The 62566-nt window shown below is 47.0% G+C and overlaps 1 protein-coding gene across 1 annotated transcript; it reads left to right on the top strand.

The window, feature by feature from the left end:
- The first annotated feature begins 6971 nt into the window (after positions 1 to 6971).
- Hh (hedgehog signaling protein) lies at positions 6972 to 60124 on the top strand. Its single transcript, XM_076902833.1, has 3 exons — positions 6972 to 7736; positions 55939 to 56200; positions 59336 to 60124. Exons 1-3 carry the CDS (start codon positions 7353 to 7355, stop codon positions 60019 to 60021), a joined length of 1332 nt encoding a protein of 443 aa, XP_076758948.1. The 5' UTR covers positions 6972 to 7352; the 3' UTR covers positions 60022 to 60124.
- Positions 60125 to 62566: the final 2442 nt, after the last annotated feature.

Genomic DNA, 62566 nt, shown 5'->3' with positions numbered 1-62566 from the left:
CGACCCGTTGCCTTTAAAGCCGTTTAACGCGCGGAAGGAGTAAATCGAGCTTAAACACGAAACGAGGAAGAAAATGAATTGTGGAAGAATGGCCCCTCTGTTCGGCTATTGCAACAAGCCGTCCCTGGGTCCGTGGACCCGCAGCCCCGGGACCGTTCCACCGAGTTCGTGCAGGTATATAAATTCTGGTGCTATTATTGGGGTTTGTGCCTTCTCACAGAGCCCTCTGGGGCCCGCGGCGGCCTCTTTGAGCTACTCTTTCTACCTCTGTCGCTTCTTGCCCCGTCTCGCTCGCGCTCCCATAGTTTCTCCTCCTTCTCTCTCTTTCTATCTCCCCTTTCCTCCGTTCTCTCCCTCCACCTCACGCGGCTTTATCCTACCCACTACCTTCCTTCCCTCTGTCTTCGTCCTCCGTCTGAACCGCCCCCACCTCCTTCGCTCACCCTTTAACTCGCCCGCCTTACCCTTTCGCGTCCCATTCTCCACCTCGCCGCGGATCCTTACACCGCCCCTGACTTGTTTGTTTTCCCTCCGCGTCGTCTTCCGTTTGCTAAACGCACCTTAAATTACGCAGCCGATGATAAATATTTGAGCCGTCCATTACGCGAAAGGGCCACTCCGGACCTCTGTCCGGACCGGTGTTAACCTCCTTCGGCCCGGCGCAGCTTCCTCCGTGGATCGTGTTACTTCGTAAAAGGGACAAACGGCACCGGCCAGCCGTCCACCAATGGGTAGCAACGAATTCCTTTTTCATTCGCGGAGTAACCAAATAACGATCGATCACGACTCGTAACGTCACCCTATTTCAATTGCCTAATGGCGATGACAATTCTAGCTAACTCTGTATTAACCCCTTGTGAATTTATTTGAATTTAAAGGAATTAAATTTGTTTTCGATTCGAATTAACGATGTTCAGCTCGCGCTGCATCAGAAAAATAGTTTCCCGACATCGAACGATGTCTGCAAAGTATTTTTCGATCAGAACGTTCGTTCGAAATTTGAAATCTTGCCGCGTCCAACGGCTACCATCGTCGATAGTAACGGGGCGGTGTTCCCGCGAATTTCAAATCAGCCGTGCCCACCGAGGCGCGGCAACAGCGCGGCGCAGTTACTCGCGCCTCTCGAGGCGCACTTTTATTTCCGCCACGCCGCAGCCGCCACAAAAGTCAAAGTGGCTCGTAACAGGATTATGAAATGTTCCGGAGTAGCGTTCCGCGGATGTTTACAGCTCGCGAATACTCGTTACCTTTTATTGCCGGCGGGTTTCAGCGATTCTGGCATCGGCTTCGTTAACGAGCGACGTTTATGCTTTCATTCGGCCGTAATTCTGCCTCCCCCGTACCGTCCCCCGGCTCGTGTACGTACGCGCCATAATGGAACTATTGTTTTTCTGTAAACTCGCGCCGTTTACGCTAAATTTTACGCCTCCGTTGCGAATCCCACCGACTCCTCTGCGTTCCTCGACGCGAAGCCGTGGTTAGGTGGATTCTACGAGCTCTGACGTTGAATTCGTAAAAAGTGGGTTACGATATATCCGAGCTTTGCCTCGCGTCGTACTCGTGATTTGTTTTCGAACTCTGTTCTGAACTATTCACGACGTTTTATTTTTCCTGCGCGATGCACAGTTAAGGGAGAAAAGGTTTCCGTTTTTACGCGGTTCGTCGATGGGGTTTGTTTGGCGAACGCCACCCTCATCTACTACGGGTCAGTTAAACGAGTCTCTGGCTGTCGCGTTGGCCTTTGATGTGTTTGACTGCTCGAACTATTTGCAGCGCTGTTTTTATTGGATTCTTTTATATTGTATCTGGTTTCTGTAGAATGTTCTATTTTTTGGAAATGTTGGTTTGTACGCGAAGGCTCTGTGGTATACATTTTATTCTCGGAAGTTTAAAACTTGGAAATTCTATCGCTCGAATGCCTCGTCTTTCGTATTCCCTCTGGACGATGAATATTTTTAGGGTTTCAGTATATAAAGTGTAGTACTTTATGCACAGCGATTGGGAAATGAAGCTATGAATTCCTTTTTGGTGCTTCACGTAATACAGTGGAAACGCGAAGAATCCCTAGAATCCGATAGAAAGTCCCGCGGAAATGTTAGACATTTTAACTGGCATGCATGGAAATCGCAGAATCTGCGAGTAACTGAGTAAATCGTTCGTTGACTTCTAAAGAACACGTATCTCCTGCATTCGAAAATGCTGTTGCGCCAGCCAGCTACTTTACTTCCTCCTCTCTGAATTTCTACTGCGTTTGCGCAAGCTTCAAACGTTTCGCTTCGCCAATCATCGCGCGAAGCAGTAGAAAATTTCACGCGTATCCTTGAATCTTTACCAATTTTTCGAAAACCTGTCTCTCTCGCAAAATCAAGCACAAGTCCTCAAAATCTCCAACCACCCCATTCACCACTGTCTCCATCCACAGACCTCTCGATGCATCCCCTTCCACGCGCAACGAATTAATTATCACCAACCTAAGCGATCTCTAATTATTCTATACATTTTCTCAAGTGTTTTCATTAAAGAAGACACTGTGACACATCAATTATATAAAAAAAAAAAAATTTCAAATGCAAACAGTACGCAGACGTATTCGAACGCTCAGCTTCGTTCGACTTCACGAACGAGAAAGAGCTTTACTTCGTGGCCCGCGAAAAACCCCGAATATTATCGGAGTTCCAAGGATACGTTTTGTTTATACGGTGCGAATGATAGACTGCCGTTGGCGGTAGCCTGGTGGGGAAGCCAGTTATTCACAAAAGATGTTTATTATCAGTAAACCGAACACTTTGGTAGGCCGTGCCTCGTCCCTCCCCTCCTTGTCCTTCGTTAGACTTCGACTTTCATATCAGTTGGCTCATAGCTGTGGCTGGTGACGTTCCATCGTGTGACCGCGGTTCGTGCTCGTCTCAAAATTCTTTATTGAGCGTCGTTAACGTGCGTCATTGCCGCGATCGTATCAGGTACGAGAGCTCAGTTCCGCCGTTGAATCGCACGCGGTTTGATAACCGGTAGTACGGCGTGCTCCTCGATTCTCTTCCTCGCGTGTTGAGAAACAAAAGTGTAACGAAAAAAAAGGTGCTAATTGGTAGTCCGATGTCGGGTACGAGACGTTCCACGTTGAATCGAGCCTCGTTTCATAGACGAAACGCTGTAGTCATCGGGTTTTTTACTTTCGCCGTTTCTTCTCTTCGAAACTGGAGTTTCGTATAATTGATAGTATGAAGGAAGTGATCATTGGTAAGGTTTTGGAAGATCGAAGAAAATTAATGCTTGCACGTCGCCTCAAAGTGTGTTGTAGTGTTTAATATTAGGGCTGGAGGAATGATGAACCTCGTATGAATTTTATAAATTTATTACATCATTTTATATGAAGAATTTGGAGAACTTTTTTTATGAAAGTGTTGGTAAGGCTTTGTTCCCTTTATTTTTCAAAAATATTGTACGTCGCCCCAAGGTGTGTTGTAGTGTTTAATATTAGGGCTGGAAGGAATGATCAATTTCGTATGAATTTTATAAATTTATTACATCATATTATATGGAAAATTTGGGGAATTTTTTTTATGAAAGCGTGGGTAAAGCTTTGTTTCCTTTATTTTCCAAAAATAAAATGGAAAGGTTACGGAATAATTGAGAGAAAAGATGTCAAAAGGATGGCAGGTTTCGTTCGAAAGAACACATGCGGCGGACGTTTATACTCTAAGTACACAATGTAACACTTTTCTTGAATATACTTTCGACACTCGTATAGTTGACAGTTAAGCTTCAGTATAAGATTTCAATCTGTCATTTTAATTGACAAATCGATACGAATCACTTGCACATAACTGATTTTTAGTGTTTCCATTTTATAATATATTTTTGTCAAAAATTTAAAAGACACGTGAAAGTCATAATGTTTTCTGACTTTTAAAAATGATTTCAAAAATTTGTATGTATCGTTGCAGAATGATATTAAATTACAGAGATATATATGTTCTGACATTCAATATTCTAATTATTTATATCGCGAACAGCTCCGAATCAGTTTTATCGTGTTGCTGGAAATGATTTTTTTCCGTCTCTAACAGAAAATCAATATTTTACAAAAGTGAAACAATGCTCAAAGACTTCATTGTATTTCACCTTTTGCGGCTGCTGAAGTCTTATGCACCGGCACGACAGCAGGTATGCAAATTTCAGAAATACTTGAAAGAAAGTTAGTCCCAAGAAAGTGTTACATTGTGCGAAGTAAGAATGCGTGACAGACGTTCAACTGGGCGTATCGCCTGCAAATATTCGTGAACTTTACTTTTTTCGTCAATATTCCTGGAGCTACTCCATTTTTAAAATATCTCTCGCGGTGCATACCTGAAACGGTCGAACCGCATTTTCCGCAAAAATCAAAATAACACTCGAACAAAATACAAATTAAATAATTAGTTGAATAGCATTGTTTAAATTTGAAAAGAATCGTAATTTATAAAATTTGTACGAAGAAAAGTATACGCGTTAAATATTTTTCAGTGATACAATTGCAGAAAAGTGTTTCGATTAAATGATTTAAGTGTATTTCTCAAGAGAATGGAGACTATTCTTATCTATATCTAAAACCAATCTTTTATCTACAAATCCCACAAATTCCAAAGGTAGAAAACGGCGAAAGTGGGCGACTGATCTTTTAAGATGTGACGTGGAACGCCTCATACGTGATAATCGGTGCTCGATAAACGTAGCGCCACTTCTAAACGAAGATCGATAACTTTGTTTCATAGTGCTCCGATCGAATAGCTCGTGTGTACTCGATCCGTGATAGCAACGCATGAATTTTATCTGAATCGAATTGCTTACGTGTACATTATCGTTCGATTCGTTCCATCTACAACAACAGCGCGTGTATCGAAACATGATCGAAATCTGTACTGCAAAACAGTGCTTGTCCCACTTCAATATTCTACAACCTTCCATCTCTGAAGTAAAAACAAAATCATCCCAAAACAATTATATATATACTTAATAAGAACGTAGAACACAGTTCCTTAAAATTTGTCCAGCCTTACAGACTGATTTCCTCGAAGTAACTAACCCTTATTTCTCCCTATGTCCTCGATATAAATTATCGTTCGCCATACTTAATCTTACGAATCAAATAAAAGGTAAATAAACGACCAATATTTGATCGGATGGAAATCTGTGCTCCAGAACGGTGAACGTGACACGCGAGGCGAGGTTCCCACGGAAGATGGGCGAGGAAGGAAACGCGTCGCTCGCCGCGTTCGACGAGCAGCAGGGTACGAGAGGAATCGAGCGATGTTGCGTTCAATAAGATCCTGGGATGCTGCCGACACACCGTAGGAATGCGACAAAAGCGGTAATCGACGAGGCGCAGAGCGTCGCAGGCGAGGAAGGAACGGGGGAAGAGGCAGTGGTGCAGGAGAGGAACGGTGAAACGGCGAAAATCGTAAAGAAGAGCGAAACTTGACGGGTGCCGAAGTCAAGGTCACCCCACCCTACTCTCCCTCTACGCTCGAGGTACGCGCGTTCGCCCCGGGGATAGAGAGACGCGGTCATTGAGAATCTTCACGTAACTCTGGTGCACTTTCTCGGAGTGCAAAGAAGTCACGAACGGAGGGCGAAGGCGGGTGTGTTGCGCGCGGAGGTGCAACGGGGAAACCTTTTCGAGGAGAGTAAGAAGAAGAAGAAGACGAAGAAGAAGAAGAAGCAACAGAAGAAGGAGAGGCGAGTAACAAGGTAGAACGTTGTTGCGACGACAACGACGACAACGAAAAGGACGAAGAGGAAGGATCAATCGAATCTGGCGAATCGAGGTGGGGTAGCTGGCGGGCGCTGTAAAAGGAAGAGGGACAGGCTGCGCGCGGCAAAGAAGCCGAAGGAACGGAAAGATTCGAAGGCGGTTGGAGCGAGCAAGAGAGGCAGAGAGGATAGGCCGCGATCAAACCGAATCGAACGAGGAGAAAGCTAAAAAGATTCTCCCGCTCTCCCCTCTGGCTCCGTGGTCTACCTCTTTCTTCGTCTCGCGGACGTCGGCTCGATCTCCGTCCGGCTTGGTGCACCTGTCCTCGTTTACCTCGCGCACGCCCCGCCCCGACCAATGGTGTCTCGACAGGGCCCGTGACGTCAGTAACGCGCACCAGTAGGCCCTGCGTGTAGTGGGAGCCAGGATCATCCACCACCACGGTTCGGAGGCCGTGAGAGCCCCTCGGGGGCCAGCAGCTAGCCGCGACCAGCGCTAGCGGCCCGTCCGGCCGTCGGCCACGTTGGTGGGGGCAGGAAGAGGGGCACCCTGGTGTCGGCCAGGCCAAAGGAACAACGCCAGGGGTACCCACCGAAACCCATCCCGCATTTCCCACCACTGACTCGTCCGGAAAACGTGCGCCACAGAGCTTCCGGACTGGTGCTCGGCATATCGAGTTCAGTCAAGTGAGTCAGGTCGATCGGGTGTAGGGGATACCTTTACAATAGAGCCGAGGTGTCCACGACGGGACGCATTCGAGGAGAGGCAAAAGTTCGAGAGGCGACACCTCGTCGTTCTGGGTACACGCGCGGTTTTCGTTACTGGAGAACAACACGGCCCGCGAGATATCACCGTCGATACCTTGGGAGGGGGAGAGTGATGCACGGGATTACATCGCCTGCTTATGTAGCACAGTGATGGTTACCATCGGTGTCTAGCCGCGCGATGCGACACTCGACGATACGAGGCACCCCTCGCTCGGTAGCATTCGATGACATCGTTCACGCGCCGGCCATAGTCGGTGCCCGCGACTGGTAGAAACTTGGTCGAATCGTCGACGAAAGAGGCGAGAATACGGAGAGGGAACCGAGGAGAACGGTGAGAGAGAGAATCTCCCCTGGAGAGGGTGTCTCCGTAGTGGCGGAACGTTGCAGTGCCACAGTGCCAGTTAATTAACGCGGCGGTCGATTACGTTCGCCGGTCGAGAAAAACCCGGTAAGATCGTCGGACGCGGGATCATCCGGATTATTGGCTACCGCGGGTGGTGATTAGACGCAGCTACGACGGTCAGAACGGTGATAAGAGTGCGCGCAGGGGGGGTGTGTGATGCCCTGGTTATGGTTAAGCGTGAGTGAGGTCAGTGGCAAGAGGAGGAGAAGAAGGACCGGCAGCTGGTCGTACGCGTCGTCCCCGTCGTTCCCGTCGTCGTTGTCTAGGTCGTTGTCGCCGTTCTGTCAGCCGTGGAGGAGGTGGTTCGCAGGCGGCGGTGGTGGTGGCGAGGACTCGGTGGTACCGTCGACGTGCACGACGCCGACGAGTGCAGCAAGGTACGCGAGGTGTACGAGGATCACCGGCGACCAGTGACCAAACAGGGTCGTCCTCGAGGCAGAGCCACGTGATTATGGTGCACCATCATCATCATCGTCGCGGCCTTCAGGCGAGCCATCATTACGCGCTTAGGAGGCGAGGCACGACACCCTCGCTGCTCCAGGTATTCCTGCTGATACTGGGCCTCTGGCTACCGGTGCTGGACAACGGCGGCCTCGTCCTCGCTTGCGGACCGGGCAGGGGCGGCGGACGGCTGCCGCGGTTCAAGAAACTTACGCCGTTGGTGTTCAAGCAGCATGTGCCGAACGTCAGCGAGAACACGCTGCCGGCCAGCGGGATAGTCGAGGGCCGCGTGTCCAGACACGACTCCAGGTTCCGGGATCTGGTGCCTAACTACAACGTGGACATCATCTTCAAGGATGAGGAGGGTACAGGAGCTGACCGGCTGATGACACAGGTGAACGAACGTACAAACATTTATCCGAACGCTTGTATTTTACTGTGTGCTTTATGCTCCGACGTTGTACCGTGCTACAACGCGATGGAGTATACTGTTACGCGTCTGAAACGCGAGGCTCTCGAGACACGATGGATAACCGCGTTCTCACGAGCCGCCACCGGTGGTAGATCGATCTTGTCCGTCGTGGTGAATCGCGGATCTTCGAGAGCTTCCCGCGGTTTGACTCTGACGTAGCTGGTGGAAGTGGAAACGTCGTCGGACGACGTGTTATTTGCGGCAAATATCGGGTTAAGATGTAGTTACTTTCAGCAACGAAATTGCAAATTGCCGAACAATTAGGTATGCCTCTGTGGAACGCGATCACCTTTCGAGAGGATGCTAGAGTATTCTGTCGGGTGTTCAGTTTCCGGGGTAGCAATTCGAAGAAAGCAACAACCCCTACAACTACAAATGGAAATGATATCAATAATATTTCCAAAATTCCTCTTTTTATTATCTTGAATATTACTCCAATTGTTTCGTAGATACCGTAATTATCAAATGAATGAAAAATACTACATGCATATTCCCATACTAAGCAGGGAACCATGCGTCAAAGGGTAAACGATGTCTATCCGTAGACACCATCCAAATAAACCCCTTACAAAATCTACCCCATTTTCCACAAAGAAATCACTAAAAAATCTACTCACCCCACTGTCTCTTCCCACTTACCAAAAACCTCGAAACCACGAGCCCTGCAACTCCCTAACCGCTTCGTACGATTCGTCATTGCCAGTTTAGGGGTATTTTCTTCCCTAAATCGTGCGTTGGGTCGCGATAAAGATTGTCGCTTCCGAAGAAACCCGTCGGTGAATCATCGCGCGTTCTGCGAGTCGATCCAGCACACCTATCACCGGTCCCATCGATCCGTCGATCCTAGAGCGAAGTCTCGACGGACAGGAGTCGCGATGAGCGACGCCGGACTTCCTCTTAGCGCGCGTAGCCTCCTCGCGTAGGAGTAGGGGACTCGTCTGGAGGATTCTAGAAAGAACAACCAGTCAGTGAACTTTACGTCTCGATTCCGATAATAGTCGGCTGATTCACGCGCGAACGGTTTGTGTAAGCGCGAGTAAGAACGGCCGGTCGTTTACGCGTCGAGAAATTTGGTTATTCAGCGTGGTAATGTATGACGGGTTACGGCGTGGCTGAGATGTCTGTCGGGGGAAGTGGTTGGCGAGGGAAATGCCGCGTTTCAGAGATCCAACGATCGATTGGTACGCGAACAGATGAAGAACGAGATCGTTCGTGTTTGGGGATTTTTCGCGAGTAGTTGCGAGATTCATCGAGTTGGTTGAATCGAAGATTTTGCACGACTACTTTCAGGACAGGTACAGGTGTCTTTATCGCGCCGTTCGCTTCGTGTTTTTTAAATACACCTCGCATAGGCGTTACAGATCGGAATCGCGTGCATGTTTTATGACTCCAATACATGGAAACAGGATGTTTGAGTAAAAGTTTAGGACGTATGACATGTGTTTTAGTAATTATAGATCTGTTTGAAAGCAACCTTATGCTCTATGGTGTTCTAACATCGCACGTGTGTGGTATCATGATTATACACAGTGGGTTCCTGTGGCAGAAAATTACACTGTTACTAATTATGTTCAACTTTTATAAAGATTATTCTTTATTCAATTTGTAGGAAGAAAATCGACTTTCAGGAAAAATAATGTACTCAGTTAGAAGAAATGAGAATTGAATGCAGAGTGGTACGAACGCTGTAAAAGTATTCGCTTAGAGGCATTTTAAACTCCACGAGAAGCCTATTCGTTCCTGTGCAACATTTCTGACGAACATAATTTACAGTTCTCCCTGCCTTTTTTTCTCCTATCGACGATACTTGGCGATAGGATTTCGCTTGAAAATTAGAATGTTAGAACGGGGTAGCATGGATCCCCTCGATACCCCGAGGAGATTGATTGCGTTTCTCGTTTAAAGTACAGGCTGACGGGCGCGTTAACTGCAGCAACGCGTGTTATTACTTCAACGCGTGTCACCGTGCTCCGCGGCCGTATGACAAATTAGCTACTGCACGTCGTTAAACGTCGGCAGGTGATTCACGCGAAACGCTATCCACCCGATAAGAGTGCCTCGATCGCTCCTGAATACGTTTCACGTGCACAGGATCGATACTTGTGACTCGCATTACGTCGTACGATTTCAGCCTGACTTGCGTGCTGTCTCGAGCTCGTCGTACCTCTCTAGCCTCGATTAATTACCATTCTCGTCCGAATATTTTAATTCCCTTTCCTTTTTTCTTAATAAGATTTCTCAGAGATTGTTAACCATCCTGCTGTTATTATCTTTGATTGATTATCGTGGCGTTCTTTACCTTGCGGACCCAAATGACGTTCTCCAGCGAAGACTTGTTGCGAAGCCTAGATTTTACTTCAAGGGTGCAGCATTTGCATCGGACATGTTTGATATTAGTACATTAATGTTACTGGTATACACTCGCGACACAATTTCATGTAATTTAATTCATATCTCCAGTTTAAAATTTGGATCGCTTCAGTAGGATCAGATTTTCTTCGCAAGAATTTTCTTCACAAATTCGTGCATCACTATAGCATCATGTCACGTGAATCATAATCTAGGCCACTAGTGTGACTCACGATCGCAAAACAAGGGATGAATCGTGAAAAACAAACCGACTTACCAAATACCTTCGTTCAGAACGCTGAATCCTTCCTCACGGTGATCACAGCCACGAAGCAAACGGTTCAGAGAATGGAAACCGAGAACCACCGTTGTCGCCACCTGCGCCACACTCTCGGCTCCGTTCCGATGTTTATTTCCGGGCCCATAGTGCTTCCATTAGTGCTTTATTCATGCAGTTTTTATCGGTGTTTGCCTTCCACTTGGCGCCCCCGCGAAGCGTGAAACGATTCTCCTAACTCCGGGCCCGTTGTATTCCAATTTGTAAGTCCCACGTTTCGTGGCGCGGCGAACAAAAGGGCGGCATGGCGCCGCGCGCCGGTTTCCCGCTCGTAAACCATCCCCCGTTCGGGGCCCAGGCGTTTCGCGTGTCCGCCAGTCCGCGATTTCTTCGCCGAAATTTCGACTGTCCTCAACCTTTATCGACGCGATGAACGTTGAACCGGCGTCGAATCTATCCTGCACGCGTCCGCTGATTTCCACGAGCGCAAATATTGCCTCAAGCCCGTCACGATTGCGGATAAAGGTCGCCGCCGTTGGAAAATAAAGACTCCTTGCGGATACTCGTTTGACTAATCTCGATTAGCTGAATATTCTTTAGGATGATTGCTGTTGGGATAATAGCGTTCTCCGAGGTTTCACCTTTTTTTCTCACTATTAGGCGCAGGTATCGAGGGATGATGGTTAATCCTCGCTTTGCCTCGTTCCGTTCGTTAACCTTCCCTGTTCTTCGTTCGTTATCCAGTACATCGATTGAAAATTATAAAATAAAACGAGCTGATTACAGTTTCGACGATAAAAATAATTTTATACTGTAGTTGTGCATACTTCTCGCTTTATAATATCGTGTAAATTGTGCAGCGGTATGATAACGCGATAGCTTGTTAAAGTAATTCGAAGTCGAGATACCTTTGGTGCAAGGAATTTTAATTCACCCAGAGGTACGTCTTGAACATAATGCATATGCAGTTGGATTATGCACCGATTAATATATTCGAATTTCACTCTGGGGGGAATTTAAATAATTTTTTTTCCTCCCCGCCGTTGTAAATCAACCGCGGTGCTCGACATTATGCATGTTTTAAACTATTCACCCGATAATTTATTACTTCCTATTTCTACCGTCTGGGAATTACTGTCCACTTTATCGCGGTGTAAACTACTATTTATTCACAGGCATTCGTATAACCGGAATAGAGTTGACAAGTTCGATAAATCAACGATCGGATACAATTTCATTTACATGAATATGGTATGTTACAAATTTCTAACTGCTGTTTATGCGGGGTACGTAGGCGGTCGAAAGAGTGCTGAATTACAGGCCGTAAACTAAGGAACGGTAAAATATCACGTATCGGATATGCTGTTATTAACATTTTTTCATTCGGTGTTTACTTTACTTCATTTGAATAATTCAGATATTCATACAATCCCTGTAACGTTAATATAATAATATACGCAAGACCGTTAAAAGAATCAACAACTTCTTGTATCCAGCGGAATCATGTAAAAACGTTCGTTTTCATTGCACTTAATTTCATATACTTGCTTAAACTTCATGTATTCATAACTTGATTTAAAAACAAAATATTCATCCATTTATAAGACTCGTACACGTTCAATTTACGTATAAAATACCACTGGTAAGTCTTTACGATTAACTTCGCAATTCCTTACCCCATAAAAGAATCGTGCAATGGATAAACTATAGAAGTAATTCCATCGCAAAGTAAAGCTCTCGGTTTTGGGTCTCGAAAGCAGCTATAGTATCACTGGGAACGCAATCTTAGGACTCTAAAACGCGGACGAACAACCAATCGTGCAGTCTTTTTCACGAGCGATCGTTCAATCCCCGTACAATTGAGCGGATTGCGATTTTCCGCTCGACGGACGCGTCGATCGATTCGCGGCTCTGTCCGCGGTGGCAACGGATGGAGCAGCAAATCGAGGCGTCTTACCCAGGCGTCGAAGTCTCCCGCGAGCAAAGTGGATCCGTCGCTGAGCCGCCGCGCCGCTCGTTAACGCCGTGTTTTGCGAGCATGAATCCTCGTGTCCGAACAGAACGCGTTCCTCAGCGGCGATCGTAAAATGACAGTACCCCGGCCAATTAGCCGGGCCTGCTGACAAATTTAACTGCGACGTGTATCGCGACTTTGTCGACTGTTTCCACCGCCAGATTCGTCGCTTCGAGTAGACGCGAACCATGGCAGAGGAGTCGTGGAAGAAGTACGAAGGATTTGTCGGCGATGCTCGTTTCGTTTTAATTGACGAGCGTAAATCTTCGAGATCGTTCGTGTTCGTTTGTAGCGATTTGGCAAGGATATCATTCGATGTAACGTCGGGTGAAAGTAGTCGGGGCAGGGGAAAAAAGTGAAAACGGAAGAAGACAAGAAACGGCGAGTGGAAACAGGGGATGCCGGCAAATTGCTTGAGAGTCCTCGTTCCCCCTTTTCGTCCTGTTCTCCATCGTGGTTGTCCTCGTGATCGCGGGCACTAGGAGCCCGCCGGTCGCGAGGAATAAATAGGGGAAAAAGCGCGCACCGCGCGCCGGCTCTAAGTGATTGTGGGTAGGTTTATGGCGGCCATAACCGGTGTTTGGTTTGGCGCGTTAAAGCTCCCCCAATTACGGCAAATAAACCTAATGGCCGTGCTACTCGTTCTTCCCTTCCTTCTCTCTCTTCACCCTCTCTTTCTCTTCCTTCTTTTCCCTTGTTTCATAACGAAACAGAGTCCCGAAAATATAATGAACGAGGTAGAGATGAATTGGAGATCGAAAGCTGAGCTCAGAAACGAGGGAAAGATCTGTCCTTTCATCGTCACTTTCTTACACTGTTTCACTTTTTCGATCGATGGAAGTTCAGTGTGTGCAGTGTCTGTTTTTGGACGTCTGGTTATATTGTAGAGAGTTGCTTAATCGTGGCACTTTCATTGAATCGTTACACAGTCGAAATTCAATTTTCGTGTGTATTGAAGCATTGATAGAAGGGAGTAATTGATTTCCTCGGGTTCATTTTATGCACGCTACTTCGGTATTAGACGCCTGCTAAACGTATAAAGACATTGTGCATGGTACGCTGTCAAACGCGCGCAACGTAAAAGCCGTCGACTCGCCTTCTCCGTCCACAGTGTATTAAAACACTTATAACTCGTCCTTTACGACGGGACGTTTTCAAAATAAGCGATTAAAATGATTCAATTCAATTTATTGGCAAAAGTCGAATCGTTTAGTGTACAATAAAACGCGAGGTTTCGCATACGTATGGTAATTTCTCTGTTAAAGGCCGTTTCTTTATGTGAATTGATATGTCCCCTGGATAAATATAAAATTTTCAGATTGCACATCCGTCCATTAACTATCTTATAAATGAATAGCAGGTCAGAAGCGATCCTGCGGCTAGCCGGTGCGGTTGTATCGAGTAACCATATAACAGACTCATAATCATAAAACATAACTAGCCGCAGTGTGTCCCCAATAACCGTGTACTACATCTTAAAAATTTATTAGTTTCGAGATAACCGAATTATTGCGTGCCGTGCTCTTCGGATACACAGTGTTTTAACAAACGCGTGGAATACAAATTTCAAGGCTAGCCATTTCATTTTTTCATAGGTTAAAAAATGATTGTACAATTTTTTAATTATCAGAGAAATAATCTTTTATTTATATCCGTTATGACGCTACCAATTTTCAATCGTTATTACTGCTCGGTAGAACCTGAACTATCAGTGTATACTTTCGAATGGGTTGTGTTTTACACGGTTTAAAGTTATGACAAGTCTTGTAGCGTCTTGCTACAAGATTAGAGTATCGAATGTAAACTTGTAAAAGTAACGATGTAGGATACAATAGAGTGAAACCGAAACTGCACTGCTGGTACCGTTTGGTACCGTTTGGTACCGTTTGGCACTGAATTTCTCAACGCGCCACCATTATCGTGCCATACATTGCACTTTACAGCCATCACGTAACCCCTCGATAATCGACACGATCAGAGCAAGATAAGTAAGAACGCGCGATCGCAAATCACAGCCGCAATCACCCGCAATGACTCGCAGCGACCGTTTACCATTTCCAAATGACCATTGCTGTTTAATTTATAAAGGCTAAAGCACAATTCGAAACGCATTATTCTAACGGCGGTAAAGGTTTCGGAATGGAACGCTTCGGGCGTCTCTGTACACCTATCTGCGATCTGCGAAAAATTCTAGAGCTCCGCGCAATTCATAAACAGCATTAATCATAACCGTCGCGATTGCAACGAGATAAGCAATGGCGCATTAGGGTGAATTGCGATTGTGCGTTGCACCTACACGGGGATTTAAAACGCGCGTTCAACGTCGAATAATTGTCATGGAATTTCCAGTAATTTCCGAACGTTATTGGCCATTAATTCGCGAGGGCGATTGAAATACGCAACGCCCGCGATACGATTTCCACTGCGAGGCCTGAAATCCACCAGCCGTAGCTTCGGAAAGAATCGCGAGACTTTCATAATTCTAAAATTATCTTGGTATTGCGGCATATTATATAGTTCAACGTTCGTAATGGTACCGCTGGATTGTCGATAGAATCGCTAGATAAAGAACAGCGCACAATAGTACATTACGGCCGGAACAAATTGTAGCCATTTGTCATGACAATGTTTGCCATTTTTAAGTACCATTGATATTTGATTTTACAAGCTGTCTGAAGTAACAAGAATATGTTCTTAATGGGTCGTGTCAGTAGATGTATCATAACAAGAAAAATTCGAATCTACGATTCGTTTAGCCGCGCTTTAGAAAATTCTGCGTACCCTTCCAGCTGAAAAATAATTCCTGTCTTGCGATATGCCATGTTACATCGATCAGCTTAGATAAGGAGAACTACAAGACCAAAACATGGCTGCTGCGCAGCGATTTGACGTTCGTTGATACTCAATTCGACGGAACGATTAAATTATCAAGATACAAGTCGTTCGATGCTGACAGCTCTGCCTCTGCTGACGCCATATTGGTAGCAGTAATTGTCTCGACGGTACATTGTGAGCTTCTCGTCTAAATTTAATATTAACAGTGAAGAACGAGGAACCAGATGATTCTCTTTCCCAATACTCGAAATTATTGTCAAACAAAAATTTGCCAAAGCGTACGTTATAGTTGTACGCAAGTATTCCGCGGGTCCCTCGATTCCAAAATGGCCGTTATCACGCAGCATACCATATTTCACGAGTCACACTCGACCCTCTGACAATCGACACAATCGCGAGATAAGAAACGCACACGAGAACGAAACGTGGCTGTAGCGAGTGCTGCAGTGACTTGCAACGGGTGTCTGATGACGGGCAATGACCAACCAGGTAACCCGATAGGCGCACGTGGCGCCACGTGATACGTTCCTGACCCCGCGAACCTGGCTGACGATCGAGCCACGTCGTCGACAACGTTATCGTCCTCGTCGAAGGATCGAGAAACGATAAACGCCTAACACATAGCACAGAAATTCCTTTAATAATCCATAGAAAATCTGCCACTGTTAAAATACAATAAAAATGCATCAGAAGTAGAGTTCAAAGAATCAATCAGACCTACAAATGTTCTCAACGCCATTGTGGAGCAACGCTGAACTTTTGTTAGCTATTCCTCATCCATCGCGGGTTCGCGATTCAACTCAGAACCGATTAATTAATTGCACACCTCACAATCGTACACTCGTAACGAGTTCAAGACCTGAAATTTATGACTGTCATAATGCAGCCGATTGCACATCGCGGCAATTTGTTTTCCAATTTCGAATGGGTTCATAGGACGGACAATGGCGCGACGATTTATCAACGCGACGTAACCGCGAGATCTCTCGCGTTCCTAGATAACAGTCGACGTGTTCATCGACACGATCTCGATCGCCAACAATTCGTCTGACACTTAAATGTCAAACACAGCAGCTCCCAGCAATTTGTCTCCGACAGTTTCCAACTCAAACCAACCGCTCCTTTCGATTCGTTCCTAAAATATGGCTAACTAAAATCGTTAATTGCAACGCACAAAAAAGCAGCGGCACGTTAGAAATCTCAGAGTGGCGCCAGGCACCTGGTTATTTAAGAACCGATCGACTGCGAGTCGCCATAATTTTCCGCGCGCACCCCAGCCGCGCCAGCACGATCCAACCCACCCTGTCCCATTCTCTTCGATCGCTGATTCCGAACGATTTTTTACCCAGATCGTTATCGAGCTTCGAGATCGATCTTGCCACGGTGCCGGAGCTCGTTCGTTGTCGGCGTTGAGTTATAACCGGTGCCGCGCGGTATGAAATACGCCGCGCTAGGCGAGTACCGTTCTGCCAGCGGTAATTAGCGGCGAGAGCCGATTTGTTTCGTTTGATTTCTCTTAACCGGACTGGAAGCTCGCCGAGTCAAAGCACTAATTGTTGCCCGGGGCTGGGTCTCCCGGACGGCTGCGCGAGAGCGTCGGCGGCCAGGGTGTTCCGATCGGGGCCGGTCGAACGGTTCGATCGGTTCTCTCGTTGCTTACTGCCGGCGTATATTATCCTGGCGTCATATTACGCGCGTAATATCGCGCGTGCAATTTTCGTGGAGGTACGCGCGTTTATTGCGGGTGTACAGCGACACGGTTGATTTATACGGGAGTTCATTGTTCGCCGATTTTTATTCGCGATCGAAAGCGCGGTAATAAGCGCTCGAAACGCGTTCTAAATGGGGAGCATGTTCGAACGGGATAATACGTTCCGCGAGGTAATAGGTTAGATGGTTGTTTATCGCTGGTGAAAATGTCGAGTCGAGCTGGTTTTTACGGTGATCGCGATAAAATTTTCTGGCAACGTGGCGAGCGGTTGGTGAATGGTAGCGTTCTGTTATCCGAGTTCTTTAATTGAAAAGGTTGCAGCGGAGGCTGTGTAAAGCGATCGAAGCACGCTGCGGTTCGGTTTAAAACTGGAATCGACTGCACCTAATGCTTGTTATCGAGACGCTAATTAAATTTAGCTATCGCGCTCGATCTGGACATTACAATTAAATTCCAGTTAACTCCTTATTAAAACTACAAATTGTAGACACTCTTGGACATAAATAACATCTCAACTAGAACCGTAACCAGTATAGAACTGAATTTTCTATTTATCGCTTCTTTCGTGGGGACAACGATTTCGTCTCTTTCACTGTCAAATAAAAACGACAAATATTCCACGAAGTAATGCAACATTGTTCGAGGAGCAACCTCCTCGAATCTGGCTAGTCTGGAGCGGCTCGTCTTCGAGGATCCGCGGCGGTTGCGCTGTTGAGTCGCGATTTCTCCCGGACGGCGATCGATCAAGCGAACCGGTCCGCGAGTGAAAAGTCGATACCCGATAAATATCGCGGTGGATCCTGAAAACGGTCCCCCCGGTGGCCGGCGGACGTTCGACGGGTAACTTATTGCCCAGGCCGTCCGTGCCGCGTTTTAGTAATGCCCGCCGCGGGATTAGCGTTCGCCTTTTAAAACGCGCGGCTACCAGCAGGCCGTTATCTTCGCGGCCATAACTCCGTAAATCCACGGGCATTTGTTTCCCGCGGCTGGGACGTCGGGGTTACCTCCGTTAACCCCGATGCGATCGTTCATCCGTTTACAGCGACAAATCGCTGCCTCCTACTCTTTTCACTCTTTCCGCCTTTACTCGCGGCCCCGCGGCTCTCCTTCCACCTTGGCCAGGTGGTAGCCACCTCGTCCCTTGTCTCACCCGGTGAAATCGTTTCGCGCTGCTCTTTGTTGCCCGTTACGGAGACTTCCCCTGCTCGTCTGAAAGATTTGCGAACGCGTTCCGCGCGGGTCGCGTAGCGGCGACGGGTTGTCCGAGGGTTCGCTGGTTTTTGAGTTTTGGTCGGTCGTGAGAATTGAAAGGACTTCGCAGGAAAGAGAAGTGAAGGATAGGAAGAGGCACTAGTTAGGATGAGAGTTTGGCAGAGTTGTTAAGCATGTAATTCTGTTCGTCGTCTCTGTTCTATATCGTGGCAACGGTGGACTCTTAATTAAAATGGTACTCCCGATATTTTCGAGACACAGTGTTTCACAGTACGTTTGAAAGCAATTATACGGGCGTAAATGAAGTGGAGGATGAGAGAACATCGAGGCGACGTGCCGTGTACGGTTGTATCCCTCGATCAAACGTCATATTTCGTTGTTTCGCTCTGATGGCTCTTCAACGGTGGGAATTCATTTGTCACGACGCGATCCGGTACGTCGGGCGAAACTGCCGATTAATGGTGATGGTCGATCGTTCAGAACGAGCTGCGACCTCGTTAAAAGATCGAGCGACCGATATATTTCATCCGCCGTCCTTTACGTGACATCTGTGGCGCACGATGTTAAAGTATTTCAGAGAATTTCCGTTCCAGAACAGTTCTAGTTTATTTCGTATTCTATTCTTTAATTACCCGTTCTTCGTTTCCTCTCCAGTGAACGTCCTTCGACGATCGTTCTTCGATAGAATCCCGATCGAACGGCTCGCGATCCCATCAACCACCTCTATGGAATTATTCGCAAAATCATCGTAAGAACAGCTCGCGCACCTTGATCGTGGCTCGAAGAAAGAGGATCGAGGAACGCAAGAACCGGATATCGAGGCGATCTGCTGTCGTTCCCGCGCGAGCCGCGATCGAGAGGTTTCCGTGCGTGGCACGGTTTTCTGGATGTGCACGGCGCTTAAAGTAGTAACCGCAGACCAGGATGCGTATAGACACCAAAGGAGCACGAAGCGAAAGCCCCGCCGGTATTCTCGCCGCTCTCCGTCTCTGTTTCACCCTTCGTCGTCCGTCCTCCTCCGCGCCCTCCCCCCCTTTCATCCCCCTCTCGCTCTGACAGCATGTTCGATTATATGTGGGATAATACGGGTGAGAACAAGAGGGACAAAGAGGCCAGAAAGAGGAACGAGCCGATCGGAAAAGGACAAGTCGAGGGGTAGAGAGCGGGCGAAACGGAGAGAGAGAAAGAGAGGGACGTAATCTGGTTGGTCCACCGAGTTTCAACGGGGCAAGGATGAAGGAAGGGCCCCCGAGGGCCCCGAGGCGGCCGCCATAATGCATCGTGAGAAGTGTGCACGGGGTCAAACGGGTCAAAAGAACGTCATGGCGCTGCTCGTCCCTATGGCGGAGCTGCTTGCACGCGTCGATGCTCGCTTAACGTCGCACCCTCGGCTACGCGACGCTGCGACGACTTCATTCTCGCGATTACGCCAGGCCCCTTCAATCGTAAAAATCTGACGCGTACCGAGACCTTGCTACGTCAGTAACGCCCTTTGCTTGTTCCATCGTAATGGCTATCAGCAGCCGAACATCTCGACGCACTTCCCTCGATATTGGCACCCTCGAGTACGGTGCCTGTGTCGTACAGATAGAAGCGTCCATATTGGAATCTTTTCTACGAAAGGTTGGAAGTCCTTCGCAGTTATCGAGGGCCTGTCAGTGTGACGATTATGACTCTCGCGTAATCAGTGTGCGTTTGTGATGCGAATCCCTCTTCGAAAGGCAATTTTGCAGTTATGGTTTGTAATTGTGGACGAAGCATGACAAATTCTAAGAAACAGAGTACGAGTATGTCGTTCGAGCAGCTGAAAAAGACTTTGCAATCTCTGATTGATTGATCAACGATGAGATTATACATTTGAAAGTGTTTTAAAGCCTACTGTTACACCCTTGATCCAATTTGTTCGTTCTAATCGTTCTCCAAACGGTTATAAAACAATCAAGCCGAGAAGATCCTTATTCAAAGCTTATTTTTCACGGTACCCTGTTGTACGATGATATTTCGCAATTTTTACGCCGCCTTACGTCGAAACCACGTTCTCAGAGTGTTATAGAAGAGTTATGTGTACGAGTTCCACCGCGTGGAACGAGCTGCGTTTCAACGACTTTTAAACGGCCCGCGAAACACCGTCATCAGTCGTTGGCTGTCGCGTCGAGGAAGCGATTTCTCTCTGTCCGCGTGCGGACTGCATGATGCACGGACCAACGGATTTTATGGGTTCTTAGTCGGATGAGTGGAATTAGAGAGCGAGTAACTCGTGGCGGTTGATCAATAGAGTACCACGCTCGTGCACCACGCGGAAGGAATACGCAAGCGGGCTGGTTTCCAGCGCGAAGGCGAGTTCATCGAGTTCCCCGTCGAGTTGTATCGATTTCGAGTTGTTCGACGTTACCTTCGATTCGAACTTCAATCGATAACTAGTAAAATTCCCTAGGTTCTTTGCTCGTTTCGTGACATTATCGAAACGCGCGAGTTCATCGCGACACTTCGTTTCAGTGGACAACGATAATCACGTGAAACGACGCAGTCGCGACGAGGCCTAACGATTTGCCAACAGCCATGGAGAACGGCGTTCCAAGCGTTCCTCGTAGTCGCCATTCGCGAGGTAAACGCGCGCCGCGCAAAGACGGAGAGAACAGGGTAGATTGCGGCTGTGGAAGAAAGTTTAGCAAAATATGGGACGGTTCTCGCTGTAAAACGATCTTCCCGACCACTTCCTTCCTCCCGTTGCGCGCTGGGATCCGATGACCAGTTTGAGGTCGCCGATGACCGACGTGGGAAAGGATCGTCACTGGCTGGTCTTCCTTTGGCCCCTCGCGCTCCTACTTCTTTTTTTCAATCTTCTTATTGCTCCTCCTCGTTCTCGCTCTACCGTTCCATCCTCCACCTCCTCCCTCTTCTTCTTCTACTTCTTCTTCTTCTTGTTTCGCTGCTGCTGTCGCCACTATACGCAACGCATCGAGAACGTTGCGAGCAAAATTGCAAACGTTCCGAAAAAACGTGGTTGGAAAGCGTTTCGAGCTTCGAGTCCTTCAAAATTTCGTGGGCTCGATATTATTCGGCTCGTTTCGCTCTCGAGCTGACGATACCGTATCTTGATAGCCACCAGGAGACACCATTAGCCCGAGATCTCTCAAATATGCGTGCTCGTCGTTTTTCCTTGGGGGCCGTTAAAAATTTCTGCTCGACCGTTCCGACACACCCTGTACAGCGCCGGCGGAACCGTCGATGTCCACCTCGACGTTTCGTCCGCCGCCGCTACACGTCCGTTACCCGTATAACTTATCAATTTCTTGCCATTATCGCCGCCGGGAGTGGACGCATACCTTCGTTAATTTTGCAAATTCGCTACACGACTTCCCCCACCCTCCTCCCTCCGATAATTCCGCAATTTGCCGCTCGCCCCAACAGCGAACGGGGCGAGCGAGGGCCGCGCGTTTGCGCGGACCAGCCTCTTGATCGATATTTATGTTTATAACGCTGCCTACTATACGCAGCCGGGCATAAAAATTGGTCAATCTCGTACGGTTTATCGCGCGACGATCGAGCCCTTGTCCGGCGCATCGACGCGTTTCGCCGCGGAACTTGAAACCGTTTTAGGAACCCTCCCACGTTCCGATCGATTAAGCTACGACTGAGAGCAACGTAATCACGCCGCTCGCGGTGATGGTAACGCGTACAATGTTTCTTTTGTGCGTGCAATATCTGATCATCCACGAAGTCATCGCTAGGGGAATTTATTGGTCCGTTGAAAGCTTCGCGGGATCTGTCAGGTGGCGCCTGAATTGCGTAAACTACCCCTGAAATTGGTAACTTCGAATTATTAATTCGGTGTGTTTGGTGATACGGCAATCTCTTTACAGTGTTATACAAAATTTGATGTGGCTCGCAATTCTTTTCAATCTTAACTATAAGCTTCAAGAAATGTTTAAATATTTTTAAACGACTCAATTTATATTCCTCATAAGTGGAAAACCTTATTCCCTTTTCAAGTAACGTCCGAAAATTGCTGACCGTCTAACAGTACTTAAAAGCACTTCTCCCCAGTATCAACAGCATTGTAACTGTACACCAGTACGCGTACAAATAGTTTCCGCGGCCCCATAATTTGTATTTTATTAATAAACAGCATGTTCTGCGAGCGGTAACCAGAAAATGATTTTCACGAGATTATTATTTTTAACACGTACAGCCTGTTTAACGTCCGCTCTTCAATTACCGAAGAGACGACGCTCCCAGGTACGATGGACACGCTCCGCGGAATTGTCCGGTTAAGCTGCCTCCCTCCGTCCGGTATCAAAGTTAATTCGACGGGGTGGCGCTTTGCTACTTTATTTTGCGCCTTAACACTCGCAAATTGCCGCTCATCCCGCGCTGCGACGAATTTGAAATTCAACGCGGACGGGACCAGCGACACTTCCACGCTCGGAGCCGAGCAGCTTATCGCCGCCTCGATGACGCTGCTGGTTACCGGTTCGAGGGATGTGTAGTAAGTATACGAGCTTGTTGAGGCATTAAAGCATTAATCCCCCCGCCCTTCGACGCTCGATCGCTTCCCTGCGAAATTTCGAACGTTCAATTCGTTTACGTCAAATTATCACCGAGCCTGGTGGCAGGGGGTGATTGGAGGACGCTTCTGGGAAAAGTGGAGCGATTTCCTTGCAAACGTCTCTCGGGGATCGCGATAATATTCAATTTGTCGATGTCGTTAAACTTATTTCAATGATGCTGATATAATGAATCTCTTGCTTCCATTTCTTTTTTCTTTTTCTTTTTTTTTTGGTTAAACTGGTTTGTGTATCGAATTTATTCAATGCTTCGTCCTTTTTTTATTCCATCTGTATTCATACTGTCTGTCCATTTAATTCGGAAATCGATGGATTGCCGTTTAAATATCTTGCTTGTATCTAATTTAATTTTGCACGATATTTTTGCAACATTCAAGGAAGAAATTCAATTTCATTAAATTCTTGGCGGTCACAGAAGTTTACTTTAGAAGTGCAACAGGTATGACAACTATGGTATTGCAAAAAATGTCGTAATAGATCAAACGGAACGCTGATCCTCATTACAATACAATCGATCGAACGCAATAAGCTAATGGTCACGTTCTCAGAGCCACAGCGAGGCTACGTTCAAGGGAACCAAGTCAGTACAACTGTACGACATACGCGTGCACCTCCCTGATCGCTCTAATGCAAGCCAGCCGCTCGACAAATTACAATATAAAAGGAAAGCAACAATAGATCAATCATAAATGCGCGAGCCGTGAAACAAAAGGCTCGACTGCGACGGGCGCGATAAAACAGAGACAAGCGCGACAATCAAGCGGATCCCGATCCGCGGGGATAGCAACAGTCGAACCGCCTCGATCAATGGGATCTTGTTAGCCGCGCAAAGCGGTGGGCCCGCTCGGTTAATAAATAAACAAATAACTGTATAATACGCGTTACAAGCCTATTGTGCATTGTGCGAGAGGCAGCACTACTGGCCGAAGCACCGGCCCATGCGGTAACACAATGTCCTATCTGTTGCAATGCATTATGACTCGGTGGCCTGATGCACCGCGGCCCAGGGTATGCGTGTTACATGTGGCACTACAGGTACGCACACAAGTATTTGCATTCTACGACCGTTAATACAACGCGCTCGAGAGTGCACAACACGTTGGACGCGGAACAGTTCTCGAGACGTGATCGTTCCTCCTTGTCCCCAGTGGCCATTTTGAAAGTGACAGGTAATCGACTCTCCCGCTCTATTCTCTCAGTTTTTCTTAACACTCTCGTTCGAAAAAACGTATCTCGCGAACGATCACTGGAGCTATTTTAATGGCGATTATTTCGAAGACGAACGAACGAACGAGACGATGCTTGAATCGCCCTGTAGAGGTCCGATGATGGTCCCCAAGCGTGGATATGGCTCGCGCGTGTTCGGCGTAGGTGGGCAAGTAGGAACAAGCGGCGAACAACGCGCTTATTCAAATACATTCAATTAATTTCCATAGGAAGACAACAATGGCTTCCACGCCGTGTAATCGTCCACGGCGATACGGCTCGGCCGCGTGCACCCATGCCTGGGTTTCGTGGGACCCGCGCGTAACGGCATTAAATCTTCGCCGTCCTTAGTTATCTCGAATCTGTTCGCGAAATATTATCCCCCCGCGCTTTCGTCAATAAACCACCGTCCCGCGTGCGTGTCGTTTGTAACCGAATATGACAACGTGACGCCACCGGGACAGATATTCTCGATTTTATTGCATACCGCAGCTGCGTATCTCTTACGTGGAATCTTGCTCAGGGGGTTGGCACCCCTCTGCGTTTAACCAACGGGGATAAACGAATTTGTTCTTTCAGCGTGGAATGCACGGTACGGAACATTAGTCAAGAAATGAGTATCGTTTTCTTTTCTTATGTTTGAGGGAAATTTATTCCTTTCGATTGGTCTTCTTGGCGAAAACTTAACGCTTGGACATTTAAAACTTTATCGAGCTGTTGCAAATTATTTTCATATTAAAAATCCTTGAAATTCTTCATCAAAACAATGCTTCGAAATGTCACCAGCGGAACCAACGGTGTTAGTTTTGAAAAAATGACAGAAGAATACGAAGGGCCGTCGAATATCAATTTCGAAATTAGATTTACCATGTGTCCTAAGGTGTCTCGTAGCCAATTCGTAATTGAACCCCTCGTCGTTCGAACCGGCTCGTTCGATATAATTAATTGCACGTTCGCGATGCACTCCACGCGGTGGTGGTGCACCGTGAGTGGCTAGAAGGTGGAGAGCAGTGGCCAGAGGAGAAAAAGAGAGAAAGCGACGTGAGAGGGGCAGAGATATCGGCGCAGCAAGCTGTGAATGGCTGTGCCCTTGATGGAACGGAAAGGGGCTGCGGGAGGGGAAGTATAAGAGGGGCGGTTAATTAATGGGGCGGCGACCGACCACTTCCCTTGGTTTACACGTTTTCTCCGTCCCTCCATGCCGATCTTTTCGGTCGCTCCTTGCCTCCTTGGTTATTCAGATTTTTTTAACCCTCGGTTACACCGACCCATTACGAATTTCATTTTTCTGTCACTATTATCGGTATTATCGGTACGAGTATATATCAATTTCAGGACCGCGTTACAGGGAATTTATTTTGTTACGACACAGAAGCAATGGCGACTGGATAGGTCCGAGATGTTGGCCGTCATCCGCCATTCGAACGCTGGTTTCTCTTCTATTTCGATTCAGACGCTTCTTTCGCGAAATTTAATTTAATCGTTGCTCCAAAATTCAGTTCTGATTACTTGGATATCATATGTTTAAGATTGTTTACTGATCTTTTATTTGTAAATACTTATAAATGGAGTACAGTTATTTCTTGCATTTCTTTCTCGTGAAAAGAATTCATCTTTCAGGTTCATGTTTCTCTAATCATGAAAGGTATAAAAATTATTGAAAAGTAGTAAATGATTAGTCTATTAGTTCTCGTGTCAATGATAAGTATTGAATATAAAATCTAAAATTAGCCATTGAATTATTCGATGAATTAACAATCGTTGCCATCCCAGCCTCTCTAGAAATTAATAATTTCGCATTGTATCCGATAATTTCGTGCGCTTATCGTGGATGGTTACCTCCGTAGAATTTTCATAAAGTACCATCGATCGATGGCCGATGGTCAGATTTCTTGCCGGTCCTTTCCATAAAGTTCCAGCCGACCCGTCAAAGATCGCTTTCAGGTATACGGCCGGTGTATAGTTATACAGTCACGGCGTGGTTCATGGCGAGATCGTGGCAACAGTCGATGATTAAGGGTATTAAATCTTTCCCCGTGCGCTGCTCGTCCCGTATTTTCCGTCACTTTCGTGGCTCGCCTTCTTCTCCTACCCTCGCGAGGGCGACGCCTACGCTGACGACGGCACCGTGGTTATTTGTCTTTGAAGATGCATCGATTACTCATCGAAGACAAACGATATTAAATCGGAGGAACCTCCTTTCGTTTCGCGCCACTTTGCTCGTGTTACGATCCCCCGCGCATTGTTTCCGCGCTGCTCCGCGTGTAATCATTTTTCGAACGACCGATCGACGACCACGACGGTTTCTCGCTTCGAAGCGGAGGAATAGCTCTCCAGTCTCGGTAATTGCAATGACTTGCCAAAGTTACGGTAAAAAATTGTGTTTACCGATCCATGCGCCAGTACGCCTCGTTTTCGCAATCGTTTTTGTTAGTATACTCATGTCCGCGACTATGGAATATTAACAATTTTAATAAATGCAAATAACTATATTAAACGATATTTTAATGGCAACTTCTGAGAGATGCAAAAAAATTCAGTGGTTTTTTATCGAACGTCTACACCAGCGGTTTCCAAACTTATGACGTGCGTAACCCGCTTTCAAAGCTAAAATCATACCACGAGCTACTCGTTACGAAAAATTTACTTATTGCTTACACAACTTTATTTTTACAATTTTAAATAGCGAGTTGGCAACAATCGATCTACACTAATAATTAGTACTTAAAATCATGGTACACAGCAGAATTTTGAGCTTGGGATTAAAAATGGTGGAGAGGTTGTTTCTTGGTAGCAGATCTGTGGAGGCGAAACTGTGCCAAGATTGGACAGATCCGATAAAGGGTCTATTAATATTCACGATCACCGTTAGGTCGATATAATCCGGCACTTGCTGGCAAGGATGTATCAAGAACACATTTCCCACGTTGATACCCAACCCAAGAATGCTTCTATCCGGTATCATCGGACTCCGGCAGATCCTCGATAACATCGGCTGGCATCCGATGCACGGTAATTTGTCCCGAGATGACTTCGAAGTCCATCGTTCTCGGTTATCAAATTCCTGCCGCGACCGTCCCGTTGGGATCTGTTAAATTTACATTCTACCGAGCAAACGGACGCTTCCCATCCGTGAACGTCGAAGATTTATTAAACGGTTTTCCAAAGGCCGTTTCCCCCACCCGATCAGCCGCCTCTACAGTTTTCCACGAAGAGCCGGCACAAATATTGATTGTTTGCCGTCTAAATTTCTCCTCTTTCTTTCTTCCCTGGTTTACTTTCGATAGCCTCGTCGGGTAGATAAGAAATTAGCCAAGTTCTTTGAAACGACGAGCGTCGTAGCCTTTTGCCTGGTTTCCTTTGAAAACGGACACGCACGCGGTTAATCGTATCGAAATATATATATTAAATCGTCGCGAGTCGAATTACGTTTTTTTTTATTAAAATATCTTTCATGCTGTTCTTCTCGAGTAGAGATTGAATTCGGTGTATCCAGTTACAGTTTGATCGCGACGCTCTTTGCGAGGAGCACGGAAAAATCGTAGGATGGTCCCACGGAGACACGCGCGTCCCTGTATAGTTACACGTTCTTCAGGGCCCTCCTCTGTGACGGCGCGCTTTCTAAAAACCAGCCGTATTTTTCGCGGTAGAGGCCGCGGCGGACGGGCCCCGGGACTGGCTGGAATTCCACGACGCGAGGCCGTCCGAAAAGGGTCCCGCGGGGCGGTTTTTCCACGCGCACCGGGGCCCCCATTTTATTCGTATCGTCCTAATTCGAAGCGAGCGATCGGGGCGCGGACGCCGTCGGAATGCTCGCAGGCATGCGGTCGCCGATCGCCCCCGTCCTCCGTGTCCTCGCCGCTCCCCTCTCTCTTCATCGCGCTCCCGTCCAGCTGGACGCTGCTGGCCCCACTCGGGGCCTCCCCGGTAATTAATTTAACTTCTTGCCCCGACGATGGCGGCTGCTAATGGTTTTCTTGTACCCTGCGCGAAACTTTGTCCGCGTCGTCTCGCCTCCGCCCGTCCTCCGTTCGCCAGGCCACCGCGGCGCTACCACCGCGGCGACTTCAACGGACAACGTGTGTCTTTCGTTTAAATAGCCGATTCTGGCTCGCGGAGCTGAGAATGGGGTTCCATTCAGAACAGTGGAAATTGTGGCAAAATTAGTTGGCCGCGATATGGGTTTTCGATAACGCAGACGTTAAGAGCGACTGGGTCGAGAGTTCGACGAAGCGCCAAAGGGGTGCTCGTGGTCGCTGTAGCGAGGTACTTTCGCGATTAACTGTCATAGGGAACCGGTTGGTATGGTATTCCATTGAAGCGCTAGGAATCGTCGGCTGGACTGGAACAGGGGGCCAGGTTGCAATATTTGTCGTCGTGGATCGTAATTCCCCGGAGGTGACCTATCGGAGGTAATTAGCCCTGGCGTTAGCGACGCGTCGTCGTAACACGATATCCCGGTTGAGAGCTAATAGCCGGGGAGAGCTGACGGAAATGACGTAAACAGAAGTAAGGGGCCATTCGGGATTCTTTCGGCGCACCTTTATGCCTCCCTTAAAGAACGTTCTTTATTTGACCCTCCTGCGTCTTGGAACCCGTCTCGTATCCTGGAAACGAGCGTATAATCGACTGGATTCGCCGCGGTGGAATTTGCGAAATTTACTAGACGATCGTAGGGAGTGATTATAGGAGGTTTGGTTATTTTTAACGCAAACGAATCCTTGGGGAGGGTCGATGATAGTTTCTCGAGACACTTAGTTGGCAGGACGGTTACGAAGCAAGAAATAGGCGTTTTCATAGTATTCAGATGTCCAGAAGATCGTAGTTCAACCAAAAATACTGCGCCACGAACCTCCGCTCGTCGAAGTCGAGGAAACCTCGACTCGTAGCGACCTCCATATCGCAGCGTTTCCTCGCGTCGGAAGAACTATTCTCTCCGGTTCCCGGTCCAGGCGATGAGAAGACCTTCACCTTCGCGGAGGGAGGGAGGGCGAAGGGCGGCCGGTAAATAGCTGCGTGTGCAACGTCCGCTCTGGCCGCGAGGCGTTAACGAGGCGGGCAAACACGAAGAGGACGAGGTGGAGTGAAGAAGGTTGGAGAAGAGGTGCCTGCCGTAGGACGGATGGGGAATCGCCGGACCGTGGAGAGGAGCGGAACGAGCGGTCGAAGACGAGACCGAGACGGAGAACGCGGTGGACGATGGAAAAGAGGGATCGAAGAGGACCAGGGAAGGAAGGACGAAGTGGAGAAAGGGAGCGCGAGATGAAAGAAGATGGGAAGAGGAATGGAACAAGGCACGGAGACGCCTTTTCAAGGCAAGGTGTGAACTCTGCCGCCCTTCGGCTCCCTCTATCAGTTTCTCTGCTGTTCGTGCATCCACCAGCACGAAAGCACCTCTTTCCACCTTATTAAGACCCCCGACCCTGCCAGCATACTACAACCGGACTCTCTCACGGTTCCCTCTCTTTCACTTTCCTTTGCTGTCTTTTCCTCTCCTCCTCCTCCTCCTTCTTCTTCTTCTTCTTCTTCTTCTTCTTCTTCTTCTTCTTCTTCTTCTGCTCTGGTGTTCCTGCTGTTGTTACCGCATCTTCTTCTTCTTCTTCTTCTTCTACTTCTTCTTCTCCTTCTTCAGCGTCGTCTTTCTGGCTGGCGTCCCTTTGAGGTTACTCACGCGCCGACCAGTGTACTGGTATATCGGCTAATATGGGTACAGATGTACCCAACTGGATTCGCTTTTTAACGATCTTCCCGCGCTAGAAAGACTTTAAGAGGCCCGTTGTTCCGTGGTGTCCCTTTTGTGAGGCTGAAGAGGAGAGGCCGCGCGGTTTGCCTTCAGGACGGCGGAAATTTGTATTGGCTCCGAGGTGTGCTTTCTCTGCCGACCTATGCGCCCCGAGTTCCGTATAAATAGGCGTCTCGAAAATATTCTTTCTGGTCGCGTGTATCCTCGCCGTCGCCTCGGCCTTTTTCCTGTCCGCCTCGTTCCGTTCCTCTTCGTTTTGTTGGATTCGTTAACGCGCTGGAATCCCAGCCAAAGATGAAAGGATGCGGTGCTTTCTCGAGTAAACGCGACTTATTAGTGGGGATCGTGAATTCTGGTATCGTTGAGGGTATCGCTTTGTTGCCTTTCTTCACGGCCTTGTATTTTTAATTAGAGGAAAAGTCGGTTACTTTATGGTAATCTTATTTTAAAGATTTTATGGTGACGCAACCGTTTGTTAATTTCAAAGTCAAAAACTGGTTACACCTGTCTGAAGAATCTCGCGTGTCTTGCTATTAGTCCAGTCCATATACCATATCAAAGGACGTTTCAATAACGAACTTTCTCCTAGTATATTCAATTTGTACTCCAAGTTCCTTCGAGAAGATTCGTTATTTTCGTTTCTACCAACGATTCTTGGATAATATCCACAGAAAAATAACTGTAAAACTCGCAAGCGGTGGAGTTTCGTACCTCGTTCCATCTTGGCGGCGCCATATTCGATTAGAAGCGATCGTCGCGCCACCGGACTGGAAAATCGCTTGTCCGTACGCGAGCGGGGCAAATAAAAATTCGATCGACCCGGTTGTCGCGCGGAAAGTACAAGCGGCTACAGGAAGAAAACGAGGGGAGGAAGCCGGAGCCGCGAGGCGGCGAGCAGCACCTTGTTTATTTTAATCAGACCTCAACGTGCCTCCGAGATTGTTTCGTCTCGCGGCACCACGATGTTTAGCTCGCCGTTTAATCGCCGTTAACGAGCGGTTATCGTTCACCAACTGGAAACACGACGATGCTAACGAAGCGATCGGCCGGAAGCACGAGGCCTTTCCACTCGCCACGCAGGATTCTTCGTTCTTTTTCACCACCGTTCTCCATGCCTCTCTGCTATCAGCGCTTTAATCGTGTTATTAAAATTTTCCTCTTTCCATCCGTGAAAATACTCGTTGCATTCTTGCATCGTTCGTTTTCACGAATTTTGACATTTTTTCAAATTCGAAGCTTGTGAGTTTTAATATGAAGATGGCTTGAAAATTACTATTATATCGAGGAAACAAGCTTTTCATTAAATTCGGATTAAATGCAAATGGAAAATTTCATCTTTTCTCTTTTCATTCGCTATTAATATGGAGGAGCATCGTTTGTCGTGCGATCCTCTCGAGAATAACGCTCCATCGTCTGGTGGACGAGCTACGGACAGCTGACCGATATTCGAAGGTCGTTTTTGTGCCCTTTCTCTTTCAAGGTTTCCAGTAGTCGACCGGTGCCTGGTTTCCAAAACAGAATTCGCGCCACTTTTGTGAACGAAAAGGGGCGCCAGGTCGGGCTCCCGTTTCAACTGGATTTTCGTCGGCTCGTTGTTCTTCCACGGTGAAAAATAGGTCGTAAATCAGAGGGCGAGACTGTCGGATGGATTTGTTACGGAAAACAGTGGCGGCAATAAAGGGGACATAGTTGCTGGATCAGCAGGGGTGAGGAAAGGTATTTCTGTCGCGATATCCGTTCGACTCCTCTTTGAAAGTTCGACGTACCATTATGCCCTGTAATTTCCCCCTTATTCGCGTGTGACTAATGTGCTCAATTGCTCGTTTACTTTCATTTAGTCATCCGATACGATTTTCATTTTCATCTCAGTCGCGCTCGAAATTAATTTTTACAAGAATTCGCGTTCCCACCGACGCGACTGAGTCGTTTATAATGGACATCACTGCCGTGTTAAGGGATCATCTAAAATATAATTGCGTCCCGTAAAAGACAGAAATTGATTCATCAAGAAGCCTGAAGTCCCAACGTCAGCTCCTATCTACGCACACGTACGAACGACGACAGACAAAAGAATAGTGAGATATAAAAACAAAGTGGCCTTACGAAGCAATTAACAGGCCCACAAATTGCCTAAAGTTCCCACCAAGCACGCACAAACAAGCTACTAAACGCGCCATAATAAACACCCCCCCGGTTGCATCAGAATTTACGACTCAATCCCTCAGAAACAGTCCCCGCTGGCTGCGATATTTTCCCGTTTATCCCACTGTTTACCTCGGTCCCCGAACAACGGAACGCCCCTCGACTCGGTCCGAATCGTGTCACAGCTACTTAAACCGGAATAAGAAAGGAGGACCGAGTGAAAGAGGGCGAAAAAAGTGGGAAGAAAGAGGGGAAACGAAAAAATCATCCGGAAAAATCGCGCTGTCCGTGACCGACGTGACTCGTCACGGAGTCCCCGTTCACGGGCCTCCGTCTGGGCCCGCATACATTTCTCGCGGCTGTTTCACTCGGACGCGCGACTAATCGGGTCGCACAAATATTTAGGCCGACCCTGCGAGGTACCGTCCCCGACTTCGGTGTTTACCGTTTCAACTGGCCCGTCGCACAGTAGTTGGGCCCTTTTCAGCCGCCTCGTCCTGCCCAGCACCGTGGAGAATCGCGAATCTGATTACGACACCACTTGCACGCTGTACACTGCCCGTCCCGATAAATCTGCGCGACCGAGCGGTTGCTTCCGTCCTGACGTGTCTCGCATTCGTTTCACTTTGCCTGCTGCTGAGACGTTTCCGTGTCCTTGGAACCGTCGACCAGGATCCTCGACAGCGTTGCTCAGCGGCTGACTGATGGCGAAAGTTCGTTCGAATTCAATTTGTTCGTTCAAGTCCTCCGCGCGGGGACTCAATAACGAATAGGTTTTTGTGCGAAACGAAAAGCTACAATATTTCTATCGGTTGACGTGTCGTCCAATTGAATTAATGCCGGCGACGTGGCAAAGGGCGCAAGAACGAAATCGCGACTCCAAAACGGGACCAAAGTGGGCCAGGCTGGGCGACGAAGGGGAACGAGGATCAAAACGAGTGGGGCTGTTATGCACATCATGATCGCGTTATGATCGTCATAAGATTTTACAGCGGTCATAACGGGGCCCGGGGCTTTATTGTTGGCCGGGCAGCTTGGTAAAAAAGCACGGCTTGGCTGTCTTCACGGCCGCGTCCGGATCTCCTCGGTCTCTGTAAATTCAACCTGGTTAGCCGGAGATCTACTCACGACCGTGTCTCTCGGACAAATACTACGGGGGCAGTAGATAAATAAGAATGTTTACCTCCTTCTTCGTTTTTCTTTCTTCTTCTTCTTTCCCTTTACCTTGCTCCGTCCACCCGTCGAAAGGAATGATGTGGCTGCAGCCTCGTCCGGCGTTCGGGTGCGGATATCGTTTTTATTCCGAGACGTGGGACTCGATAGGCGGAGATAACGGGAGCTTGGATTTTCGCGTGAATTAGAAACGAACATGAACGTTTTTTTTTCTTCAATTTTTACTGTTTAATTAGATTTACCATCTGATTTACAAACCACGCATATTAATTTGCTTCTTGCTAATTTTAAATAAAAAGTTCACCAATAAATTGCAATCGAGGGTATTCAAAATTTGAAACAGATATCATCTTTTTCTATAATTGATTTTGTAAGAACGTTCAAGTATCGCTCGATTAATACAACTTTACACGTTACTTGCAACCCCTTCTCATCGATAGACGTATCGTGAAATCGTCAGAATCGACGATCAATCAAACCCCAAAGCACCTCTCTCCCTCGACACTTCGTTTCGAAGCCACGAAAAAAGCTCCATTGACCTGGATCGAATTTAAAGATCACTCTATACCAACCTGTGACAGACTGGCGCCAAGCGATTTTTCACGTAAAACCGGGGGTTTCGACGATCGAACCATTGAAGAGGAGTCGCGCGAAGGGGCGACGGAGAGGGGTGACAGGTTACCCCCGAACGACGGATTCCTCGTCGTTCGCCGTCGATCCAGCCACACGACCGTCATTTTTTTATTTACACGCACGTCATAATGGCCGGGCCTGGCAGGCGTGATAAATCCTGGTAATGGTCGGTCATCAATCTGGCAGGAATTACGCGCACCGCACGTTCCCTTCGACAATGGGCCCATACCGAGCTAGCTACGAGAATGGCCGCCCAAGGCACGACAATGGGCCCTATTAATAAACCACGGTATTAACAAAGAAACATGGCCAACTGGTTATTAAAGGGCTCGAGAAGTGTCTGGGCAAGCCGCTCGGTACGTTCGGCCCGCTATCGATTTCTCATCGATTTGTCCACGGTCGCAGGCTTTTCTTGCGTACGACTTAATACCAGGACTTAAACGTGGATACGACGTACCGCCTGAAAATCTACCTCGATCTTCTCTGTCACTAAATAATGGCTTATACGCGTCGCGAAAGTAAAAGTTTAAATCGCTCCCAGCTTGGTATTGGTAGCTATAATTCACAACGAGCCGGCTCCTCTTCAAATTCTCACGGTCGTGCATTCCACGCGTAGCGCTCGCCGCTGGTCCCCGCGGATTTTCATCAAATCGCGAGGCATCCCCGGCACGGGGTACGCGCCGGAATTCATGTCGATCTTCGCGCCTGGTCCCAACCGTCCCCGTCCCCCCTCCTCTCGTTTTAGCTGGTTGATCCTCTCCATGAATCTCGCCGGGGTGTAGATGGTGAGCCAAGATAGGGGGGCTACTTAAACTTAACCCTTGCTCGAGCTCGTGCTCTCTGGGTCCAGGAGGACCGGTGAGACCGGAGGCCACACACCAAGAAAGACTAATAGCCGGGAAGATAACGCTCTTAAACACTTTGCCAGGCCAATGCTTCTTTCTCCCCTTAGCTGCAACCTGCTTCGACCCGGCCAAGCCGGCCGTCCCTCGTTGGACGCGGCCAGGCGGCTACCACGGCTGCCAAGCCGGCTCCTCGGCTACCTATTCGGCGCCGGTAAAGCCCGGTTTAAAGATCGATCGACTGCCAATAACATCGCGAAAAACACGGGAACGACACACGCGCAGGAGGCCGGGAATTCGACGAGCGCCGCCTCGCGAGGAATCCGCGCCCGGGCCCCGAAACATGCGCGGCGCTGGGAATATAAATGAGCGCCCGGCACGCCGCGGCCCCTTCGACATGTCTGGCGCAGCCTGTATCTGGTATAGGTGAGAATGATTGGATCTGGGAACTGGCCGAGTTCTGCAACGCGCTGCAAAAAAGGGGAGATCGTCAACGCGATACTCGAAATTTTAATTAAACTCGTGGGATCGCGAACCTTGGATACTGTGTACGTTAACTTTTCAGATCGACGTCCACGGGTTGCCCACGCCCCGTATTGCGTTGTATTATTCTGTGCTAATGCGCTCGCGAATGGTGCATCGTTGGGTGTAATCTTGCTGTGCGATGCGTTGCATTTTGATACGCAACGGTGCAACGTTTCTCTATATTGGTATGCTGAGAGGGTACGCGACAGTTTGCTTTAAGATTACGCGTTCATTTCACGAAGTATTTCCCTCTTAATTCTTAGCAGGCTTTTAATCACAGTATCGAAAATAACGACAAGAATTTCTGAGGGTAAATAGTATCCCACTGTGTCTATCCGTACGCTTCACTATGGCGTGCCAATATAATTAGCGTCGTCGCTAAAAATGCTTAAATTAAGCTGATAAATAGTCAGGTTTACAGCTACCGTATACGGCTTTGCTACACGTTCTACTGTTACACAGTGGCTTATTCATCGCTTCAATTAACGTTCTCTTTGGAAGTGAATCTCGCCTCCATTGATAACTGAGGGGCCAACCGTGGAATCCGTGAACGCCGCTTAAGTGATAAATGGAGCTTAACCAGTGTGAGAATGATGAGCGCAGTGGTTGAATTTTATTGGAAATTTCTGGTATTATCGTCTATCAAAACAACACGTACCTAGACGTTCTTATAGAGATTATAGCCTACGAGGGTGTTTTAAAACTATAATTGAAAGTACGAGGAAAATGAAAGAAATGTTCGCCCCAAATGATTCACTTCTAAACGAGAATAACAGTTCTTCACGAGAACTTCTAAAAGCCGCCGAGTGATTGTGGATTTTATGAGAAAGTCAAACTTTTCTACGAAACTTGCTGCGTTTGTGAAGCAAAGTTTCAGTTCGAGGTAACGTCCATAGGATACGACAAGGAAAAATGGTTCCTGCGTAATCGAAATTGGTTTTTTGCTCAGAAAAGATTGAAACTAGTTAGAAGTTTTCAATATAGTCTTTTTTATCGTTCCTGCTCCTCATTTTTCGCAATATTTAATGAAAAATGAATCGCGAGTAATTAAACCTCCAGGGAAAGCTTGCTCATATTCTCTTCGCCAGCAACGTTAACATTAAAATTGCAAAAATTATTTCTTTCCAGTTCATAACAAATTAACACGTATAAATACGTACATATTTCACTCAAAAATACCTTAAAAAGCGAAAATAAAATAAAAGCAAAACATAGAAAATATCCCTTGGGCTGCAGTATTCTCTATTTTGATATTCGAAATTGAAAAATTGTCGAACACGTTCGTGCTGAAAGCAACCAACAGCCAAGTCTGTATTGGCGATAATCAAAGTTCACGATCCGAGAGCACCCCGTCGCGCCAGTAATCATCGAGAAGGTGTCAACTGCTCCTTTTCCACGGGACCCGATAGGTTACGGTCGAAGGGGTGCTTCGTTATAATTCCGCGGGGCCTGCGCGAGCGGCATTAATTCAATTCTTCACACTTGTACGAGCAAGGCAGGTAGCGGCGGGTCTTGTCACGGGGAATTAAGATTAACATTCAGAAAGCGGCTTGTAACGGCGGTCGTTAGCGATATTTACAAGTATGTACGAGCGAGCAATAAACTCGTTGCCGCAGTTATCCCCGGCGAACTGTAAAGCAATAATCGACTCGTTATCCCGGTTGTAGGTGAGCTCGTTCGCGACGGAGACCATCCGATGCCCCACGATGTCCCCGTGTTCGCGCGCGCGCCTTCACGGCCAGATCCACCTATATAGGATGCCGTTAAGGCATCCTTTGCTCGTTAGATGTAAACGATATTGTTAAATCGAGTCGTTGACGCGAGCAAAGTAGAAGAGCCAGATTGGATGAGGTAATAGACCGAGGTGTTACAATGTTGCCTCGCGTGGGAGTTTATTATCTTACTTGGCGTAACTACTCCGATGGGGTATACTATTTAGTCTTTCTAATCTAAATATAGTATTTCTAATCTGAATTTATCCTTTTAATTTTAACTTTCTCGCTATAATTTGCTTCTGCGTTCCATCGTTTTTTATTGGTTCGTTAGATCAGGTTGGAATGTTAGTAAGGCAATCGCCATTTTGGTGCACGTCGCACCAGAATAGAAATGAGCGGGTTGATGGTGTTGGATCTTGAAATTGATAGGGAAACAGGAGTTTCGCGTAATTTAAATATTTGTCGTCGTAACAGGCAGAAGCGATGTAATAACGAAAAAATCCTCCTCGCGTCAACATTCTAAATTTAGCCAGTGCCGGTCACAAAGGTTACCGCTTCAAATCTGTTCTTACGTCACTCGGATATACACGCGTTGGCTTCTCTGAAAAGAAAAGGAAATAAACTCTGTGCCACCGACGGAACATTTACACGTCTGCTTCGATCGTCGCGATAAAAACGAGAAGAACGACACATTGATCTGTATTGGGCGGTGATTTAACCACGGGACGGTTTTCGACTCGACTCCTACTCATTCTTTATCCGATGTTTTGCCCATCGAAACATATGTCCCAACGTTTGTTTGAAATTTCTTTTAATTCGATCTTTCATTATATTTTATTCAATATTTACAGAGATTAATCAAATGATACACGTACATATATTTTTAAATTATACTAAAATATACTTCTTGTTTTTTCAAACGTACTACTTTTAATTCCATAAATTATGAACTAATAGAAGAGTCTGAAAAAATTCATCAACATCTCAGGTACACCTCGACTCACGAAATTTTCTGAAACTTTTGGCCCCCTTTTCACGGTCCCAACATAACAGTCCGTAGCTGAAAATGCCTCGCGCGTGATTGAACGCGTTAACACGGGACGCAAACAAACGGGGCCCCACCGGGCAAATTTGTGTTCCTCAAGTTCAGCGAAGAGATCAAAGATAGCACGTTGATCCTGACGATTGGCTATTATGCCGGCGGATCTGTCGGTCACCGTGTCGAGGAGCAACAGCAGGGACGAGAATGGCCATCGTCGGGGCCGCCGGTGAAACCACGTTTCATTTCCCACTACGGCCCAACGGGCAACCTCGTTCGTGCCGTACAAACACAAAAGCAACAGGTGGTGAGTGGCTTTGGGTTTAGGTTACCGCGGTTCGGCTATTCAGTTTTATTCATGACTTCAGACAGAGGTGAAAGAGAAAGAAAGAGAGGGAGAGAGAGAGATGGAACGAATGGAGTTGGTACATACATACGTACAAATCTACATTCGTGGGCCACTCGACCCCTCGAATTCCTTCCTTGCTCGACCTTCGCGTCCCTCGCAGGTTCCGCACCCTCTGGTAATGCCTTTACAATAGACTTAACGATCGGCTTACAACGCGAGAGTACGGTAGACATTGCGCGAAACTCGTGTGCGAGCCATCGATAGTGGGGTGCGGTTGGGTAAAATGTTTCTAGTGTAACTTCATTTTCAAAGAGTTCTACAGAAAGAATAATTGAGAGAGTGTAAAATTCCACGTTGCAAGTTTAAACTTTCTCGCTTTCTGTATCATTCGTTGAATACTGACACATGGAAGGATCTGATTCAGTGACAGGAAATAAGCCGAATGTCAAGAAGGGATAAAATCGTAGGAGGGTGCGCGCGTCCTTAGAGCGCGCGCAGACACTTGGAAAGCCCGCGCGCAATTTTGTCATTCTTACTTTTCGTCTCGTTTCGGCTTCTAGAATCAGCCATTAAAATTCCTCCCGGATACACCGCGTAAAGCCTTACCAATCATCATTCTTCATCCGACGAAAAAAAGGCCAGCTATCCGCCAAACCCGAGGGCCAAACAAGAAGGAACCGAGCAGCATCGACGATCCATCGAGAACGTCGGAGGAAAGCCCGACAGATTTGTCGCGACAACCAGGCCAGTGGCCGCGGCAGTAACATGATCACGGTCCGACATAATTAAAGTCCTCCATCATCCGTATCTCCGTCGCATCGAGGAGTGGCTGTTGTTTTTCGTAAATTTTCGACACGGCCCCGGCACGGAGCGCGTCGGCCATCCGGCTATGCATATAATGCCTCCGCGCAACGACAGGACGCTTTCTTTCATCTCCGCGTCCGTCGATTCCCTCTCGAAATTACCCGATTTTACCAACACGGGCGGGCGCACGCGCATGCAAATATCCTTAAATGAATTCGTACGTAATTACACGGCCGGAGGGGTGTAAGTTTCTCTTCCACCGTCCTCCACCCTTCTTTTCCCCGTGAGCGAGCGAGCGTATTTATGCGGCCGCGTTCGATTCACGCGCGGCCAGCCACGGGCAATTACCAACGAATATTTATCGTTACAATAATAGTCGTACCGTTAACCGCGCGGGTGGGGTGGGACCCCGCGCATTATAATTTAATCCTTCGTTATAACTGCACCGTGAATAATGGCCGACATCACAATGAGCCATAAAATACCGGCGGAACTATATACGCGCCGGAGAAATGTCCGATACATTGTAACTTACGGTTAAACCGCGCGCTGTCCGCTCAGGACGAGAGGGAGAAAGGTGGTAGAGGGCGAGGGACTTGGTGGACGGGAACGCGGTTACCGCCGCGCGATCCGAGTTCCGCCACGCTTTAATCTCGATCCTAATTGAATTTATGGCTAATACGCTCGCGCTAATACGGTTCCCGGTGCTCGACCCGGCTGCAACGTGGAGATCGGACGATTTAGGCGGTTCCGTCAGCGGAGAGGATCGTTCCTCGCGGTCAAGAACGATTGAATTCCGCTCGCCTCGCGAGCGTCACAGGGATTCCTGCGGGAGGCCGTGAAGTATGGAGGACGTTACGCTGGGAGTTGGTCGATTCGGTTCTAGCTTGAGGGAGTGATTTCAGCGGTGAAGAGCTTCCTGTTTTCGGTGTTGCAGGAGACTCTTCGGGAGGGATGCATACCGAGTGTCTTGTAGGATTGAGATTCGATCGTTTCTATGCGATCTTTTTATAGGTGGAAACAGATGTGATTGGATAGTAACAGAGAAGGAACTGAATGAGAATCGCGATAGAATCGAATTTACGATGAATTCATTGTTACTGATAAACTTCGTATCGATTCCAGTTCACTGAGTTTTGGAAATGAAATACTATAGAATCGATGCGATTGGTAATTGAATTAATTAATTAATTTGTTTAGTCGATCAATACGGATAAATTATAGACACAGCTATAGTGTCGAGTAGACGTTGGAAAGTGAGAAACATAGGAACGGTTTCAATAGCTGCACCCAATACACGACCCATTTCACTTTATCAAGATCACGGTTTCATGATTGATGAGCGCTCGACCGGGAATTCGCACTCTATCGGCGATTATTAACTGTTCCGTCTGAATCGATCGATTCGCAGAGCTGTACAGAATCGAATTAAAAGACGCGATTTTTAATATAAATTTGCTCTATAAAGAAGGAATAAAAAGTTGATTAAATTCATAATTAACGGAATTACCTTATCTGAGCGAGTAGAGAATTTAATTCTACGAATTCCCGATTCGATTATTTAACTGGCCAGTTGAGTGTGAACGGTATCTGGCGATCGATAAAATTTAGTAATCGCTGAAACGGGGAATGAATCCATTGGCTCGGAACGGAGGGGATTTATTTAGCGATCTGAGAGATTACAGCGGCTTCCACGTCGCGTGCAAAGATGCGCAATTTATTAATTGGCGTAGCAGAGTGTTCAAAGGCACGCATAAATGGTCGAGGGACTCCCGCCGGAGATGTAATGAACGAGTTGTACGATTGCTGTTCCCTTGCGCAACGTGCAATTTACTGATTAACATTACGATGCTCGAGTTTGCGAGGAAAAATGGCCTCGATGCGATTGCCATCTCCTTCTGCCTTGCGATCGCGTATTAGACGTAACAAGAGCGCTGCGGAATTTCAGAAACGCGTAATAAATTTACAGAATTACGTGAAAATTCATAGAAATATATGTACAACCGTTCTGTTCTGCTGAGCATTACAAATTTTCCAGAAATTCAATGGTACACTTGGCCAGGTGAATGATACAATCGATAGAGGAGAATTTTATTTCATTAAAGGAATAATAATTACTTGTAATCGATATCGATGGCATCTGAACTGATTCTCCTAACAAAAACGAAGATTACAACTTATTTCTCTTACATTTCATCGTAACACCTTGGACAATGCGAAGAAACGCGTGCGAGCACATTTCACTTGACATTCGATCGGTAGAAACGCGGGGCGATAGTCTGTGCGTGATGGAATGCAAAATAAGCCACCAATTCGAATCATTCTTTAATCTATTAATCAACCATACTGCCGACAGACGTTTATCACTGGTAATCTATCCGCTCGATCTCGACGTAAGAGATAATAACTTGTAAATAACTTACAAATAACAGTTCGTTTGTAGAAGAACGAAGAGAAAATCATCATTTCGACATAAATTCCCTTATGTCGTCCAAAAGCGTACATACAAATTCCCAGGCGATAGCAAACGCGAGGGCCACGCAAACCCTCGGCACGAGCGCGTAAAAAAAATGGCAGCGAAACGCACGGGAACAGGAAACGAGCAGCGACTGGTCGATGCGAGCGGAATCGAAGATCGGCCGCGAGCACCAGTCAATTAGCGTTTAATTACCGTGGCCAGGCCGCGGGTGACGTCTGATTGATTTAGTGGACACGGTTTCGCCTGGCATAGGACGTTCGAACTCGCGATTCTCGCGAGTCCACGGGGGTAGAAACCCAGCCGACCGTCGTGATTCACATTCCCATTCACGTGCCTTAGAAGATCTCGAGGCACGGCCGCACGAGGTAATTACGGCCACGACAAGATAAATAATCGTCCGCCCACCACTCGCATAATTCCGCTGGCAGCCATAAAACCGCGTGTAATTTGTTGCTCGTTTCGCCGGGAAACTCTAGCCAGCGTTCGAGCGCCTAGCTGACGATGAAAATGGGAGTGCGGATGGAACTGGGCCCAGCCGTTTAGCGAGGCGTCACCTGGAAGCCGATCGAATCGGTTAGTTACGGTCCACGGGGGTGTAATTTATGAGTGGTTTGATTTTGATCGGTGGACTTTTCGCCGAGTATCTCAGAGGAAACGTTAGCCGGTGAACAGGCTCGAGTGACAGTCAAGATTTTAGAGGAGATTTGCTTTCGTCCAAATGAAACGGTACGCGCGGTTTGTCAGTCGATGTTGAATGATTTAATGGTACTCTTGGATAATTTGACGTGAAAAATCGATGGCATTTAATAGGTTGTCTTTGTGATGAAATTGAGACGTTGAGGTGTTGTTATTGAGTCGTTAAATATCGAAGAAAAATATTGAATTATTTAGCGATACGAATAGAATGAGCATAGATTTGCACTCGCTGCTGTGGACACATGTGTTACGTTCAGTCAAGCTTTGAATAGCGTCGCAGACTCAAATCTTGAGTTCTCACTGCGAGTGTCTGCGTTTCATCTATGTTTAAATTTACACGCGTGTATGCTCGTTTAAAGTATTTATACGTCGATTCACGTAGCTTTTAGTACCCAGATACACTCGTCCCCTCACTTCATATGCATTAACCTGCTCACGTTTTAATACGGTTTACGTGCGCTCACTAATTTATTCATATTTTAATTCGTGTCGGTTTTAGTACGTATAATGCGGAATGCAATAATACCGTTTCAACGCGAACTCCTCGAAATGAAGTTCTGGGAAATTTCAGCATAATTCGCTTGATGTATAATTATTTGAAATTTACTAATTTCCACGCTGCAACTCCCTAGGAATTGTATGGAAATTTGTTGTAGTTAATACGAACCGTTCCTGGCAGGAAGTAAACTAATGGAATGTTGGTAGTAGGTAATAAAAATAGATTTCAATGGTCGAATATAAGAGAGTTTGTGAAGTGGAAGTTACCATCGAGATCGCTTGTTCTAACAACCTTGGCCCAGTGTGGAATTGTAACTGACTCATTCTCATTTAGCATCATTAAATGACCAGATACCCGGTTTCTCTGATATTTATCTTAATATTTACGCACCATCCAGATGTATCAGGAAAATACCAGCAATTTATCCTTTTTCTTACGAATTTCTTTGATATTTATTGCTCTGGATAGATTTACGTCCTACTTACATATATATCTATGCACATAATATTCATTTTAATGTATATATATTGAAACTCAGATATTGTGTTATTAACATGAATTTTTGGATCGAATTAATATCAGCAGAATTGTATTAATTAACATATTGGAGATTTAGCAGTTACGTCGCGCGAATCATAGTCCCAGATCACTGTCACGTTTGCTATTTGATTTAATGTCTTACTTCTATAGAAATAATAACTTTTAGAGAAAAAACGGGACGTTTCCAGACAATTTCTCTTTCAGGAATATGTCATGTTATTAAATATTATATTTCCTCGCCGCATAAAAGCACCATAAAAAACATAGAAACAATAAGAAGTGAAAATGTATACTTTACCACACTTTAAATCTTCCATTTTAAATTTTTCTGATTAAAATGCGCTCGATGGATCTTGAATAATAACAACTATCTCTTTTTTAAGATTTTCATTTCTACTTTATACCAAGGTATGAACAATTATCCTTCTCTCAAAATTCTCATTCTTTATCGTAATAAATCATAATCAGCAGATTAGATTAAAATAATTTCTGTTTGCCGTTTTACCATACCAAGATACACATGCCGCAAAATTATAATAACATCGCTTAATTTTCTTAAAAAAAGAAATAGAAAATTAAAAATTATTCTCTGTCGAACCTCTCGTTGTTCCTTAAGCAAAAACAATTTTTTGCTCCAGAACAAGCCACAAAGTATCGCGTTCGAAACGTAGCTATCTAAAGTACTGAGTCAAACGTCAGAATTAACGGTCGATTAATCCGCGCGGTTAATTACTAACCGCTCAATTAGCCGCGTCGGTGTGCACCGACGATACAACGGACAGTAACTGTCCGTACGCGAGACGCTTAACGTCTTAATTACCGTCGGAGATTGTTGCTCGCTCGCGACGCGAGAGCACCAGCTGCGTTTAATGCACCCGTTTGCTCGATAATGCAGCAACCCGCCATAACGGAGTTAATCGGATCGCTCGGTTAATCGAGTTTCACGCGGTTCGACCGCGACTTTTAAAGAAACTCGCGTTCTCCGCAGCTTTCGACGAACGCGATGCAGAAAATCCAGAGGAAACACAATTTCTACGACGAAGTGGCTTCTCTCGAGTTTGTGCGTCAAGTGATTCTATGCTTTAAAATGGCTGTTCGATCAATGAACCGGTACAGACGAGAAAGATTCGCTTTCGCGGTTGATCAAAGGCGCCAGGTCTTTCGATTTCGTTCGACGCCTTCACCTCGAAAACAAAGGTCAGTTCTGCGTTGCGTATACGTGTTCCATTCGTGACGTGGTTTACTTTTCTAAAAGTCTGCTTTGAATCTGGCTCTCGATCGTTGTCTCAGAAAACAATCGTCATTTTATTTCGGCTCTTCGCGCGATTCATCATCGCGATCCGTTCGGTGAACGAGTATTTTCAGATCGTTCACTTGCCGTAGAATTTTCGCCAATTTGGCCTTTGAAGATGGAGGAAGCAAATATTGTTCATTTAATCGTAAAACGAAAGTATAAAATTTACGATGAAAATTATCTTTCGGTCAACGTTGTTCCGTCAATTTTCCATCGCCACGAAAAGTAATATTACCAACGTTCCAGGTTATTCATGAAAACGTAAATTACTCAATCCCTTATCGCGCATTCCGTTTAATTTTCCACTTTCTGCGCACTAGAAAACATTTCCACATCCATCATCCGCAGTTGCGAATCAAGATGATTTATCGTGGCCAGCGAGGATCGTTTATACAATTCGCTAGTCACGATTCTTCTCATCCAAGAATACGTTTCAGCGATTCCTCCGCATCTCGTTCTGCTCGCAGTGTCTACGACGTATTCGCCTTGTGCCTCGAGATTTACGGTGGCGTTTACGACACGTGTCACTGTAACACTTTTTAATTCCATCCTTTTCCTTTCACTCTCGTTTCCGTAATAACGATTTACGCCAATCGGTTGCAAAATTCTTATTGTTAGCTACTTTTTCGAAAAACGTTTCGAGTATGCACACGGATCGTTTGTAAATTACCCTTGAAGCTTACAGATCGAATTAAGCTTCTCAATAAAAATTGACAGGTTTAGATTTTCTACAAATAAAGGATATAGATCCATTATGGTAAAAAAAGATTCATTTTTCCACGAAATTTAAATTGAACATAATCGAGCAACATTTAAAACAAATTGAGTAGCGTGAATTATCACAATTTCAATTATTCTCAATTCACCAAAGTGAATCGTGTATTTTCGTTGAGCAACCGAATTTTGTATGAAATTGCACACAAAAATTGCTAATCAATGATTCGCGTTCGCAATAATTAACCGAAGCGATAACATCAGCTGATTAGGGGGAAACGCGATTACATAAGCTGACTCCGCGTACGCATGTAAGCCCGATTAAATCGTTGTAGAACATTCGTGTAATTGCTCCGGTTGAGCTTAATCGTTTTGATTTGCATCGATAGGATCGATGTAAATGCTACGTTTCTTGTTGCCGTTCCGATAGACCCGATTAAACGGGCGAGCGACGCGGGGCAGGTCGATACATCAACAGGTAAAACTGTTGCTTTCACTGCAACATTGATTTTCTGCGCGCACCAGGCCACATTGAAACGTCGCCCCGTGAAATTTGCAGACCTGCCCCGTTATCTTCCCGTTGGATCGATGTAATTTATAGAAAGCATCGGGTATCTCGCGTGGCTACGATTTTCTGCTAATTACAGGTACCCCGTTGCTTCCGGTTCTGCGTTTCTTCTCTTTCCTCTCGCGTTACCTTCGACCATCCATCTCCACCTTGATGAAACGACGGAACATGCAAATTACGTACTTTTATTTCCAAACCGGCCAACATTTCTTCGAGCAACATTTGAATTTCTTCTGTTTCATTCCTTCGATGCCAAGGAACCTTCATTTGTCTTCCAGAACCGCGAGAATTCGTTTTTACCGAGCAATTCCTCCGGTTGGTGCAAAAACGAAACGCGAGGTTAAGCGAAAGAGGCGGAAAGGAAAGGAAAGGAAAAGGGGGAGCAAAATGGAGGGGTGACACAAGTCCCCGGCGGCGGAGAGGCACGTGACGACGCCGTGTGTCACGCGTCGCCGGTACGTCGAAGCGACGATTAAAAGCTCGTTATGTCGTCCGTGCACCAGGCATTCCTGGTGGTGTCCACGCGAGATTTAAGGCCCGTCCGCAGGGTGGATCCTCGAACGGTTGTACGGCCGCGGAGGTGGACGAGATAGGATCAGGCTGGTATACATCCTACAGGATCGTGGCGAGGCAGCCCCCTTCGCCAGGCCACACGGTATCTAATCTGGCCACTTTCGGAGCCGCGGGTAGCCGTGTTTTGCCCGGGGATCGTGTTAAGGGGATTTACATTCATTTCGATCCTAATAACCCGATCCCTCGGATCCCGATTTGGAACACGATATCCGTCCACTCCGTGTACGTATACCCGCCGCGGTTCTCATCTACTCTCCTCTTCTAATCCTCTAACTTCTTCCCGTCTCCTTTCCTTACCCGACTCTCATCCCCTTTATGCTTTCTCTCTATCCCTTCTGTTTTCTGAGCTTCCTTCTGCTATTATTCGGTTTACCATTTCGTTCTCTTCTCCAAATAAAATGGGAAATTAGGTGAAAGGAGTGAGTCGATGGCTGAGAAAGTATAAATTGTTCACGTTTCGCAATTTAGAGGAATATTTTAAATTTTATTTCGTTTATAAGATATTTAGTAACGTTTAGTTGAATGTATGTCAGCGCAATCGTGTGGTAGGATTTGCTGGCGGATATTTAGGTCTGTCAATACTTCCGACCTTTACCCTCCGTTACGTGTGTCAATAATATTCCTCGTACGATGGCTTTCTTCCGTGGAAACGCAAAAAATTCTCGGCTCTTTAATGGTCTTCTTGTGTCCTCTTGTTTCGACTTTATTGCTTCGCCCGACGCACCTTCCGCGTCTGTTTGGAATAGAATATCCCGGCCATCGAGTAGCTGTTCCCCAGAAGGTGTATATATTCTACTTCACCGGGACAATTTCTCGAGTCCGCCGTTCGCCTCCTTCCGTCCTCCTCCTCCTTTTCGTGACGGTGAAAGTATTTCGAGGAGGACGCATCCGCGCCACTCGAGGAGCGAAGTAAAAGCCTTCTACGTACACGAGCGAGCCGGTGACGAGTGGAACGTTGGAGACGTTTTTAGAATGCTTCACGTAATTGGAGGGTTTCGTTGACAATTAATGGGGCTCGATAAATAGAAATAACCGCCACTGTAAATAGCGGCGCTAATGCATTTATGGAGTACCGATTGTTTGGAATTTTTAGAGTGCCCACTTGGATATTTTAAGAACGCCCCGCCAGGTGTGAATAGTTCCTATGAAAGTGGAAACGCGAGACTTTTATCACATATACGAATTTATATTGTAGTTGCCAATGATACCTGCGAAAGGGTTGATCTCACTCAGCAACTAACAAGTTGAACAGCTACAACACATATGACAAATCTAACCGCGCAAAAAGTTGCACGATATGTAAAAACACGTAGAACCCCTAAAGTTACACCACTAAAAGGGTGAAACGCATCCCTATTTAGATCCCAGCCATCGCGCGAGCATCAAAAACCAAAGAACGAGAATCCTCTTAGCCCCGCGAAAAACCAACAATCTCCCCAACGGTCGTCCCGGTCCAATTCCCTCTCACCCAACCCTCTTTACCGCAAAAACCACCCAAAACACGTTCGTCGAGCACGGAGAAAAAAAGCAATCGGCGAAGGCGTCCCACAGCGCCGGTGGGACGCGGGAACGGAACGAGGGAGCCGGGGACCCGGCGCAAGAAGCGACGCCTAATGCGAGAAATAAATGAAAAGGATCGCCGAGGAAGGAGGAAGCTGGCGAGATTGAGTGGCGAGTCAGCGGACGCGACGAGGCGTGCAACGATCGCACGGTACGAGGCTTCATCACCCGCGGTCACGTTCGTCCTGGTTCATCCTGTCGACGACGGGCGTGACGCGTACCCGGGGCATGAGCAACGCACACCCCTGCGCCCTCGCCCCGTCTCTCTTGCTCCCACGGTTCTCCCCTGAGGGCTTGTATAACCGTCCCGCTCGCTCTGCCGCGACCGATCCTCTTCGAAACACCGGCCCTCTAACTCGAGCGAACGGTAATCCGTTCCCACAGACAAAAGGGCCTCGCGGCCCGTCGACTTCGATCTTCTTTGCGCCGCCACGACTGGTCCGTGCCCCGTGATCGTGTCCACCGTTGCAGGTATATGTAATAAGGATGTAACCCGAGCTGGACCGGGACAACGAGCGTAAGGAGACATGGCCGCGATCGGTTCCAGGGCGACAGGTTCCCTGGCCGCTCGTACCGATCGCGGCCAGATCGATCGCGTGGACGAGTTCCAGGAAAAGTCGTTCGCTCAGAATTGGCTTCGATTTTAGGTGTACGGTCAGTCCTGTTTCGCGACACTTGGCTGGGTACCGATGGTAGCAGCGTTGGCGCATGGGGAGTGAAAGCGGTTGCGTTGAAGGTGCGCTTTTGGGACACGGATTTGGATGATTGACTCGAAGGAGAGGTGAAGTTATCCCTGTGAGATCGTGTTCGGGGAAAGTGAATGGAGAGAGATAAGGAACGGACTTAAAATCGTAGAAGAAGTTTCGACTTTCGACTTTTTCATGGTCCATGAGAACATGAATTCTGTGGTTATCGACGGTTACGTAAACCTGTAGCTCCAGAAATCGATTATCGTTTATACGTCAGCATGAATTACAACGGCAACCGTGCTGCGAATCACTGGTCCTCGATCTCGTACTCACAAAATCTTGAACGAGATAAAAGCAGGAGAACGAGGAACCCCAGCCCCGCGTTATACAACATTCGCCATTGCGTAAGCGGTCTAACACCCTATCGATCCGGTCCTCCTCGTTACCAATCCGCCATGAATTATTTATCCCCTCGCGGAGGCGACCGCGAGCCGCCTTACGTCCAATCTTCCACGATTGCGGCCGTCGTGCAGGTATGCAACGGGGATGTAACCCAAGCCAGGAGGCCGTCGTCGCCGTCGAGGCTCGGTAACTGTCCGCGGTGCCTCGAAAATTCCACGCCGCCGATCGAAGTTCGCATTCTGCGGGCTTCCAGGATGTATGGTCGCGTCGTCGTCCGAAATTTAATTCGAACGAGCGACGCGAGCGACCGCAAAAATTGCGACACCGGCCGTGGCCTCCTCTGGTGTCGACGTGAATTCTTGCCAGCCACCGAGCAGGGTTAAGAGACAAAGGAATATCGATCCGACGATCGTCGTCGGCCCGCCAGCGACCTTCTTATCGAAGTCCCTCTGGCCCGGCTGTTTGCTCTACGACGCGCGCTGAAGGACTGGTAATCGTGCACCGAGCGACCGAACGGAACTTGCCCGGACTCGAGGGTGGAACGAAGACGAAGAAGCGTGAGATAGGTCGTCCAGAAGCGAGGCCCGCTCTTCACCGCTCGCCGGGACCATCTAGAGAGCTCGACAAACACTCGACGGGGCTCGCGCGGCTCTCCTTCAAAACACGGGCCCCATTGTTGCCGTGTCATCTCGTTCGGTGCCCGGGCCATTGTCCTGGGACGCGTGCATTACCAATTGTCCGGGTCGATCAGCTCGTATCTATCATTTAACACGTCCCGCGAGCTCGTTCGGTTGTCCGCGATCACTGGCGGAAGTGAGACCGTGTCGTTCCCATCTGTCGAGCGAAACCAGGGGTACATTTTCATCATTCGAACGAATATCCAACGCGAATACTATTTTTACTCGATCGAATCGTGGGAATGCAACGTATTCATTGAACTCCATGTACGTATACACAGGAAGGACCACTCGTAGCGACGAGGGAGGAGCCTCGAAATGGAAACCGAGAATGAAACCGCATCGACGTCGTTCATTGATTTTCACGGTAAAAGGGAAAGGTGAATCAAAGAGGCATAGAGCTGAACGAGAGGAGAGAGAGAGAGCGAGGGCGTTCGTTTCTCAGGGGGCCACGGTCGTTTAAAGCCCCATAAAAGAATCAGCCGGAACGTCTCACTGTCTGAGAATTCGAATTCCCAGCGATCAGTGAGCCGATAAAGGCGCGAGGCGGCCGCGCTGCCGAGCAGAGGTGTCGAGGGATCCATTCCCAGCGAAGCGGAAGTGACTTCCTGCCTTCGGTTCGGGATCAGCTGACGCGGCTGGGCGGTTCGTCTCGGCCGCCTAGTGAATGGAATATCGAGAGCAAAGGGTAGAGCAGAGGTGGCTGCGGTCGCGCGCTGCTCCGCTCTCTCTTTTCGGGGTCCCGAATCCGCTGGCCAGCTATACAGGAGAGGAGGTGGAGAAGGTGACGAACCAGCGGCTGTCTGGTGGGGAGGGCAACGATGGAAATCGGACGAGGTGGACCGGGCCGCGGCGATGGGCACGCTGGCGGAGGGTGGAGGGAAGATCGTGGAACGAGCACCGGGCTGAAACAAGAAGAACGGAATAAAAGGTTGGTCTGGCCGCGAAGGTGAAGCCGAGGAACGGGCCCGGAGGAGGAGGAGGGCTCGCGGAGAAACCGGCGGGGGCGGGGCCCCGAGTCTGGATGCTGGGATGGAGCCCGTGGCTCGTTCACCATCTTCGTTCATCTCGGACCCAACCCCTTTTCCCGATCGAAACCTGGCCCATCTCTCGCCTTCGTCTCCGCTCTCTGCGTTCTCTTCTTTATCGGCTCTCTCTTTCTCTCTCTCTCTCTCTCTCTGTCTTTCTGTCTCTCCCCCCGGTTCTTCCTCGTCTTCGTACCTCGCCTCCTTCCTTGACCTTCTCACCTTAGATCCGCGTGTTTCTCGCTCGGTCGTGGTCGCCGCCGTCCCGTTCGCCTCGCGTACCAATTTTCGACGGTCCGCCGATTTTTTGCCGCGGCCCATGGGTTGGAATATTTGGCAGGAAACGCGGTTTGCGATGGTGGAATGGTCGGACGATGATTGGTCGGAATTTTTGCTATGGAGGATGAATATGTTTCTGGGCGATTAGAGATCGCTGTTTGATAGTCGTTCTCTTGGGATTCACCTGAGACGATTTCAACTAGCAATCCTACCGTACGGTTGCGTGTGTGTTTCAAGAGTTTGTTAAAAAATTTAACACATCGAAGTTCTCTTCGATGTTGCTTGAGAAACTTCTTTATCGAAAAGTCTTGCATTTTCGCTGTTGAAGCTGGAAGAAAGGGTAAGAAGAAGGGGGATGAAAAGAAGAGAAGGAAACCTGCAAACTCCAATGCAGATGGCGCCGTGTTCGGCATCGTGGAATTGAAATTGCTCGTTGGCAAACTAGCAGCTGTTTTAGAATTAACGCGGCTGGCCGGTGTCGGTCCAGATAAGATACGATGCATGTAAACCAGGTGTAAGTGATATACGCCCGATAATTAACGGGTATCGAGGTGAGAGATGAGGGAGAGATAGGCTGCCCGAGCCGGGGACATTATCCCTGTCGCATCCAGTTCATCATCCACCGAAACTGGTTTGCTTTGCCTTTTTGCCTTTCATCCGCCTTTCGTAACGTTCAGCTGCGCGCGTCGCCTGAATTCCATTTCGTCGCAGCGCACGTAATTTTTTCTTATAAATATACATACAAACTATTCGATCAGCTCTCGAAACGATTTTAATGGGTACTCTAGAAAACGAAGAATAACGATATTTATTTTCGAAAGAAACAACTTTGGAAATCCGTAAAATACGCCTGCATTATTGATAAACTCTCTGTGCAACGCGTGACGAGAGCTTTCGCGCGAGCGGATGCTCGCTTTGCAGTATTTTGGGGCGGCCACCCCTAAAATTTGAATATCGTTTATTTCCAAAAAGAAGCTCCAAACGCAAATACATCATTCTTAGTTTTCGCTTTGGTCTAGCTCATAGAATCACTTATTAAAACTCGAACCACGTTTCACGCGTTCTCCGCAATCAAATCCAAGTATCATGTTCGTCGAACGCTATCAAAATACCCTCGACTGAATTAAAAATTTTTGGCGTATTTTATAAGTCTCGCCACTCTCGTTAACCTTTCGAGCAAGACGCTCAACGAATCGAGAGTCGTGAATTTCTATCACGATATCCTTCGTGACTATGTTATTTGTGAATTAACTCAATTTATAAGTTTATAATACGTATACGAGTATAGCTTGGGTTAGGTACGCGTTTCAGCCAAGTCACGAGTTCCCAATCGTTTCTCATGACTCCGAGAGCAGAGTCGCGCGATTCGTTTCGAGGATATTTCGCGCACGGCCTTTGTGATCGGCCTTATTTCTCTCCCGTTTCCTCCTGCCCCCTCTTCATCCCTGGTGTCTGCCTCCCTTCCGCCCTTCTGACCCTAATGGATTACGGGCCGGGCCATTTTTCAGCCGAAATGGATTTTCATAAGGGCCGACATTCCCGTCTTTGCCCGGCCGCGACGCATTCCCTGCCCGTCCTCCGTTTCACTCTATCCCCAGGCCCGCCAAAATGTTTGTAAATAGATGTAAAGTCTGGGAGGGGCTCAGGGGGTTCCCCGCTGGGTGAACAAGGCGCCCCATCGCGCACCACGGCCGGTACATTTCTCGGCCTCTTCACCATTCTTTCCTCCCTTTATACGAGGCTATACGTACGTTCGGCCACCTTTTGTATTTTCCTTCCACCTCTATCTCTGCCTCTCATTGTTCCTTCCTTTGCCTCGTCTTCCTTCGCAGCCTCCCACTCGTCGTTTTGCCGATTGTCTCCTCCTTTGTTCTACCCCACACCGTGCACCCCCTTTATTCGTCGTTATTAGTCATCTTGCTCCTTCGATGCGTCTCCATGCGTTTCGCTTTTTGTATCGATGCGTTTCTATGCTTGCTGCGGGTTTTTTCAATCGTCTTCTCGGAGTCGGTTTAGGTAGATTAGGTCAGGTTGTTTCGAGGAAATTTTTAAGCACTTCTTTTACTCTCTCTTTCTCTCTCTCTCTCTCTTCTGCTTTTTATTTTGTTTATTGTCGTTGTGAATCGCGTTGCATTCGCGAATTATTTCCAGTCGAATATTATTCATGCATCCAGATATCCTGATATATGATATCGATATTGTTCGCGATGGGCGCGTATAAATTTAAAAAACAGAATGCAGACGTGCGCGTGAAATATAGCCTTAACCGGTGACTTTCTTCCCTTTTCCATGCGCGACGTTTCCCCCGTCTATTTGACAATGTCCTCTAACGTACCACGCTGTTGGCCGTGCAAATTATTAACATCCGTTCAAACACGCGCTTTCTTCGGAAGCGATAAATCATCGGTATGAAAACAGATTCTGTTTGCCCTGTGCACTTCGTCGTTGTGTAAATTTGCGCGGGATCCACTACGTGGAACTCCGCGGCGTACGTGAATTCAATGGAAATCGTGGATAACGTGGTGGGAACAAAAGCGACGCCTAAAGTCGGCCGGGCCTTTTGGAACCGCGACTCACGGTGACAGATCGCACCCGTGAGTATTTTATCACAATAGGGCACCCCTGCGCGACGATCATCCCGCGATGATCGTGCAATTATTTAAGAAACGCGTACACGATTTCGAACATATGGCGCCATTTTGTCCGATCTCTTGGTGTGCGCGCGAAAAAATATTTAAACAGAGGGTTGCATCGAAGGGTGCATATATTCCGCGTTGAAACATTAGTAAGTGATTTTTTTCTTGGAGTAAAACACAGCATGCGCGCCCTTCTGTTCAGGTAAAAAAAGTTTAATAGAAACGAAATGCGGATAGGCGAGCGTTCGGATTTCCATAAGAAAAAGGGGCGAGCGTCGTACGTATATGGCTTGGTCAAGATCGAGGCGTAAACCGCGGCACTGAAAGGATTAAGGGCGGCTATTGCTCGGCGATATCTCGTGACACCGTCCTGGTTGGAGCCGTGTTCGCGGCGTAGAACCGGGCGTGTTGGCCCGTTTCATTGAGAGTGAGAGAGGCGGGCCGCGTGTGTGCCCCTTAATGGGAATTCATCCGACAGCCGATGGGCGTGCGATCCGCTTGTGGCGATCGCGTGCACGTGGCCGTGACACCTCGCCGCGTTGAACGGGTTACGCTTTTCACCCGCGAGCACGCCGCGGACGCCGCCGAAGGAGAAGGGGCGGGACCGGTCCCTCGAGCTGTCGTGCACCGCTCAATAGGGGCTAATTGCCGCAAGGAGAGCTGCAAATTCGCGGTATTGTAACGCTCGTCCCGTTTCCATGCCCGCTGTCGAACCGAGCCAGCCGCATTGTCGGGCTCTTAAGCCGCCCCGTTTCAATGGAACGGCGAAATTCGACGCGCCGCGAGGGCTTTGTCGACGAATCGACGATTACTCGTGGCTGTTTTCTTCTCGCGGGAAATAGTCGCGGTAATTAGCGTTCGTGGAGCTGGTTCTGCGATGTCGACGCTTTGGGATGGCACCTCGGTGTGAAACTTGTTAATTTACTTTTATTTTAAGGGTACATGTACCATCCCTTAATCTTAATCAGTAATTCCATTGAATCTGATTAATTTCACGAAACGTTTTACTCTAGACAGTCTTAGAAGTTCTAAAGTCTGACAACGTCGCTTCTAAAAAGCATCCTCTCCATCTTCGTTCGAAAACTTTAGCAGATACTCAAGAACTACCCTTATCGTTCACCTTTTCCGCTCAAGTAACCAGTGTACAGTAGTACAAGGGACAAAGCTCGACTTCCACGGCAACGCAAACTACCTTGAAAGTCAACTTCTTCCGCACAGGCAGTCCAGTAAAAAGAATACGAAAAAGCAAACTGCGCCGAACAATAGTAAAATAGAAGTAGCAAAGTAGAGTCTCGAAGAAATACAGAAAGTGTCACAGTGTGCGTGCTGAATTAGGCTTAGAAAATCGACTTAAACGCCGCTGAAAGTGGGCCCATGGAGACTGTTCCTGAACAGGGAGGTCCGGCTCAGCTTCTCGCGCTCCCGATGACCGCGTTCCGGCTTACACGGGATTTACACGAGCATCCCCAAAGCGCCCCGCCGCGCGAAGTCACGGCTTCCCTCTTCCTGCACGCTTTCTCGCGCGCTCTATTGACCGGCGTTGCTCGCGTATCACCCAGGTAGACAACCACCGAAACCTGGGCCCAGAAAAAGAGCTTCGCCTCTTAAGGAAGGAAGAGGAGGAGGAGGAGGTGGAGGAGGATCGCCCGTGACCGAATGATCCTCGACACCGGCCGTATTTATACTCCTGTTTGCCTGCTGATTCGCCACGGACTGGAAGGCTCTTAAAGGGCCCTGGTGACCGGTCAAAACACGCATTCGTTTTCCGCCACCTCCCGGCCCAAGGGCCGTTCGTTTACCTGCCCCGAGAGCGGTTACACGCGGCGCGACGCCTTTTTCCGCGCATCCGCGTGAAATCGCGTAAATCCCGGACCCGACTCGGACGCGCTTGACGGGAAAATCACATTAAGCGGAACTTCGGGGAAAACTGTCCAGAGACTGCGACTGGCTTGGTATTTTCAAACGGAAGAGAACCGTGAAAGATGTCCTTGTTTGCGTTTCTTGGGTGGACGTCGAAATTGAGGAAGGATTGGTCCTGCGCTTCAGGGTGCCTTGTGGAGGATGTCTACTAAAGTATCATACAGACGATACAACAAAGATGTTTTTTTGTAAAATGACAAATTTATAATTAAAATAAGTTTGCTTCTACGAGGTACTCGAAGAGAATAAGGTTGAGTGTAATTTATATGGAAGCAGTACTGAGATAATTATTCAGTTAAGATGATACTCAGATTTCTACGTGAAGATCCACGTCCCCAATATTTAAATTTAAAACACGCTGATGTTCTAATTAAAAAGTCTGGCTCCGTAGCTTGTTAATTAGCAGCTGATTAAACTTTAAAGTGTTCTGTTGCAGAGGTGCAAGGAGAAGCTGAACACCCTCGCTATCTCGGTGATGAACCAATGGCCAGGGGTGAAGTTGAGGGTGACAGAGGGCTGGGACGAGGAGGGGAAACACGCGACGGACTCGTTGCACTACGAAGGGCGCGCCGTCGACGTGACGACGAGCGATCGGGATCGCTCCAAGTACGGGATGCTGGCGAGGCTCGCCGTCGAAGCTGGTTTCGACTGGGTCTACTACGAGTCCAGGTCGCACATTCACTGTTCTGTCAAGTCTGGTCAGTATCTCGTTCATCCTTCCCTTCAAATGTTGCCTTCAACCACCGCGTATCCTTTATTTCTTGTCCACAGTAATTTATTTTTAATTTATCCCTCTTAATGTTTCTTCTTTTCACTTTCACTAACAGTTTTTTAAATTCTTTCTAAGAAGACAAATTCGATACCCTTTCAAAGATTCGAAAAAATTCTATCTCGCGCGAGTAATAAAATGATGAATCGTCGATCGATCGGTGTGACACGTTGAGGGGTTCTGGTTGATGCTCTCGTGTAAATTCTCATTACGCTCCTTTAATCTCGTGGCTGCGATTAATTTCCCCGTCAATTACCTCGGCTGGACACAATGCTCCATGCGAAGGTGCAGCAGCGTTGCAGGAATTTCGATTAATATTTCGCTATTGTCCACTGCGATATTTCAAAATCAATCAATGATAATCGATTTCACGATAAATTGTATTTTACAAAAAAATAATGTTTTCTATCAATCTCTCTCGCTTCGTTCGTTTCTATGTTTAAATATTTCGTACGTGCCTCGAACAGAAAATTCCACCCTGCGTTTCCATTAACGATTCTACTGAATCGCGAATGATTTACAGCGAGTCGCGTATCGATGCGAATCTTATTTACCGATCGTCGTTCCGACAAACAATGAGGCATAAATTTATTCGCCAAATCGATAGCATCTAAATCTAGTTATCGACTCTCAATAAATCGTATTATCGCTGTCAGCCGGCATTCCTCCGGGGACACGCGTTCTGATTTCTCGCCCCGTCACGGTTACTTCATCCATTATGTCGAAGTAACGTTGGCGAGCCAGCGAACAAGTCACGGTATCGATCTTATCCGTAGCCGTTTGGCCACCTAATTTCTCTTTAAACCATGCGCGCTATTTACAATCCATCTTATCGCCTGCTCGGCGATTAGGGTACAATCGGTTTTCGGGAAAACGCGTCGATAGATTTTCCTTCCCGTATTTCACGGTCACTGATAAAACAGACACGATGCAATCATCGTATGGTAGCATAAATTATTTATAAAAGTGTCAGAATCGCAATAAAAAGAAACAGCACAAAGATGAAAGATACCTTGACATTTGCAACGCTTTTTTTAATTTAATTTTCCTTTCGTTTCCAAATTAGATTTAATAATTAACAAGAAACTTGACTCTTCTGCTCGAATTCGTAGAAAGAGAATTTGGAATAAAAGGGCACGAGTACTGAGACAGTATAGATTCATGCGCCATATTTATACAAAAATCTATTCTTCGCGAAGTGCAACAATTTTTGTAACATTTTTCACCCCTGAAGTACTTGCACTTACTGTAGCATTAATTTATTTCAATCTGGTAACCATGATTATTTCATTCCTCCTCGTTTTAACGCTTAAAGTAATACCTGACAATTCACAAACACAAACTTATATATTGTCTGGCAAATTTCTAATATTTTCAATTCAAGCGCCACAAATTACAACCCTTATTCTCCAAGGTACTAAATGTACATTGTACACGCCACGATCCGCTATGACCAGTATTCCAAATCGCCAAAGGAAAATTTATAAATACCAAGCTACACACAAACATCGTTAAAGCCCGTTTTAGATCGAGATCGTAGAACCTCGAGCGCAGCTCCCTTAAACTACACTGGTTATCTCTCCGTAAACTGGTTATCTCTCTCGAACCGCGTTTCCAGAGATTGGATTACGGCACACTTTGTCTCCTGACCGACAGTACCGAACAGGACAGAACTTATTAGCGGCGGAAAAACTTCTTATCGGGGCGAACGAGTTAAGGGATACCGAAGTGGGACAATCGGGGGTGCAGAGGCTCGTCCCGACGGCCAGCGCGAGTCTCGAGTTTCAAAATGGACATCGATAAATCTAGGCGAGGCCTGTCGACTCGAATTAAATTCCGGCGTAACGATCGCCGCGAAATCGATACGAGTCGATAGAACGATATCTGAGGGACGACGAAGGCGCCAAAGGGAACGACCGGCTAAAGAGAAAAGGGTGTACTTGTCCGTGAGCGTAGCCCACGCGTGTGTCATTTTTCTAGATTGATTTTCCGATTTGTTCCTTGGCCAGCTTTTTAACGATTTTCTCTGAAAAGTTCCATGATGGTATCTTACGTTGAATTCTTCTAATTTGATACAGTCGAAGTTTTAACAATGTGAACAGGTCTTATTGTTGATGATTGTCAAACTGGTTAATTAGAGTCGAAAAAATTGATAAATTGAGGTTTAAACTTTTTCCTCGACTCGCATTTATTTTTCGATGAATTATAATGTAGAGAATTACGCTTCTGGCTTAGGGCTTCGGTGGTAGAAAATGTATTCGTGGATATCTCAATATACAGGAGGGATCGATATCATGGAGGAAAGAAATTTAAATTCAAATGAACGACTTAATCTTGGCACTGATATAGGGGACGATGTTAATCCCAGGGGAAATCGTTGTTCACAAGAACAGCCATCGTTTGATGTTACGATTTACCTGCTGACGAGTGGACTCTGCGTCTTCCGGATGGTTGTCAATATTCTGATCTTCATAAAGTCCAATAAAAAAGAAGCACACGAATAAGACTTGTTCTAGACTCGGTCAGATTAATCATGTTACATTAATTACATAAATCATTTACAATAATTCTACTTCAACTAATCGTTTCCATAGTTGTGAGAATATATGGTATGTGCTTGTTCGAAATTCACGTGGCACAGTACAATTCTACCTTAAAATCATCCCGAATTTCACTGAAAATTTCATTTATCGCGCGATTCATCCTATTTCCACCATCTGAAAGTGACAAACTCTTCAGGGTGCATTGGGGCGCTACCAGGAAGATTGCCTCGAATTTCTCACGGTTAATCCAATTCCACGCGCGACGTTCTCAACCTCGCTCTGGTCCACGATGACACCCCAGTCCACGTACCCGATTATCTGATCGAGTCGGACCAATCGTGATCCAAGAATGAATCCTAACATTCGCAAAGCGCGATAGTACAACTTCATATTCAAACAAGTTAAATTAGATTGTAAAATTAACTAACCTCGTTACAATTAAATCCTCGCAAACACAAGAAATATTCGATGAAGATACCAAAGAAACATATTAATTAACCCTTTGATCTTTCAATTTACAGAATCCTCGTCCGCCGGTAAATCCGGTGGCTGTTTCCCCGGCAGGAGTCTGGTGCGCACCATGGACGGCTCGACGAAGAGGCTCGACCAGGTGCAGCTTGGTGAACGGATCGCCGCACTCGACTCGAACGGTGACATCGTGTACAGCGAAGTAATCGCGTTCCTGGACCGTTCTCTGACGGAGAGGAGGCAGTTCGTGCAGCTGACCACCGAGTCGGGTCGCGTGTTGACCTTGACTCCGGCTCATCTGGTACCAGTCGAGGGCAGATCGTCCGTGTTCGCTGGCAGAGTTCAGCCAGGCGACAAAATCTTGGTGAGGGACCCAGCTGACGAGAACGAGGTCGAGCATCGTCTACGATGGGACAAGGTGGTGGATAATCGGCTGGTCCTCGAGGAGGGTATCTACGCGCCTCTGACCACGGAGGGCACGGTGCTGGTGGACGACGTGGTCGCCTCCTGTTACGCGTTCGTGGACAACCAGGAACTGGCCCACCTGGCGTTTCTTCCGTATCGGATGTGGAGCAGCGTGAAGTCGTTCTTCGAGAGGAGGTCGTCGACAGCGGAGGACCAGAGGTACCCGGACGTCAGGCAGGACTCGAGGACGGGCCAGGAGGGCATTCTCTGGTACGCCTCGTTCCTGTACTGGCTCTCGACGTACGTGATGCCCGCCAGGATGCTCTATCAATGAACCAGATCGCCATTGACCGAGGAGGACTTCTGGTTTTCGTTGCGCGAGACGGACCGTAAAACGCGTCCGGGGAGAGACCTGTAGTCACGTGGTCGATGCAAGCAAACCGCGAGGGTGAGATCCTCGAATGGGTGTACGGGGTCGCACGTGTCGCAGAGGAGACGGGGTTACTCGAAGAGGATACGCGAGTCCTAGGGAGGAGCAGTGAGTTTCACGTAGGAACGTCCACGCGCGTGTCCCGTCGTGGCTCGCGTCCAAGTACCGAGCAATTGTAATTTAATTACGAGGATGAAGGACCGTCTCTCTCTTCCTCGGCTGGCTTTCATTCTCGTGGGATAAGAAGGGTGTGTTTTCGTCCATTATCTGTTTCGATCGGAGAACGCACTCGATGCGTGGATTGCGTCGAAGACGGGATGTAACAAGTGACCAGTTCGTTGGCCAGTGACCCACCTCCGTTCACCGAGTGACGTGTAGTATACTATTATAGGTATTATTATTGGACGATAGGGGATAGGGGAGTTGAAACGAAGCTTTAGAGAGGATCGAAAGCTTTTCTCGTGGTATCCGTAGCGTGTGTACAATACGAGTATAGAATGTAATTGTTGTAATCTCTTTCTCTCTTTCCCGTTCCTCGACAAACGTGCGCGCGAACCGTGTTTCCTGGGATGGATCTGCGAACAGAGCCCGGTTAATTGACGATTGAAATTCGATTCGAGATGTAAATTAGCTTGCCGGCGAATCGATGCGGATGATCAAACGACGCTAGTGGCCCGTTCGATACTTATTTATGGCACCTCACGGGTACACTCGAAATGCTTGAAAAGTATTTCCGGTGACCGTATATCGCGCGCGTCGTATCTTCGCACGTTCCGCAGAGCGGATGACTTTTCGCCACTTCATCCGTTCACAGCGCCGCATTTTAGTCAAATATTTATGAAATGTTTTACGACCACGCGTGCAGTCATACGTAATTTATTTTTCACTCTATCTCTTTAACAAATCGATAGAAGGCATTCCTTAAAGAGCGTTTATGTAATTATTCGATGCGTAAGGTATGGAACATGTTCGTTACCGCAACATTTACGTTCGAGAGCTTTTCAACTATATTTTTGTAATCTTCCTTAATTCTGGTTTGACGAATATAATTAAGAAGTAATTTCTTTATAAAAAATGGCATCGTCATTAAACTGGACAACGCTATCATTGAAAATTAATTTGCAATTCCAATACTGTGAAGAATAATTGCATATGTTCGCGATGCATTTAAACTATAACCACTAATTTACAGAAAAATTATAAAGTGCGCGTCCGATTGCAGTCGTTCAGGAACGTTATTCGTAAAACGATCGGCGACATTTCGCACGCTACGCAAAACGCTTGGCGATATGTTTTTAACCGCGCTTCTACTAACAACAGGCATTTGAAAACATATTAACCAACTAATCGTTCACTCTTTCGCAGTTAACAAACGACAAACTGAGCCAAATCGCCGGAGACACGTTCGTGTCTGCTGCCTACGTACTATACCCTTTTTAATCGCTTCTGACCCCCAGGCCTCGATAATCGCAAAGACGTCGAGCTACCAGCGTCGCGTTAACTACCGCTGCTCAGACGCAGCTAACGTTTAGTAACAATTAATTTATATAATTTACTCGATCTTAAACGCTGACGTTCTTCATCCCGGTCAAGGTTTTCCCTTTGTGCTTCTCTCGGCGTTCTTTGTGCGCGATACAGTACTTAAAAAAAAAAAAAAAAGAGAACAGAAAGAACGAAGAAAGTATTACGTCCTTAAAATATCTTTTCCTCGAGCGAGCTGAAAGAGGAGGGGAAAAAACAGGAGAAGAATAAATTTTAAATGCGCTTTAAAAGGAAAGAATCATTGTAAATAGTCCGCTGTACGCCATTTTCTTTCTGCTCTCTGCGATTCTGCGAGCACCGCGTCTCCGCGACTCGATTTTCTAATATCCGTATAAAATTGCCGCATTTAACGCTATTCAGAGACGAAAACAACGAATTTCTCCTCGATGGATAGTAATCCGTAGCGTAGAAATCGTAATTCTATTCGTTCGCGATCGTCGACGATTAATAATCGGGCGAAGATGATTATTCTACGCTAGAGCGGTTACTATTAACGCCTCTAAGTTATCCTCAGAAGTTTATATATTATATATTATTATATATTATAGTAATTATTATATTATTATATTATTAATATTATTATATTATATTATTATTTGTACGTAGCGAAAGAACAAATTATAAATTATGTATATACACCATCGATAGATTGAATTAAATCATTAAACACAGCAGAAACCAGCGCGTTGTGATTGTACTAATTAATTGAATTTCACAAACATTTCAATCATTGAACAAGCGGAAAGTCTATAATATTTATGTGTAACGATGCTGACTTGAATATTGGAAAAATGCACTGCATCGCATTCGAACAGCAGCAATTCAGTTCTCTAGATGAAAATCGAACTTGTGCGTGCAACTGACTTTAAGAAGAAAAAAGAAGAATCCATAGGAAAATTTTGCGGAT

The sequence above is a fragment of the Xylocopa sonorina genome, chromosome 10 (assembly GCF_050948175.1).
Source record: "Xylocopa sonorina isolate GNS202 chromosome 10, iyXylSono1_principal, whole genome shotgun sequence".
Classification (NCBI taxonomy): Eukaryota; Metazoa; Arthropoda; class Insecta; order Hymenoptera; family Apidae; genus Xylocopa; species Xylocopa sonorina.
This window is presented reverse-complemented; position numbering and strand designations above follow the sequence as displayed.

What these genes read in the sequence shown, in the direction of transcription:
- Hh (XM_076902833.1), top strand. Translation starts at nt 7,353, where the DNA reads ATGGTGCACCATCATCATCATCGTCGCGGCCTTCAGGCGAGCCATCAT. An exon ending in CTGACCGGCTGATGACACAG is followed by an intron (nt 7,737 to 55,938) that starts GTGAACGAACGT and finishes GTTCTGTTGCAG; the next exon opens with AGGTGCAAGGAGAAGCTGAA. An exon ending in TCACTGTTCTGTCAAGTCTG is followed by an intron (nt 56,201 to 59,335) that starts GTCAGTATCTCG and finishes TTCAATTTACAG; the next exon opens with AATCCTCGTCCGCCGGTAAA.